At 36.3% G+C, this 58,493-nt stretch overlaps 4 protein-coding genes across 9 annotated transcripts; 3 read left to right on the forward strand and 1 right to left on the reverse strand.

Moving 5' to 3' along the window:
* Nucleotides 1-1,534: 1,534 nt before the first annotated feature.
* Nucleotides 1,535-3,330, forward strand: LOC131166150 (uncharacterized). Its single transcript, XM_058124463.1, has 2 exons — nt 1,535-2,152; nt 2,581-3,330. Exons 1-2 carry the CDS (start codon nt 2,069-2,071, stop codon nt 2,977-2,979), a joined length of 483 nt encoding a protein of 160 aa, XP_057980446.1. The 5' UTR covers nt 1,535-2,068; the 3' UTR covers nt 2,980-3,330.
* A 476-nt stretch (nt 3,331-3,806) lies between these two features.
* LOC131166014 (RING-H2 finger protein ATL3-like) lies at nt 3,807-11,494 on the reverse strand. Of its 2 annotated transcripts, none has more exons than XM_058124227.1 (2): nt 11,212-11,494; nt 3,807-5,442 (listed from the first exon to the last, which is right to left on the reverse strand). In XM_058124227.1, the coding sequence occupies exon 2, from the start codon at nt 5,208-5,210 to the stop codon at nt 4,212-4,214; it is 999 nt and encodes a 332-aa protein (XP_057980210.1). In that variant the 5' UTR covers nt 5,211-5,442; nt 11,212-11,494; the 3' UTR covers nt 3,807-4,211. The 2 variants fall into 2 exon arrangements, with proteins under 2 accessions (XP_057980210.1, XP_057980209.1); XM_058124226.1 differs by lacking the exon at nt 11,212-11,494 and adding an exon at nt 5,574-5,838.
* Nucleotides 11,495-22,879: 11,385 nt separating this feature from the next.
* Nucleotides 22,880-40,830, forward strand: LOC131165851 (uncharacterized). The gene is made up of 7 exons (XM_058123972.1): nt 22,880-23,097; nt 24,904-25,323; nt 25,426-25,478; nt 25,957-25,994; nt 37,994-38,312; nt 38,758-39,074; nt 39,503-40,830. The coding sequence occupies exons 2-7, from the start codon at nt 24,906-24,908 to the stop codon at nt 40,107-40,109; spliced, it is 1,752 nt and encodes a 583-aa protein (XP_057979955.1). The 5' UTR covers nt 22,880-23,097; nt 24,904-24,905; the 3' UTR covers nt 40,110-40,830.
* Nucleotides 40,831-42,196: 1,366 nt separating this feature from the next.
* On the forward strand, nt 42,197-55,462 carry LOC131165852 (O-fucosyltransferase 36-like). 5 transcript variants are annotated; one of them, XM_058123975.1, is made up of 4 exons: nt 42,226-43,791; nt 51,688-51,937; nt 54,707-54,892; nt 55,082-55,462. In XM_058123975.1, exons 1-3 carry the CDS (start codon nt 42,461-42,463, stop codon nt 54,881-54,883), a joined length of 1,758 nt encoding a protein of 585 aa, XP_057979958.1. In that variant the 5' UTR covers nt 42,226-42,460; the 3' UTR covers nt 54,884-54,892; nt 55,082-55,462. The 5 variants fall into 5 exon arrangements, 3 of the variants coding, with proteins under 3 accessions (XP_057979956.1, XP_057979958.1, XP_057979957.1); XM_058123974.1 differs by having other exon boundaries at nt 55,220-55,462; XM_058123973.1 differs by having other exon boundaries at nt 42,197-43,791; nt 54,707-55,462.
* Nucleotides 55,463-58,493: the final 3,031 nt, after the last annotated feature.

A 58,493-nucleotide genomic window follows, 5' to 3' on the forward strand; every position in this document is an offset into this window, starting at 1 on the left:
TAATTATTGTACGAGAGACCTCTCTCTCTATATATATTTTTGTGTCTGTTTTCAAAATTCAAAACATACTAAAAATAAATTCATCTATTTACATATTTGATATTGTGAATGTAAACCAATTTGACACTCGTTTAATATTTGAAATACAAATACACAAACACGTGAAGAGGTAAGTCGCCTGTTTAATTACCCAATTCACCAAATCTCAACTACACAAAGAGAAGTTCCTCAATTCCCATTCTTCTATTTCCCAAGCTTTGAGTTCAAAACAGCGCAAAAATTTCAAACTTTATTGATTAGAACGTTTCCAAAACATATTATTCATTAATTCAAAGTAAACAAATGATGATGCAAAATGGAACAACCGACCAACCACCGCCTTGACTGCCAATTCCCGCGCACCGAAAGCCAAAAGAAAAGGCACAAGAACTGCGCCGCAGATAATGCAGCCGTCATCCATCCACTCCCCTTTCTCTTAAAATTTTTACTTGAATCCATTCATTCATATGTATGAATGATTAAACATCATGGGTTTTTAATAATAAACAACATATAATTATAATTATAGTGTCCATTGTTTCTTCATTACTCCTTCCTGTCCTGAGATTCCTACATCAAGTTTCTTTGTCACACTCAAACCACAGCAATTGCAGCATTTTCCGGGAGAAAATTAACTGGTCCCAGTCCCAGAATGATGGCAAATCATGCTTCTTCGTATGTCCTTTCATTGTTTTTCTCACTTTTACCTCTGTTCTTTAGGTGGGTAATTGTGATTTGGGTGTGGCATGCCAATGCCATCCTCTTTCCTTTTAAATGTCCGTTTGTTTTAAACATTTGAAACCATTTATTTTTTGCTTTACGGCTGACCTTTCTCATATATATAAATATATATTTCTTGTGACCTAAGCCCAATATGAGCTTTTGATTAACCAAAATAAAATATCTTATAATTTGAAATTCTAATGTGAACGAGATCTTTTGAATTTCTCTTAAGTAAAAAATAGTTAGATTTTCTAGGAGAACTATTGTCGTAGATTGAGGGAGGACATGAGCATTCCAAAGATCTCTTCTAATAAATTCAGGATTGATCTTGGTGCAAAATTAAACTAAAATCTCCTATTATCAGAAGCCTTCCCAATCTGTCATTTCTATCATGTGAACTTGATTAAGGTCTATTAAACATGTCATCTAGGCATCAATTTTTTTTTTTTAAAGTTGCTTGATTATCATATAACACTAAAAAATAGACTTTATATAGAATAAAGTGAGGGTTATGGTAATGTGCAGTAAAATGAATGAAATTAGCAAAAAAAAATTTTAAATTGCATAATATTAATTGGGTGAGTTACGTGCAAAATTTTAAACAAGTAGTTAGAGGCATTTAATAAACAGAACTTCAAGTGAATTAAATGCAATTTTTTTTCCCATTGAAGGAAAATACAAAATCACAGAGGACTTAAAGGAATCTAATCTCACGAGGGTTAATACACAAAATTTTGCCCTAATTACATTCTTCTTCTTCCTCGTTTTTGTTATTCTCATTGTTGTTGACATTTTGTGCTTCCCATTTTTCACACCAGCGTCCTTTTATTTTATTTATATAAAAAAAAAAAACATAAAGCAGCCACTGTCATTGCATTTACCAAAAGTTTTGCAGAAGCAGTGGGAATCAATGAAATGATTAGAGGATCTAATTTTCGCTGGCATTGCTCCGTGTTTCCTTCTTCTTTCCTGAAACACTATTGTTAGAACCCAGGAAAAATGGATTTCATTTTTCGTCTTCTTACTCTCTCTGTTCCATTTGAAAGTGTGAACTTTTTTCTTCTCCCCCAATCCCATCCCACCCTTTTTCTTTTTTGGCTGTAATCAACATATTAATTGGATTCCTGTTGATGACTTTAAGCTCAAGAAGAAGTTTGGAGATGATTTGAGCAATCAAAATTTGATTACAAGAAATTAAATTTTCTAAATTTAATTTCCTCATTTCTTGTGCCTCTTTCTACTCATCCATTAATTTCTTCTTGAGGTGTTGATTTGCAGTTGTTTTTGTTGTTGGGTTCAGACCAAAATGATGAGATCCCCAGGACACCCAAACTATGAGAGGGGCAACTCTGCTGCCTATGTATTTGATCCCCAGGTCAACTTCTCACGGGTATAGTTCTCTCTCTCTCTCTCTCTCTCTCTCTCTCTCTCTCTCTCTCTCTCTCTCTCTCTCTCATTATTTATATCTGCTTAAGATTTTCACTTTGAGCTTGTGTTGAAGAAACTGTAGTAGACTTTTTAATTAAGCCAAAGAAAAAGAGGAGAAGAGAAGAGGAAGAAGAAGAATATAGCACAATTCAGAACTTCTTCAAAATTCCCATCTTATAGTTTAGTTGACAAGTTAAGTGTTTGATGTCAATTCATGTTGTCCATATCGCCATCAGAAATGCTAATGACCATAGTGGCTCATGTGCTTTTGTTGTTTATTTGATTGTTTCTTGTTAATGTAGATATGGAAGTCACTATCTTAATTATTACTCAATGTGCAACTTCACGGTCTTCACCCATTTGATTTTGTCAAGCTTTGCCCTTGACCAGGTCTTGGAAGAAGCCAGAAAACATGCGAGGGAAGGGAATGCCGAAGTCTCATCACCATATCAGGATAAGCCCACAGAGAAAAACATGAACAAAGTGAACAAAAATAGCAAGAAATCATGGAAAAATTCCCTGTTTTCATGGTGGAAAGTTGAGAAAAAGAGCAGGCCTGATATGGAGCCGGCAAGGGGTTTGTATGCTCCGAAACTAAGACGGGGTTATGCCTCCGGTCCAATATTTGGGAGTAGAGAGAACGTGGAGCGCAGGCCTTGGTGCCCATCATCTGGATTCCGGTTCAACCCAGGAAAGAGGGAGCAGCAGAATGCAATACCTTATATGCATCTTGACCAGCTTGATCCTCATGCTGCTCGGACCTATGGACCTCTTTACTTGGTAACATAGTCATTCTGGCATACACCAAAAAGCCCATCAATGGAAAATGGACAATGGACTTGTTTACCTGGATCGATTAATCAAGGTTATAGCTTTATAACTCCAATGTATTTTGCAGCCATGCATTTATTTTTTCAATTGAGTTCCAAAGCATTGGCGAAAGTGTGAAACTCGGATAGAAGTATGAGTTGAACCTTAAGATATGTTTGTTTTCTTAGCAGTTGAAATCAGGAAGTAGGAGGAAGAGCAATGGAGAAAACATAGAATCCATTGAGCAAACAAGTATTGTAAACTCATTGTCATAAGGGTTCTCATTGTCTAACAGTTTCCTTTACCTTGCAAATTTTAAAAATGCATCTTTCACATGAGGTTCATCAAGTCAATTTTCAGCCAAACTTTTGAATTGTGGACAATAAGCTACTATTGCTAAGATGTAAAACGTTCAAAACTTAGCTTTGACAAAGCTAAAAGCAAGAGTCAACTTGGAGGACTCATCGATTTTGACCCAAGTCTTCTTAACCATGCATGACTAGCAGCCTCCCAAGACCAAATGCACTAAGTGTTTGAAAAGAAAATTCAAAACCAGATAAGTGTTCAAATTTGATCAAACAATCTTAATTCCATTTTGAAAATAAAAACTTCTTGTCAACACAGGGGACTTATGCGTTTTTCCCCCCCAAGGTTCTCTATTATCAGTGGATTTGGGCGTACATTGAATCAATCCAGTATGACCTGAAAACAAAAGTTCACTGCAATAATAACTAAGAGGTGAATTTCATTTTAAAGTTCAGACGCATTCACTCAGACCAAAATAACCAAAGCTTGAAGACTACCAATGGAAACAAAAATTTGAAGTTGTATTAAACGTCTTCTGCAAAAGAGAAGAAGATGGATTGATTGATTGATGTTTGATGCATTTCCACCACCCAGAGAAGCGGACTATGCTTTTTCTCAGCTGACATTGACAATACTCATGTACAAATCAAACTGTATTGCAGAAAGCAGAGATGAAAATGTCCTTTACAGCAGATGGAATGAAGAGAATTCTATGCCCTGCACTCTTCATTGTTTGTGTCTCGAGTTGAGGTTCATCTCCGGGAATCAAGAACAACCACCAATTGATTCAATTCCCATGATAAACTAGAACTGGACATCTAAACTGTACGCCTAAATTCTCAAACACCCAAAGCTGAAGAATAAATTACGACAGTCTCTCTCGTTTGCATAAATCTTCACCATCTTCAGCAATCTGAGGTGGGTTTAGAACTCTGCCCTCTTCCTGAAACTTGCTCAACATCATCGCCGGAGCTGGTGCTGCAGGGGACGATCTTTTTATCCCCTCTGCTTAATAACCTCTTCAGCGACCGCAGCCGGGTCGTCATCGGTGATTTCGCTTCTTCCTCAGAACACCTAATTGCCGAAGGCGACGGTGCTGAGAAACTCTCACTGTTTATCTGCCTGGGTATGTCAATTACCAACATTCCGTCTTCCCTGTTCCCTGAGCCCGAAAAGGAGGAAGAAGAAGATGATGATGGTGATGTTGGGGATTGAGAAGAAGGCCCCTCTTCTTCTTCTTCTTCTTCGAAGGACGCACCCGGCAAAACCCCGGACCTGACTTGGGTCTGGTTACCCCAAAAGAGGACATTTGTGGGGAAGTTGGGGGATTCGGTCGAGTACACGCCAACAGCCACGCTTTGATCCGCAGACTGAACAGTCTCAGCCGATTCGGAGCCGGTCGGAACGGAGCAGGGTTCGGCGCCCGCGACGGGGTTCCGGCACAATGGGCAGGTGGAGTGGGACTGGAACCACATGTCGATGCAATCGACATGGAACCCATGATTGCATTTGGGAAGGAGGCGAGCTTTGTCCCCTTGGGAAAGTTCGCACAGGCACACGGCACACTCCAATCCGTCCTTGAAGTCCTCGGGGTGAAAGATTAGTACGGGAAGAGATCGGAGGACAGAGGGATCTAGCCCTTTGTGCAGGGCGGCGATGCCCTGATCTTGGCCGGGAGCGAAGACGAAGCGGCGGCGCCGCCGCCGAGAGTCACCGGAGGAAGACGGGTTGCTGTTGATGTCTTCTCGCGAGCGCCACCAGAACCATTTGGCGTAGAGATGGAGAAAAAGAACGAACACCACCACCAGAAAGAGCACGATAATGGCTGATACCATGATCTTGCCCGTTAAACCGATTGCCCCCGTGCTGTCCAAGTTTCCGCCCAAGTCCGACGAGCCCCCCATGATCGATGCCAGCCCCCCTTGCTCGAATGTGATTTTTCTGCAATTGATTTAAACCTCTCTCTCTCTCTCTCTCTCTCTCTCTCTCTGATTAGATAACAAAAATAGAATTCACCTGCTACAAAAGTTGGACCTCAAATGTATCGGGAGGGACTTCCAGGTAAGGTCCGCCTCGCGTCAGCCGTAAGAGTTCTCCAAGACCCAGGTGAAGATCGCTTAGTGTTGCTTCTGGGGACTGAAAAATTCAGAAGAAAGACAATAAATACTGGGAGAAGCAAAGAGAAAGCAAAGTTTGACTCAACACAGAAAGAGAATTCAAAGAAGAAATGCTCAATTTGGAAGGAGGAGTTTGTGATGGATCCATACCCAGTCAACAGAAGGCTGCTGCTCTCCTTCAATATCTACGGCGCCGGCTGCCCTGCTCCGTCAACATTTCCGGCTCCACCTGCTTTGCCGGAAATGTTGACATTTCCGGCCGCCCATTGTTGAATTTTTTGCTCCCGCTTGTGTGTATATATACATGTGTGTGTGGTGTTGTAAATCAGAGTGCAGAGTGTGCAGAGTGCAGTGCAGTAAGAGATAAGAGAGAGTTGAGTGAGTGCTGAGGGAATCCTCCTCCTCCTCTCTGTTTATTTTTCCCAGCAAATAATAATCCCTCGCTCCCGTGGACGTAGGCCGGAATTTGGCCGAACCACGTAACTCCTGTGTCAATTTTGTGTGTGTGCTTGTTTACTCATCTTATTCATCAATTGATTGATCGGTAAAACCCAACAAAGTGGTATCAGAGCGTCCAGGTACGCCGGAGTTCACCAAACAGAGGTGAACAGAGGAGAAATTCTATTTTCTCCCAGTTTTTGAAGTTGCTCAAAATCCCAAATTGAGCCTTCCATTGTGCAATTCAGCTCGAGACGATTCCAACGGTGTAAACCAAGCCTCAAACGGACACCAGGGTAAGCCCCACGCGCCCCCACGCGCCGGCGAAGACTTCGGGACGGCGACACGCGCCTGCACGCGTCTTCCTCGCCCGATTGGCGAGATCCGACCCGCGTGCCCGACCCGTAACCCGGCACAGTGAACCGCGACCCGGATCCACGACCGCGACCCGGATCCGTGCTCGAGATCCGACCCGCCTCCAACCCTCTCCCAGACGCCGCGTCAGCGTCCACGTCAGCGGCCGCGTCAACGCCCAGTCAGCAACCGGTCAAACGCCACGTCAGCACCCGTTGACCAATTTTGACCAAAGTTTGACCAGGCCTTTCAAGGCCATTTCAGGTCCGTTTTTCGAACAACTTAAGTCATTTCCAGGGTTTTTGACCGTTCCGGACGCAACCGTATATTCGGTTTCTTGAGATTCTGCCCCAATTTTTCTGTACAAGCAAGTTAGTGCTTAAAATCAATGGAGGAATCAGACTCGGGTACTATGATCAAGCTCACAGCCTCCAATTACACTCTGTGGAGGTCTCGGATGGAGGATCTCCTTAATTGTAAGGATCTGGCAGACCCTTTGGATTATAAAGGTATGAAACCAGATTCCATCAAAGATGACGATTGGAGAAGAATGAATAGAAAGACCATTGGTCAAATCAGACAATGGATTGACCACAAGGTATATCATCATGTCGCACAAGAGACTGATGCTTATAGCCTTTGGGAGAAGCTGGAAAACATGTACCAGGCCAAGACTGCCCGCAACAAAGCCATGTTAATGAGACGGCTTGTTAATCTGAAGTTAAAAGGCGGGACCTCTATAGCTGAACATACTAGTGAGTTCCAAAATTTAGTAAATCAGCTTTCATCAGTAAAGATGGATCTTGGCGATGAAGCAGAAGCATTGTTGCTTCTTAGCTCCTTACCAGATAGCTGGGAGACATTGGTCATCACTCTCAGCAATTCAGCTCCTGACGGCAAACTTACCATGGCGATGGTAAAAGATGCTTTATTCAACGAAGAAGCCAGGAGAAAAGAAACAGGTGCAGAACAGTCACAGGCCTTTGTTACTGAAACCAGAGGCCGACCTCAAGAAAGTACCAGTACCAGAAGTCGAGGTAGAGGTAGAGGCAGAAGCAAATCTAGAGGAAGATCCCAGGATCGCAGCAGATTCAATGATGGTAAAAGTTGGCAGAGAGGGAAAATCTCGTGCTACTATTGTGGCATTGAAGGCCATATGAAGAAAGATTGTCGAAAATTTCGACGGGATCATGGTCAAAGCCACCAGCAACAAAAGAAGGAGGAAGGTGAGAACTCGGTCACCTTAACTCAAGATATATCAGTTTTCTCTATTGATGAAGATGCATGCTGTCATATTGGGAACCACGACACTGAATGGGTGGTAGACACAGCAGCCTCCTACCATGCCACTCCTCACAAAGAATTCTTCACGATGTATAAATCTGGAGATTTTGGTACAGTAAAGATGGGGAACACTAGTTCTTCTCAGATCGTGGGAATCGGAGATGTGCAGATTGTAACCAATATTGGTTGCACCATAACATTAAAGGATGTGCGACATGTCCCAGACCTTCGGCTAAACCTTATTTCTGGGGCAGCCCTTGATAAACAGGGCTATGAAAGCTACTTCGGGAAAGGTACTTGGAAATTATCAAAAGGTAATTTGACAATAGCACGAGGACGCATTTGCTGCACATTGTACAAAACGCAGGTGAAGATTTGTACTGATGCCATCAATGCAGTGGAAGATGAAGCATCACCAAACCTATGGCACAAGAGACTCGGACACGTAGGAGAAAAAGGACTCCTTACACTGGCGAAGAAGACATTTATAAAAATCACAAAAGGTATTGCCTTAAACCCATGTGATCACTGCTTATTTGGGAAACAGCATAGAGTTTCATTTAGTTCCTCTATGAAGAGAAGGTCAAAGCCATTGAGTTTGGTACATTCTGATGTATGCGGACCCATTGAAGTAGAATCAATCGGCGGCAATAGGTATTTTGTTACCTTTATTGACGACGCTTCAAAGAAAGTGTGGGTATATTTTCTGAAAACAAAGGACCAGGTTTTTAAATATTTCAAGGAATTTCATGCTATGGTGGAGAGGCAAACAGGGAAGAAATTGAAGTGCCTCCGGACAGACAATGGAGGCGAATATACTTCCAACGAGTTCAAAGCATACTGTACTGAACGTGGTATTAGGCATGAAAAGACGGTCCCACGTACCCCACAACATAATGGTGTAGCTGAGAGAATGAATCGGACCATTATGGAAAGAGTTAGAAGCATGCTCAGTATGGCTAAATTACCTAAGCCATTCTGGGGGGAAGCTGTTCGTGCCGCATGTTACCTTATTAACAGATCACCGTCAGCACCACTTAACTTTGGAATTCCAGAGAAAGAATGGACCAGAAAAAAAGTTTCTTACACTCATCTAAGAGTGTTTGGGTGCAAAGCTTTTGCATATATATCTAATGAGCAGAGGCAAAAGCTCGACGCGAAGTCCATTCCATGTATCTTTATTGGCTATGGAGATGGTGAATTCGGCTACAGATTATGGGATCCAGAGAGGAAGCAGGTCATCAAATCGAGAGATGTGGTTTTCCATGAAAACCAGGTGTTTGAGGACTTTGAACCACAAACAAAGTCTAACCAGCCTAGTTACGGTGCTCCTGTCATTGTAACAGATCCTACACTATCATATTCTCCCACAAACCATGGAGAATTGCAGGATGATCCTTTGGAAACAGATGTAGAAGGTGTTGAGCAGGGGGAGCAACAACCCCCTTCACCAGAAATTGCAGAATCATCACAGCAGTCAGATGATGAGGTATATCCTCCTCCAGAAGAAGCTGAGCCCAGAAGATCTGAAAGAGGTCGTATTCTGATTCCGTCGAGAAGATATCCAGAATCAGAATATCTTTTACTCACTGATGAGGGGGAGCCAGAAAGTTTCCAAGAGGTCCAATCTCATACCGACAAAGCCAAATGGATAGAAGCTATGAAAGCAGAGGTGAATTCTTTACATAAGAATCAAACGTATGAGCTGGTAAGACTTCCCAAAGGGAAGAGAGCACTAAGGAACAAATGGGTGTTCAAGCTTAAGAAAGATGGCAGTGGAAAAATTGTGACGCATAAAGCCAGATTGGTCGTCAAAGGTTTCGAACAGAAGAAAGGTGTTGACTTTGACGAGATATTTTCGCCAGTAGTGAAAATGACAACAATTCGAGTCATACTCGGATTAGTAGCCAAGATGAATCTAGAGCTTGAACAAATGGATGTGAAGACAGCCTTCTTACATGGTGACTTGGAAGAAGACATCTACATGGAGCAACCAGAAGGATTTGAAGTTCCAGGGAAAGAACATCAAGTCTGCAGGTTGAAGAAAAGTCTCTACGGTCTTAAGCAAGCACCGAGACAGTGGTATAGAAAATTTGATTCTTTCATGGTGAGTCACGGATACAAGAGGACTGCAGCAGATCAGTGTGCATATGTTCAGATATTTCCTGATGGTAATCTTGTCATCCTACTACTCTATGTTGATGATATGTTGATCATTGGTCAGGATACAAGAAAGATCAACAAGCTAAAGATGGAGTTGTCTAAATCTTTTGAAATGAAGGACTTAGGCCCAGCTCAGCAGATCCTAGGCATCAGGATCAGTCGCGACAGGAAAGCCAGAAAGCTATGGTTATCACAGGAGAAGTATATTGAACGGGTAATTAAAAAGTTCAACATGGAAAGTGCCAAGCCAGTAAATACTCCACTGGCTAATCATTTCAAGCTAAGCAAGAAGTTGTCTCACTCATCAAGGGAAGAAATGTCAATAGTCCCATACTCATCAGCAGTTGGAAGCTTGATGTACGCAATGGTATGTACGAGACCAGACATTGCCCACGCTGTAGGTGTTGTGAGCAGGTTTCTTTCCAATCCAGGGAAAGACCATTGGGAAGCTGTGAAATGGGTTCTCAAGTACTTGAAAGGTACATCGGGATTGTGCTTATGTTTCGGGGAAGCTGAACCAATCTTGGAGGGTTACACTGATGCAGACATGGCTGGTGATCTTGATGGAAGAAAGTCCACATCAGGTTTTTTGTTCACCTTTGCAGGGGGAGCTGTATCATGGCAGTCAAAATTGCAAAAGTGTGTTGCCCTATCCACAACAGAAGCAGAATATATTGCCGCAGCGGAAGCTGGGAAGGAGATGTTGTGGTTAAAGAGGTTTCTTCAAGAGTTAGGTGTCAAACAGGAAGAATACAAGGTACATTGTGATAGTCAGAGTGCACTGGACTTGAGCAAGAATTCAATGTACCATTCCCGAACAAAACACATTGACATTCGCTATCACTGGATACGCGAAGTGATGGAACAACAACTGTTGAAGTTAGTCAAAATTCATACTAAAGAAAATCCGGCAGATATGTTAACAAAGGGAGTAACCTATGAGAAGCTCCAGCTATGTAGGGATATAGCTGGGATGGATGTCAATTGAAGATTAACATATTATTCTCCTCCTATGGGTATGGAGGGGGAGAATTGATGGATCCATACCCAGTCAACAGAAGGCTGCTGCTCTCCTTCAATATCTACGGCGCCGGCTGCCCTGCTCCGTCAACATTTCCGGCTCCACCTGCTTTGCCGGAAATGTTGACATTTCCGGCCGCCCATTGTTGAATTTTTTGCTCCCGCTTGTGTGTATATATACATGTGTGTGTGGTGTTGTAAATCAGAGTGCAGAGTGTGCAGAGTGCAGTGCAGTAAGAGATAAGAGAGAGTTGAGTGAGTGCTGAGGGAATCCTCCTCCTCCTCTCTGTTTATTTTTCCCAGCAAATAATAATCCCTCGCTCCCGTGGACGTAGGCCGGAATTTGGCCGAACCACGTAACTCCTGTGTCAATTTTGTGTGTGTGCTTGTTTACTCATCTTATTCATCAATTGATTGATCGGTAAAACCCAACAGTTTGGAAGTTGGAAGGAAGAAGAAGAAGAAGAAGACAAGATAGCTCGTGGGTTTTCCTGAGAAACACAAGGGAAGGAGTGTGCGAGCAAATCACCAAGTCTCTCAACCCCCAACCCAATTGGAAGAAGAGAAAGAAAAGTGAGGGGCACGCATTGGCACTGGGGGCGGAACGGAGCTGCGGAGGCAGGCGGGCACGACTCTTCCGCAGTCTGATTTCTGGCGACGTTTGCGCTTCAAAGTTGGAAAATCAAAAAACCCCCAAAGAGTCAAAAGACAAACAGGCGTCAGCGTGGCCCCATGAGATCTTCAATCCCGCGCTCCTCATTTCCAATTTTCCATTCGCATTGGACTGCTTCAAGGGGCAGCCCATCCATTTTGAATTTAATTGAAGTTCTATTGAATTCAATGGAACCCATTTCCACTCTTTTTATTTTATTTTATTTATTTATATAAAATTACATTAAATTTTATTTAAATTTACTTAAATTAAAATTCATGTTCTCAAATGTAAACACGACCCCAAGGAATAAGGGCACCATCAGCCATCTCATATTATGTACAAATATTTATATAACAAATCTATTTTAGGTATTAAATTCTTCGCAATAGAATTTAAATGCTCATTTTCTTAGAGAGAATCGAGAGATAAATCACGGTGCCAAACTTTATTTGACTATTGAGATCTATTCTTAAACCCTTTTTCAACTCTTGAGATCACATTGCTCGCAAAAAAAAAAAAAAATTAGATCAACTACTCCATCGAAATAACTGACCTATTCTTTTATCCTTCTTCAGTTAAATGTTAAGTTTAATATTAATTAAAAAAAAAAAAGTAACTCACAAGACTTGAATCCTAACATTTAATAGCAAACTCTTAAGTCAACTAACCAAGCAACCTCACAAACATTGTTTGTACGAGTGTTCAAACTTTGATAAAAATTGTGTTGATAAAAATTTCATGTGAAATTTCACTGTATCATCTTAGATTGTTACACAAGACACTATTTTAATTAGTTGTTTCATATGCAATATAGGATCAAAGTAGTTCTTATATTTTTTACATACGCATCATATAATTTAATTTTTCATTTCATTTCACTCTCAACTTATTTCATTCAAGCGTGTCAAATATTACTCACGAGATATCTAAATTTTTTATATACAAAGTTGATATGATAACCTTCACGGAATTTCTCGCAATTGTATAAATAATATGTCAATGTAGTAGAAGCGACCAAGATGATGTTATAAACAAATAAACACGATAACAAGATGGAGTAAGCATGATTATAATTAAGACAAGGCATTTATTATGGAGGACAAACTTAATATACATTATGAGAAGGGAAATAATTTATTCAAAGAATAAAAGGAAGACAAATTAAATGGTTGGCAAACAAGCAAAGAAATTGTTGTATAATTGATATAATTAATGAGAAATTTTAATGTTAAGTTATTTAATCTCATTATATGTTAGACCCTCAATTAAATTTATGCATTTTAAGTGATTGCCAACTTATTTAATCTCATTATAAGTTAGATTGTCAATTAAATTCATGGATTTTAAGTAATGGTCAACCTATAATTATTTATTTAAGTTAAAAAAAATTTTTAGACACTCAAATTCAGGATTTGATTGATTGTCTAAAATATAACATAATTAAACAGACGTAATAAGTTCTTATAATTTTTAGAAAGCATTATTTCAAATTGAAAAAATTAATATGATAAGAGTGGGTTGAAATTGGACCCATCTGTGGGCGATTTACATCTGATCTACGTGTGTTGAATTGATGACTACATGTGTTAGACCTTGTTAATTTGTGTTTGAGTCTGATTCCTTCAAAATAGTTAAGCCATGTCTTATGCGTGCGTGGATTAAAGGACTCACATTTATTTGTTGAACCATGTTATGGATCACAGTCCCTGACCATCCTGAGCCTACATGGCAGCAGATGAGAGGTGGGTGCATGGACCCCACAATCCCTCTTCTCGTCCCTTATGCTGGCTGCCACATGGACTTGATATCACAAGTTTATGACCTTGACAATTTTCCATTTTTAATCAAAGGTGCAAGTAATTTATCCATATAAAAAGAAAATTAAGGAATAATAGTGCATCCACATAATAAGAGGCTGAGAAGTGTTTTATACTGAGAAGTGATTTGATTGGTTTTATACAGATTTATGAAAATAAGATTATGATACTGTGTGTTGTGAAAACCGCAATATAACGTTGGCAAGATATGAGGAGGTCGTTATATTGTTGGTTATGAAAATTGCAATATAACGTTGGTAGGTTATGAGGAGGTCGTTATATTGTTCATTATATAAATACCAATATAACGTTGGTAGGATATGAAGAGTTTGTTATATTGTTATTATATAATACTATGTAAATTGCAATATATATGAATTAAGAACCCTGGTGGACCAATTATATATAGAGCACGGTACCGTAACTAGCAGAGAGTGCAACCACACTAGTCTGGTATGATAGTGTTGGTGGTAGACAGTCGATTTGGCCTACGGAGTGTTGTGGACCGCCCCTGGAGTCCAAACCAGGGTGCGATAGGCAAATCGTACTACAGACATATATTAACGTTGACTTAACCAGGTGGTAGTCCAGCCATGGTTAAGTCCATCCTTCGGGCTGCACAACCCGGCATGGGGGGAAGCATGTTGTTAGCCAGTTAGCTCTACAAGGGAGGTTCTTATATCTATATATGTTGATTTATTTACATAGAGAAATTTGTTAAGTTAGAGCGTGTTTTGAGAAAAGTATGTATTACCAAAAATATCTACATATATGTGTATGCATGAGTACAGTCTCCATATATGATTTCTTAGTTGAAGTTTATGATTTAATGGGTATGATTTTGATACACTAAAACTTATGTTGTCACACACTGATTTTAACATATTCCATCTTATTGAGAAGTGTTTCATCCCAACAAATATTTTATCGTTTCAAGACCTTGTGGGGATTGAGTTTAGTGCATCAGAGCAGGGTATATATATATATATATATATATATATATATATATATATATATATATATATATATATATATATAGTGTTATTGAAAGTAAGTACGGGTGAAAATTTTCATGTATACAGTTAGACATGTTTTTGTGTAGTGGGTTGTAATAAGGTTTTTGGAGTATTTATGAAAATATGATGGTATTAGAACTCTGGTATTGTATTCGGGAATTTTGTTTATGATTCCGCTGCTTGGTTATGAAAATGAGATTTGAACAAGTAAACTCGGTACCCCGATGTGGTACGGGTCGTACAACTATGGTATCAGGGATTGGAAAAAAAAATGGTAGAAATTTCTGTTCATTACAAAACATGTATAATTAACACCATATATTAAAAGAGATTATATTAGAAGGGTTTTCATGTCTTTTAAATGTTTGGTACTATTTTCTTGTGAAAATAATATTATTTTTTTATTTCTACTTTTTTAAATAATTACAAAAATATGCACATTATTTTTCAATTTTTCAAATTTATATAGAAAAGTTGAAGAACATCTTTTTATTATTTTTCTAGATGTTCAACTCTTACTTTGCATATGGGAGTATGAGATTCAAATCTTGGATTTTGATTTGTGTAAATTATACACAAAATTTCTTCTAAATTCACATAGATCCAAATTCAAATTGTAAAATCAATAATTTTAAATATTACCATACATATAAAAATTAGAAGATTGGGAAATAACTTGTTTTATTTGTAATTATTTTAAAATATAAAAATCAAAATAATTTTGCACATTAAAATAAACACTTTAATTTTAACCTTTTTTAACGCGACTCTTAAAAAAATTTAAAAATAAGCTAACTTTTTTATAAATTTTTAAACTAAAAATTGAGAAATGCTTTACTAAACACTTGGTCTTTCCACTTTTCATGAAATGAAAAGTAATTCTTAGTTATTATATCTATTTTGAATTTTTTTTGTTAGCTTTAGGTGCTCAAGTTATTGGACTTGCATTTCAAAATATAAATGTATTTGACCTTGCAATTTGCTTAAGTTATACAAAAAATGATAGTCCATCTTAAAATTATAATATGAAATCCATAATATGAAAATTTTCAAATTATAAACATTGAGATGTCCCCTAAAATTAAGTACAAGTTCTTGACAATGATTATTCAATATGCTTTTGGATTTAGTGATGCACTAGCAATCCTCCCTATTGGGTATTGACAGAAACTACATGGAACTAAGTTCATCTAACACAATCTTGAATCAAAATGTGCTGCTTCCTTGGCAAAAATAAGTTTCGGCTCCCAATTGTCATGGCGCAAGTGTCCAACAAACCCATTTTAGAAAATATATAACACCATGGATTTCAAAGTTATCTCACATCTCACAATACACATTATAGATTTATCCTTAAAAAACACTTCATACAAATGAGGTAAGTCCTAACTTTATAAGTCAATTTCCCACGACCTTCAATTGATGTGGCTATGTGGGTGCACGCATAAGATTTGGATTTTAACCGTTCATTGAAAAATTGCGCTCACCTATGCATTAATAGTTTATACCAAAAGTTATTTCGATTGAGATATGGATCTAAAAGCAACAATCACATACAGACAAAAAATAAATAACAAAAATAGAACACTAGATTTACATGGTTCGGCCGAATTGACCTACGTCCACAAAGCACACACTAATTCACTATAATCGGGAGAATAATACAAGGAGGAGGAGTCTACTCGCTTCAACTCAACTCTCTCTTTCTCTCTCACCACACTCGGTTCTGCACACACAACTCTACACTCACTGCACACACTTCCACCCACACATATACACATATATATACCTAGTTGGGGGGTAAAATTCAAAGGAGGTGACTGCAATTTCAGCATGGCCGGCAGAGGTTGGTGACTGCCGGTCTCCAACGTCAACGAACGCAGCTGGGTTGGTATGGCTGTCGATAACTCTACACCTGTAATCTCAACAATTTTTGGGTTCACATGAGGATTATTCAATCTTACTCATAAACTCTACAATTGTTCTCTTAAAAAACGTCCCATGCATGTGGGTGGATGATCCCAACCTTATAACTCAAAATTTCTCTTATTATGCAATCAATTTGAAATTTCCAAACTTCCAAATTTTTTTCTCTAACTATGGGTTCAGGGAGAGGGATTTATTCATATGAGGCGAGCTTACGCAACATCAAAGATTGTAGGTAACAATAAAATGCAAGCTCTTACAATAACAAAAAAGACAAAGACGACACATAATATTTGAGACAGTAGCTTGCCACTCCCACCAAGAGCCATGCATTATGAAACCATGTTGCGTGAAAGAAAAGAAAGGCATTAATGGATGCAGCAAAGTAATATAATCCAAATAAGGACAAGGCAGGGTCGATATGAGCCACGGCACCTATAGTGATCTGATTATGAAAAGGCAAAAGCAATGGCTAGGGATTTAGAAATTGGAATAGACCACCAAGCATTGAGCTTCTATGCACCCCAAAAACTAAGATACTTGTATGTATAAACCTTTATTAAGGGTCCCCAGGGCAAGAAAAGGCATGCAGTCACATATGTGTCCCAGCTGCTTTTGACATTGTCGCCCACAGAAAAAGGGGGGAAAAAAAATGGTGCAAAAAAGCTCAACTTAATTTTCACGCTTGTCTTTTGAATCATGTCCTGAGATTTGATTCACGGATTGTAATAATGGCACAACTCTAGATTATAATTCGAGGCCTGGCTCCTACTCCTAGCGGCTAGCTCCTCCTTTTCTTTCTTTAAATTATTTTTGTAATGGATGAATGAGATCCACCACCAAAGCGCAAAGCTTGTGTTTGTGTATACTCAGGGAAGGTGAGATGATGAAGGGATTTGGTTGTTTTCTTGAACAATTATGAATTACATGCTCTTTAGCAAAGGAAGGTGGGGGAGAGAAGATATACTCTGCTGTTAACATGATGAAGTAAATGTTGTGGTTATATGGGGAGTGAAATTGTTAGTAAAAGATTTCTTATTTGGCAGGACGTTTGGGCGCTCGAGTATTTTAGTAAATACTTGCAATATGGAAAAAATAAAAATTAAATTCTTCGGGAGGACGGAGGAATAGTGTGGTCTTTTCATCAGTCACTATCGTTCAATAAAATCACTTTGATTAGTGCATCTTACATGATAGGATTCATATGCATTCTACTGGATCTTATTATTTAGACTGATTTTATTGGACTAAAGGGTCGGATGAGAGGACTTAATTTTTTCTCGCTTGTGTAGAAGATGGTTCTTTGCCTCCCCCACCAAATAGAGAATCTTTAATCAAAATTATTTTGGCACAAAATACTCTTCGTACACTATATATGAATATTTCAGGCAAATGTTTTAATTTTATTCGCTTATGTTCATATTTTTAAAATAAAATTATTCATTTTTCATGTCTTCAGGCAATTATATTTAATTAAATAGAATGATGCATATATAATTTTAGGTAATTTTAATACTTTGAATGGAAATTGGATTGAATTGAAATTCAAATCAATCAATTTTATACCTTTTAAAAGTGTCACATCTTCCAATTCAGGGAAATTGAAGTATATTACTACATGTAATAGAACAGGAAAGTAGGTTTCTATGAATAGTGAAATTTCTCAATTGTCAATGAATTGGTTGAAAATTTTAAAAGCAAAAAACTTGTATTTTACTTGTTATACACTTGTAACAAAGGAAGTAATGACTTAAGAACCTTAAAAAAATTATTATGCTTCTATGAGCTATTACACACTTGCACGGTTACACTTTTAATTACCATCTTATCCCTTTTTGAATATCTTAGTCTTGGATAAAGAGTCTTTGGAGTTTCTCTAGGTCAAATTGAAATATTATAATTTATATCTATCTCTCGTTGACACTTATTCACGTGTAAACACATTAATAATGTGACAATCTTAAAATATATTCTAGTCCCACATAAATTAATTTCTATACTTGCAGCCTAAGCATTAATGTTTCATTCTCTTAGCCTTCATTCCCATTCTAATGAAATCATTTAGTTTTCAAATGTATCCTCTATAGATTGATCATTTTACTCCATATGATATGCACTAACATTAAAGATACCTACAAAATCTTATCAAATTATTCCTTATATGGAAACATAATAAACCCCTTGCTATAACATTGATACTCGTTTAGAGGAATGACATAAATGTAGCCATTAAACTATAATTATACGTATAAGACTTTTAATCTATCATATAAGCATACTAATAGAGTTGACATAGCAATATTAATTTAGTATGTCTCCATTACATAAGTAATTTATGAATTAATATATTTTTCAAAATTTAGAATAACATGTCATATTAAAGCTTCGTGTTTTGATTGAAAGTTTCAATTAGTTCACATTTTATGAGTGGAAATTTAATGGCATAGAATAGGAGATGGGTTGCCTCTTATGTATAGCCTAGGTCGATCTTACACTTCGAACCGACCAAAAAATTAAGAATAAAATATCATATCTACGGGCAATAAAGTAAAGGAATTACTTTTTTCATACATAATTTTAGAATAGAACATAATACACACATCTAGTTCTCGGAAAATATTTTATTTTTATAAATGCAAGTACTTGTGACAACATGTAATGATGTAATTCTTTTTTCATAACCATACATTTTTACTATAGACATGGTACAAATTTTATGTATTTTTTAAAAGCAAATTTTTATTTGAAAATTAATCGCCATATATACTGTAACTATAACGATAGAAATTAAATACAATGTTGACTTAATAATAGTCAACAAGCAATCACATATGCTTGTCTTTTTCACACGATTAAGAAATTTACAAAAAAAAATAGTCATTGTCACATGAGAAAATATAAAGTCGGAGTAGTGAATTATTACGTAAACAGATCTATGTGTAGTTTTGATAATTGTTTTCACTAAACTTTCTAGTAAAAATTTGATATTAATATTTTATGCATTAGTTTATAAAATTGCGCCCACTAAAATAATTGGCTTCGAGTCAATTCCATTTCTTTTAAAAATAATAATAAAGAACTAGTTTCACTTAAATTTTTCACTTCATTTATTTTCTCACTAACATGACGTCTTATTTTTAGAGGTAGGCAAATTGATGGATTCATATATAATTGAATGCAAGCAGTTGCCACGGTCCTCATCGAACTTAATTTTTATAGATATTGACATTTAGGAGTCAATTTACACAATGTATTATTTCCACTCAAAAAACAAATAATGACAACGACGATATAAAAGAAAAGGGTAATTTCATCTAAGAGCAATATTTAGAAGAAGGGATTTTTTTTTTTTTTTTTAATTTTATGAGTTTGGGTTTTTTTCGATATGATGTTACCCAAGAGAGTGGTGAGTTTTAGAGTAGATGGTTCGGGTTTTATATTTGAATTTGTGAAAATTTGGATACAAAACATATATAGTTTTAAATTGTATTGATTTTTTTAAAAAAATTCAAGACCTAAAATTTATAAAAACTACATTATTTTTCAAAAATTCAACCAACATTCCGAACATTACATTCCTGAAGATAAGACCAACAAAATACCCTAGTGTAGTAAATAAGTATTTTTAAAATTCAAATATATTTTTATTGAACATAATATTTTGAACTCTTAACACATTTATACTTTTATATCTACCATAAATATGTCACTGAATGTCACGTGATTGCAACTAAATAAAATTGATTAAATATATTAAAATTATTAAATTTAAATTTCTAGCTAGATTATTCAATTATACACACACACATGTATATATAATTAACATTTATCAAATACTAGGAACAAAATATCATATTTAGATTGTACCCAACATTGTTTACATAAAAAAAATTCATAATACATTATTGTAATTGAGTTTATAAATTAATTTACCAAAACTCAACCTTAATTGTTTATAAAAATGTTATGGAATGTATTTAATACGCTAACATTATATTTATTTAAATTATTTAAAATATTATTTATTTTTCCAGTCTATTTGAGGTTGCTCAATCCGCACAATGAAAAGTAACATATTTTCTATCTTAATATTCAAATTCGAAACCTTTGACATGAATACCTATACTCTAGTATTTCGGATGTTTACTTACAACACATTTCGTACGTAAGAATGATATATAATTGATAAAAAAGGACTTACATTTATCACTTCATTTCGTCATGCTTTCTGTTCAAATTTTTATTTCATTCCTTTCGTACTTCAATTGCATTTCAAACTGTACATGACATTATGGTTATGATTAAAACAATATTAACACATTATACTAGTGTTTTTTTTAAATAAAATAAAATATAATGTATAATTCTTCATTGGTTCTCAAGAAATGTAAACACAATCAATTATTATGAGTGATGGGTACTTTTTTTTTTTTGCATAAAGCTGTGTTCAATTATGACTATTTATTAGAAAACAAAAGGGCAAATGACTAGTGGTAATACAAATATATGGTAATTATAGGATTTGGCTTGGCTTCCTACTCAGCTTCAACAACAGCAAAGAGAAATCATTTGATGAGCACATTAATAATGGAACTCAAATCTCTCCTGAGGAGATATAATTCCAGGTTGGAATGGAAATTTAAATTTTTTGAGAATTTGGTTGTTAATGTTGCTAATGATTAAAATTGAGCCTCTTCACTAATTCTAGTCTCTTTTTTTTTTGAAAGTTACATCTTCATCTAGAAATAAATAAAGTTCAGAAATTTAAGAGAAAAATATTCAATTCATGTTATCATTTCAATTGAAATCGTTTAATCAATAATAGTAGGATAGTTACACCTGATGTTTCTTAAAATCGAAGAAGGTGGATGTATAATGATAATTATTGAATGAATGATGCCAATCGGGACGATGACACGGAATTCATTATTTTCTTATTATCTAGGCATCATTCATCCAATGACTATTATTGTTGTGTATATCTATGTTTTAATTTGAGAAATAGTGATTGTTATTACCTTACTGCTATTGGTTAGATAGTACCAATCACAATAATGATATGGTACTTGACTGGTACTCAATATTTTCTTAAAATTTATGTTCTTTTTTATTGATTTTGAGGATATGTACTTTGAATGCATTTCAATAGAGGCTTAGAATCTAATAGCCAACAAACCAAATTATCATAAGAAGAAGTTACATTAACATGGATATCTTCATTGAAACAGTTAAGCATTATCAAAGGACCTCATAGAAAATAAAAGAAAAATATCGAGTTTCTCGAAGTATAGCTTGAAAAATAGAGGGAGACGAAAGAAATTTATGAATGTAATATGCATACTCCTTAACATGTACATTATTGTAACTTATTTATGTTCACATTTCTCTCACACAACTAAGACTATTTTCATTAACCACCTTCTAGCATTTCTTAGTTTCTTAATACCTTTGTTATAGTGGTTGTTACTACTATTTTGCTCTTTGCCTATTTTTTATTATTGGGTGTATCTCTCCTTAAATGCTTCGTTGGTTTCAATTTGTTTTGTTTTAATAGTAGGATATGTATGAGTCTCTTAGGAAACATTTTAGAGGTTAAAGTTTCTAACATCTTCGTTTAAGATCTCATATACAAATCTTAAGAGGAGTAGGATGGAATATGAAATGAAAGATGCTTTATCTCCCGTTGGTTCTAGGAAAAGTTCATTATCCAATTGATCCCAAAAAAGGTGTATATAAAAATTTTGTGACAAACATGTAGTCTCTACTCTCTCTAATCTTAGAGAATGATAGAGGGAGTGCATGAAGTAAATAATCTAGTGGGGAGGGCAAAGGAGAAAGAAGATATTTTTATAAGGAATATTCTACTAGTAGAGTTTCAAACTTTCACATGTAAGTTTTATTTTAGACTTAAGTAGAGAGGGGATGCACTACTCTTGTTGTGTTGTAGGTCCAACACACCTTAAGAGGAGGGCCGCCCCGCCCCAGGCACGCGCGCGCGCGGGGGGGGGGGGGTGGCGGAGAGAGAAAGAAAGAAGAGGGAAATGTAAGAGTAGAGAGAGACTAATCCTATGGAAGAGAGAGAAAAGTTCACACAAGAAAATAAGATTCATTCGATGAATAAAAATATTTTTTTTTACATAAGTCTATTATTGCACCATTATCATTTGAAGTCATACCCTCGTATTTTATTGTTCCATTTGAAGAATAGGTCTAAAATTTTGTTCACCCGTCTTAAATTATTTCTTAGTATTCATTAATGAGATGAGTTTGTAGTTAAAGATAAATTTACATTATGTTTGATTAGCATAATATGCCTATCTTAGGAATATGTTAGTTAATTATATAAAAAATACATTATTAACACAAACCAAATAAGAATATAATTTTTAATAAATAAATAAATTAATTATTTTTAAATTTCATTGCGAAAAATATTTAGTCCTTTCTTGATACTTATTAGATGAAATAATAAAAATAAATAAAAAAATGCCTATTACCTCTACTTATATTTCAAGAAATACTTATTTTTTAGCGAAATATAACCTGCTGTAGAAGAACGATGCTGGATGCTATTATAGAAATTTATGCTAGTCTAGTTTATCTTTTATAAATTGTGTTTTGGGTCCAGTCGGTCTGATTTTTGCTAGTTTCGGTCGTGTAAACCGGTTTAATGCAAATTTAATCAATCCAGCCGGTTGTGTAATAGCTGGACCGGCCAAGCGACCGGTCCCTCGTCAATCGGTCCAGCGGATCAATCCCGTACGATTGAGTTGCGAAAGTTGGTTGCTCTGAGCATAGGGAGCGACTTCAGGATTTGTTAGCATCGTCATCCAGTGCCCGCAAACTGCCGTTCCCGTGTGGCGTGTGTGGCTCTCGCTGCCGTCCACCGCCGTGCTCCTGGATTTTGCGTCTGCGACTCCGACTCCGACTCCTGCGACTTCCAGTAATACATTCGACTTGATTTTGAGTTTTGACTGAATGAGCTCCCATTCCTTCATTCGGTAATTTTCTTTGTCCCTTTCTGGTTATGCCTCTTTCTTCTCTTATAATTATCGCCTCACTTTGTTCTGCATCTCATATTAAATTCCTCATTAATTTTACATCGTCCATTAGTTTTCTAAAGACTTAACATTGCTTGCCTAGTACAAATTCTTCACTCATTCGAACCTCTTATTTAATTATTCATCCGTTTTGCTCTCTGTGAGTGCGCGCGCGCGCGCTACCTGTTGAGCCTAGAAAAAAATTATACTTTTTTAAACGCAATTCATTTTAATTCAAAATACCAGAATTGTGGTTCGGTGTGGGGGAGGGGTTGTGTGTGTGCCGAGAGGAAGCTAGATTCAATGAAAAGTTTATGAGGTCCAGAGTTTTATGCTTTTCCCACATCGTATTTACAATTTAAATGATTATTATTATTATTATTTTGGAACTAAGGCCTAAAAATATTTTATTTTAAAATTTATGTATTAAAAGAATATATATATATATATATATATATATTATTGATGGTAATTGTTTCAAATATACTTTTAGTACTAGTTTTCCACTTTCATATGCTAATTTTTACTTTCTTGACATTTTTGGACATCCTTACCATATGAAATTGTTGATTTAATATCCAAAATTTTTTAAAAATAAAGACAGTGAAAAAAAATTATTGTATTTTTAACCAAAAAAGAACAAGGAAGATTGAACAAGCAACAGATTGGACATTTTTTGGAGGAACATGCACTTGTATATATACAATAAACAAAAAACAGATGAAAGAGGTTCATCAAAAGATAAATTTGATGAAACAAACATGTTGTCAAAATATCTCTTTGCCTAAATGTTAAACCCATTTTTTCTTAAATGCAAAATCTTGGAGGAAAAGAAATGTTATTCTGAAGTAAGTGTTGATTTTTCAGTTCTATAAGTCAATAATGAATCAGGCTTATTTCCATCTTCTTGTAGTTCATCACAATGTCATTATAGTGCTTTGTAATGGAGTTGATTGTAGTGTTAAAGCTTAGGTAGAGAAGTTATGGCAAATCCTGTTTTTGAAGAATTTAGGTTTTAATATTTATTTATAATCCAGTAGAAGATGATTTTTTCCTCTCCTGAAGAAACACATCAACAATTTGATCCTTGGAGTTCTCATGTTCAAAACTTGGGATGGATAAGGAGGGATTTGGAAAGGAGGATGAGCTACTCCCTGTCTATAGAGAATTCCAATCACTGAAGAAAACCTGGTGTGTGAACTGTTGCATAGGAACAATCTCTGAGGGCTCAAAGCCCAAAGGCCAGAATGCATTTGATTGATTAAGCATAAAAACTATGCTTGAAAAGAACCCTCCACTTCAAGGACAATTTTCACGGCTCTTTGTTTAAGAGTAATAATAATATTACAAGTATTGTCTTTTGCATTCTTATATCATTCCAGAAATTCAACCTTACTAGTCAATTGTAATGGTGTCAATAGGTGAGTGATCAGACAACTGACTTTTCTTTATGTCTTGAGTCATGAATCTAATTGTTATGTTTGTAGTCATAAATCCAATAGCTATACTCAAAATATTTTTGCATCTAATCCTTCCCTTAATTGTCACTCCAACAATTTGTCAGATTATATTCATGTTTTTTCTCATTTAACATTTTAGCCTCTTTTATTAATTGTATCTGGTGAAATATATCTAAGTTTACTGGCACGATACAATAGATTGTTTTTCTGCAAGTTCATCTATTCTTTCTATTGTATTTGTATTCTTTCATAGCGTCTTGCCACAGTTTTTTGGGAATGTCTTTCTTATCTTGTTATTTATTGGCAGACATGGCTATTGCACAGCCTTCTTTCCAAAATCATCTTGGAATACTGCAGGCTCAAGCCCTTGTTTGTGGCAAATTTCTGGGTAAATTCACCTATGCAAATGAAAAAAAATCAACTTCTGTGTGGAAATCACCCAGAAGAGTTAATTTTGATATGGGGCATCCTGAGATGCGATGGGGTGAGTTCTTGATAAAGGCAGTCACTACCCTTGATGCTAAGTGCTCAGTTCAGAGCAAAGATGGTCACTTGGGTTGCAGTTATCTAACACCAGGTATTGCATCAACCCCCCACGAGGGTCAACTTCACCCCTCAGGAGAAGACTCAACAGAATTGGATGAGAAAGAGCAGTTGAGACGATTGCGGATATCTAAAGCAAATAGAGGGAACAGAGCTTGGAACAAAGGCAGGAAGCACAGTGCAGGTAATTTTGTATCCCATTTGACCTGTATTTTCTATTTTTCTGCTTTTATTTGCATTATATTTGTGTTATGACATAGCCAAAAATATCTTGAGTTGTGTCCAGAAACTCTTCAGCGGATCAGGGAGAGAACCAAGCTTGCGATGCAGGATCCTAAGGTGATGTCATCTAAGCATGATTTTACATGTTCCTTGGAATGATGGTGAAAGTGGGAATCAAATCAATTGTATTTGTAGGGCGCTTTTCAATATTCAAATGAGGCTTTTGGTAGTGACACCTAATTTAATAATTTATTAAAGATTTAATGTGATATTCTGATGTGCACTCGTCATCTGGCACCTGGATGGAGGGGTGTGGCCAGGGGGGTTTGATGAACTGGTACTCTTTGAAACTGAAATAAAGGCAAATCTCTCAAAGATAGAGACAGAAAAAAAAAGAGGGAGTAAAACCTGGCACTAAGACACACAACCACATTTGACATCCATGTGTGACTATGAATGACAAAGCCTTGGATATATTTGGTTCAGCAAATTGTGTGATGAAGAAAAAATAAGGGGTTTCATAATTTCATTGTTTTTATAGTGTTGGTTGGATAACATAGAAAGTTTTTGTAATCAAAAGATTTCCGCTATGCAGGTCAAAATGAAGTTACGAAAGCTAGGACATTTTCAGAGGTCTGTTTAACAGCTTTCGATCTTTTCATACAGGATTTTGTTCTTAACCTTCACCATCTTGTTTTAGTAATGCTAGAAGAGTAACCTATAGTTGTGTCTACCCTAATGCAAGTCCTTACTCCTGCACAAGTTCATAATTTTTTTTATTTCTTTTGATCATAGTATTTGAAAAACGTTTATCCAAATAGGCTATGTTGTTTTGCACAAAGTCATTCCTATGTTGAAGTTATGGAGGTGCATAGTCTCTAGTTCTATTTAGATACGTGTGAAGAACAATTATGTTGTGTGTCCTTTAATTTTTCCAACAATTTCATGCAGGTTTTTGAATTGGTCTGAACTCGTACTTTGAAGATTTAGTTTCACATAGCAAAAATTTCAACTTTAACTACTTGTGAAAATTTTAACTCAATTAAATGGATGAAACTGTGGAAGGATAAATGGTATGGTAAACTGGTTGTAACAATCTTAAGTATATCATGACATTACTAACTGTTTGACTTTTGTGATAATTTTACACATCATGTTCAATCACCAACAAACACTATCCCACTGAATCCACAAATATATTGGGATGTGTACCTTGCACCACCAAATTAATGTTAGCAATTTATCTATGTGCTTGAGATTTTGCACGTTTGTTGAGAGTGGACTACCCTCTTCACTCTTCCTGGAGTTGTGACTTGATGGGGATTGGGGACTCACAATAGCATTAGGGTGAGGGCAGGAACTTCTCATTGTGTTCATATAGAGTCATAGTTAAACCCTACGCATCACGGGCCACATGTACACACAAGCCCCACACTAACCTAACCGGCTAATCTTGTTGGTGCATTAAAGTCCAATATGAAATGTGGTGATCAAACATCATTATGGCCTTTTGTTTTAATACTCTGAAAGGCCAAAAATTTAATTTAACCCAATTTTTATAAAGACGCTATGCTTGTCCATAAAATTCTAACATTCTCCCCCTTGGATGCATAGTGAAGTTTTTTATGAAATAATTTCTCAAATAGGAGCAAACACTCTTTAATCAAGTGATGTAGATAATTATATTTGATAGGGATATCGACATCATACAAGTCAAAGACTCAAAATACACACAAATTCATTACCATTATACTCAAGATGAGTGTGTAATATAAAATTGCATGCCTAAATGTGATTAAACATGCATGCCTTCCAAAATGGTCCAAGAATTTACCTAAAATGCTTAAGCTTCAAAAAATCTTATCGATACTAAAAATGAAAGGTCTTGAAGCATAACAAAATGATATTAGGTCGAAATGTCTACAAAATGATCTGAGCATCCACCCAAGAGGCTTAAGATTCACAAAAGCTTATAAAACCTAAGGTTAAAAGATCTCGAAACATAACAAAATGAGACTAGGTGAAATGTCTCAATTCAACAATTTATAATATTATCATATACAAGAATTACATAATTACATATATGTGCACAAAATACAGTAAATGGCAATAAATTTTATCTATCCATAATCTCGAGACTAGCATAAGCATCAAATAAAGTTGCAACTATAATGATAATATACTTCACTAACCTAAAACTTCAAATCAAATAAAGTTGCAACCATAATGATAATATACTCCACTAACCTTAAACTTCAAAAGGTTTAACTAAACCTATATGTGTTACATGTTCATGAAATACTTTAGGAGTTAGACCTTGGTTAGTAGATCTGCAACCACACGTTCTATGGCTTTGTGCTCCATGCGGGTCTAGAAGCCTCGAATCTTCTCCTAACAAACAAGAATTTTATGTTTATATGCTTTGATATGTTTTGAGAGAAACTAATGATAGCTGAATTGTCACAATATATCAGTGACGACCTTGCAATAGAATCGACAACTGGAAGCCCTATAATGGAGTTCAGCAACCATAAAGTTTGACACATAGCCTTATAACAAGTTATAAACTCAGCTTTCATAGTTGAGGTAGCCTGTGAGAGTTTGTTTAATACTTTTCCAAGAAATAACTCCTTTTGCCATCATGAAAACATAATTAAAAGTAGATTTTCGGTGATATGTGCTACGTGCATGATTGACATCAAAATATCTAACTACCTGAAGGTCCTGACAGCAGTAAGGGAGTATATAATCTGTATCACCCTGCAAATATTTCATCAGTTTCTTTGTAGCATTGTAGTGACTCACGCTAAGATCAGTACCTCCCAAGCATACCAATTGCATAAGCAATATTAGGATGTGTGCACACTTGAGCATGCTTAAGGCTACCAGCAGCTCATGGGTGACGGATCACTTTCATGTGTTTCCTATCATCATCGTCAACCTGAGGACATTGATTCTTCAAGAGATTTTTACCTTTGATATTAATTGCACAAGATGAACAATAATGTATATTAAACTTGTTTAGAACTTTACTAGTCAAGAATACCTAGGATCTATTTCGATGGATTTGTATGCTTAAAATGAAAAAGGCGTCACAAAAATCTTTAATGTCAAACTGATGCGACAGCAATTGTTTCATTTCATCTAGAAGATCACGATCATTGCTATCATGCAGTATATCATCAACATAGATTATGTGAATCACAAAATTTGCTTCCGCTCAACTTCAACCATACACAAGGATTGACGTCATTTTCCTTAAAACCAATGGAAGTGAAGATCTCATTAAGCTTCAAATACCATTGTCTTGAAGCTTGTTTTAGTCCATAAATGGACTATCTCAATTTGCACACAAGATGTTCTTTACTGGTTAGGCTGCTCCACATAAACATCCTCAAGCAAGTCACCATTAAAATAAAATAGTCTTCACATCCATCTGGTGCAGCTCTAGATCAAAATGAGTTACCAAGGCCATTAAAACTTGAAAGATACTGGAGAGGAAGTCTCTTTGTGATCAATGTATTTTCTTTGATTCTACCCGTTTGCTACCAATATGACCTTATATATTTCAATTAGTTTTGAAGACCCATTTACAACCAACTGCCTTTCATTAATAAGCAACTTGACATAGGACAGGTAACAGAAATTCAGAAATCAGAGAGAGAGAGAGAGAGGGCGAATTACAGAAAGAAATTAGAGTTAGGGACGGAGCAGAACAGACGAGAAGGGAAGGAGTAGGAGGAAGAATGAAGAAGAAGGACGAAAGAAAGAGAGGAAAGGCTGCACGAGAGAGAGGGAGATAAACTGAAATTGCAATCAAGTGATAATTGTCCAAATAACTCACAAGCCAAGTATTTATACCTACTGCTAACTAAAACACATATTTTCATAAAAACCCTAACAAAACAAGAAATTAAACTATACAAAGAAATGTTTAATATAAATGCAATTTCCTATTTCCTAAATCTATGCCTAAAGTAAATGTGTAGACTAGGCAGCCTAAAAGATGTTGGCATTCCTCCTTCACACTCTCCGGCTGAGAGGAACTCTGCTACAGAGAGTGTAACTGTAAATATGACTCTTAACAACTTAAGAGTGCTCTTATGGATAGCATCGACAATAAGCCATGTAGCATCTAAATTGGGACGACTTCTTTGCGAAACCAACTATCATCGAAAACCACCTTGAGGAGGCGTCATGAACTCATAATCCAGAATAGACTTCACTGTCTCTTGTGATAACAACACTTTCTTTTGGGCTAAATGGCATTTACAATTAGACATCTAAATGGCAATGGTAAATAGGACTTGCTTACCCATGTACATGGATTGCACATTAGTATTGTGTGTCGCAGGCTATGATTGGTAGCTGTGAAGCAGAGACAAAGGACATGGGACGTGGGCATAACATGACAGGACATACAATTAATGAATAACTAAGGTTATATTTTGTTCGCGGATTGTTTATTCTTAGGAATAAAATGGTTAGTGTTGATTTGATAACTTACAAAGAAAGAGCGTTATTGCTTTTTATGGTTAATTGGTCATTGAGCATTATTAGTATGTGTTAGTTATGTTAGTAAGTGTGAGTTATTAAAGGTATAATGGTCATTGATATTGTACTTGACATATATTATAAATAGAGGGAGAGACCTATCATTGATGTTAGGTCTTCCAATTTACCCACTTATTTAACATGGTATCAGAGCAAGATCTGCCTTAAATCCTAAGTGTATACCACATCAAACCCTAAACCTCAAACGAAAACTAAACCTTAAATGAAACCCTAAGTCACACTCTTGCAGTTGTAGAGAGATTTTTTGCACCGCCAAAGACTAGAAGCAATGTCTAGGAGCTGCTGGAAAATCCTGGACGCTGCTGTCATCTCAGCAAACTCAAAGAAATCCTTCATATTTTACAAAAATACAAACATAGATGCATATAGAACCTGCTGATCTACTGATCTGTAAAATTTAATAGCCAGTGAGTGCCCCACGTGCTGCCACGAGCCGGCTGGAAGCCAGCAGCTCTTACTCCACGCACCTGCGTGTGAGAGTATTTTGAGCAAATTTTCGCCCCTGATTTTTTTTCAGAGTGGTTTGATTTTCTTCATAGACCATAATATCAAGTTGTTGGTCATGTTTTTTGTTCAAAGATTCAACCTTTCTCGTTCAATCATGGTAATTTGTTAGTTGTTCTTTGGTATTATTAAAGTGATCGGTTGGTGCCTTGTAGCAGTGGCAGTGTGTGTGGCTAATTTTTGAGTGCTGTGGCGGTGCTATGTCTAGTTGTTGGTGACTTGTTCATGGTTGAATCAATAGTTGACTCATTTGTTGTTGTTTCAGAAGTTCATTTTGGAATTCCAAGAGCAATTTGTTTGCCTTATATCTATGTTTTTCTGTTGTATCGAGGTTGTGTGCATGTTGGGTTGACACCCTCAAATCTCAAAAGTGTGTTTCCCTCATCAAACACTAGTTAGGTGGACAATATACAATAACTGTTTCGGAGGAAGAGTATTCAAGATTCCTACAGTATCAGGCATCCCAACAAGCATCTCATCACATTGCATCTTATTCTCAAAAGGGTAATCCTACAGTCTATATGTCATTTGGTACCTCTCCCACTAGTCCTTGGATCATCAAGTCTGCTACTACTAACCATATGATAGGTGTAACCAACTTCTTTTCCTCCCTCTAGTATCCTAAAAATCTACCTCAATTTAGTCTTTTCTAATGGATCCACAACTACAATTAAAGGGATAGGAACAATAAATCCTACTTTCTCCATTTTCTTTCTTCTATTTCGTACATTCCTAAGTCCCCTTTCAATCTCATGTCAGTTAGTAAGCTTGTAAAGGCACTAAATTGTTCTATAACCTTCTTTCCTGATTCTGTGGTTATTCAGAATCGGAAGGTTAGAAGACATTCGACAGAGGAAGTGAGGCTCGTGGACTTTACTACTTTGAGTTCCACTTTAAATCCATTGTCCCCAAGGTCTTCTGTCCTTGAACAAATTGAAACAACTAGTTCTTACCTTAACTTCTATGTCTAGCATTGAGTGTGAGTCTTGTTAGTTGGGTAAACATCATCATGTTCCCTTTGCTTCCTGGGTTGACACACAAGCAGATAGTCTTTCATGCTCGTTCATTTTGATGTTTGGGGTCCTAGTCATGTCATGTCAAAATTGGGGTTTCAGTACTTTGTTACACTTGTCGATGACGACTCCAAGATAACTTGGTTGTATTTGATGAAAATTGTTATGAGTTGTTTAAATTTTTTGTGTCCTCTATTCTCAAATGAAGACTCAGTTTGATATGCCAGTCAAGATACTTTGTAATGCTAAGGAGTACTTTAGTACCCAACTCAATACCTATATGACTAATTTTGGTATGATCCATCAGTCATTTTGTGCCCACACTCCACAACAAAATGGAGTTGCAAAACAAAAAAAATAGACATTCTTGAAGTCACTCGTTTTTTGGAGTGATGTCATGCTCATTGTTTGCTCTTTCATTAATAAAATGCCATCCTCTGTCCTTGACTCCTTGGTGGTAAAATCACATATTTAGTTATCTTCCCTAAGGCTCCTTCGTTATCCCTTCCTCCTTGTATATTTGGTTTTGTGTGTTTGCCCATCAGTTAACTTTAGGAATGGATAAGTTGGATCCTTATGCTATCAAATGTATTTTTTTGGGGTATTCCTATACTTAAAAGGGATATCGATGTTATAGCCCTACTTTACATCGATTCTTTGTCTATGTTTACGTCAACTTTTTTGAGTTTGCACCATCTTCTTTGATTCTTTAAGTTCTGTTGACCTTAATGAGTCCGTTCCTCTGCCTTGCCTTCTAGATCCTAACCTAATATTTATGCCCAATCCCCCTAATCTTCATCTAGTTTGAGTCCTTCTTCTCACTTGGGTAATCCCAATTTGCAAGTATGCCTATTGCAACTCAAGGGAGGAGAGCCTCCTCTAGCGTCCACTTCTACACCTTTAGTCCCCTCATCAGATGATCCTATTTCCCAATAAGTTGATCCTCCCATTGTTGTTCAAAAAGGTAAACGTAGTTGTACCCAACATCTAATCTCTAATTTTGTTTGTTATGATTTTTTGTCACCTTTATATTTTTATTTTTCTTGTACTTTGTCTTTTGTTACTTTTTCAAAATCTATTTTTGAAGCCTTGTCCCATTCTAGGTGGAGGAATGCAATGATTGAAGAGATGCATGCACTATAGGATAGCGATACTTGGGAGTTGGAACTTTCCCTCCTGCTAAGTATTTGGTAGGTTATTGTTGGGTGTATACTGTGAAGGTCAATGTAGATGGTTCCATGGCTCAATTGAAGGCCTACCTTGTTGCTAAGGGATATGCTTAAGTGTATAGTTTGGATTATTCAAATACATTTTCTCCAATTGCTAAACTTGCTTCAGTACAGTTGTTCATTTCCTTAGTCACTACTTGTCATTGGCATCTACATCAGTTAGACGTGAAGAATGCTTTCTTACATGGTGATCTTGAGGTGGAGCTCTATATGGAGCAACCACCTACGTTTGTTGCTTAAGGGAGTCAGACTTGGTGCGTCGGCTCAAAAAATTGTTATATGGTTTAAAACAGTCTCCGAGAGCATGGTTTGGTTGATTCAATGCTGCCATGCTTGAGTTTGGCCTCTGATGGGGTGCAGTAAATCACTTAGTATTTTATCGTCATACTCTATCTGGTAGGGTTTTTCTTATTGTGTATGTGGATGATATTGTGATTACCAGAGATGATCAAGGTATCCAGGATCTAAAGCTTTTCCTACAAACTAAATTTCTAACTAAGGATTTGGGACCATTGAAGTACTTCTTAGGCATAGGAGTATTGAGATCTTGATGGGAACTGTCTTGTCACAAAGAAAGATCTTTTAGATAAGACTGGGTTGTTGTGATCTAAACTTGTTGATACACCCATGGATCCCAATAGTGCCAGATATGGGTGATTTGTTTCCCTAACGCAAGACGATACCAGAGACTTGTTGGAAAGTTGAATTATCTTACAATCACTCGACAAGATATATCTTTTGCAACAAGTGTTTTTGAGTCAGTTTCTTGATTCTCTGAGAACAAGTCACCAGGATGTAGTAATTCTCATTTTGAGATATCTCAAAGGTGCACCAGGGAGACGTTGCTTATGCCAGGATCGGGGTCACACTCACATTTAGGGATATACAAAAGCAGATTTGGTCGGGTTGCCTTCCGACTGAAGATCCACAATCAAGTATTCTATCTTTGTCGGTGGTAATTTGGTTTCTTGGAAGAGTAAGAAACAACTGTGGCTGCCTGGTCAAGTGTTGAGTCAGTGTATAGGGCTATGGCTCACACTACATGTGAACTTGTTTGGTTGAAGAACATGTTAGAAGAATTGGGTTTTCCACATTCTCAACCTATGGTGTTGATGTGTGATAATTGAGCTGCTATTCATATTGCCTCCAACCCGGTCTTCCATGAGCGGATGAAACTTATAGAAACTTATATAGAAGCACATTGAAGTTGATTGCCACTTTGTTTAGGAGAAACTTGTATAGAAGCTCATTAAAACCACCTAAGTGAAGTCTGATTTTCAGCTTGCTGATTTATTCACTAAAGCCTTGGGAGGTGCTCATTTGTGACAAGCTAGGAGCATATGATATATGTGCTCCAGCTTAAGGGGGAGTGTTAATGGTTATTTGGTCATTTTGTATTATTAGTAGAGTTATGTTAGTAAGTGTGAGTTAATAAGGGTATTATGGTCATTGATAATGTACATGACATGAATTATAAATAGAGGAGAGACCTATCATTGATATCAAGTCTTCCATTTTACCCAATTAATTGATAGTTACCATAAAGTTGTTAGCAATATAAAATTTTGTGTTATTCCATAATGGAATAGGATACAAATAGACATGCCCATGGTGAAATTTTGGTATAATCATTCCTTGTCTGTTCCATGTTACAGATTAGTAAAAAATTTTCCATATCATTTGCTTTATGATGGTGTCAATTTTTATATTGTAAGCTATTGACTTTTGATACTAAGACCATTTTATTCCTAGGAATAGACATTCCAAAAACCAAAGTAACCTAAATAAATAATATATTAATTTTTCCATATACGAAGATATTATGTATAAAATAAATTAAACTTTAGCATTTATATAACATTAAATATCTAGGAGATTAAATATACATGCATGTGCTTCTTTCTTTTCCTCTCTTACACAAACACACAAAAATTGAGTCTTAAGTGGATAAGTAAAGGGATAATCATATTTCAATATGTTTTTATTGCTTGGAGGAGTGTTAAAGAGGTGATCTAGAAGTCTCACTATTTGACATAGGCAAAACTCCTCTTTGTAAGTGTATATAACTACATGATGGGCTAGTATCTGGGACGCATAGTTTGTGGAACTCCTATATATTGGTAGGCAGTATGCAGTACATGTGCTTCCATGAGGAATATATGTGACATCTGCATATTCAAACTTTGAATCCGAGGATTTCATGGAAAACATTTTTATTTCTCCTCAAAAAGGAAAATTAGGAGTGAGAGAATTGAAGATAGCTTTGAACTTCATCACCATTAAGATACACCATCAATTATGATAATGGAAGAATTATTGTTAAATTTGCTAGTACATAATACTACAAATGTATAAGATGGCATCATGGTCTTAAATTTCCACGAAATTGTCGAAATTTTTGATTTTTGTCACCATTGAAATCGAAATGGTAGTCGATTTTCATCTTGCATAATTTCTGTCGAAATTTCAACGAATCATCCGAAATTTATCGAAATCTCGAAATTTTAGCGAAACTTGTCGAAATTTGAACTATGCAATGAAATTTCCCCGGAATGCAAATGATAGATTTAGGAGTGAAGAGAAATTTCTCTCTTAATTTATTTTATTTATTTTTATCGTAACAAAAGATTATTACGAGTGCTTTTGAAATTTATGAAAAAGTAAAGTTAAAACATTTTATTTAACCATTCATGTATAAATTATCATTATTTGTATAATAAATAATATTTAAATGATTTATGAATTTCATGTGTATTAATTGATTCACTAAATATGTTTAATGGACATTATCTTGCAAATATGTTTGATGCACATATTATATTACAACTTCTTCACCTCATAGACAGCATAGATGTATTTACTTGTAATATATTAGTTCCAAAACTTACATTGTTATGTATATTAATCATTTCTAAAGCTTTATAAAATAATTTCATGCACTACTTATTTCCATTATTTTTTCAAATTGAAATCGAAATTTCCGTCGAAATTTTCGTACTTTTGGAGCTTAGAAATTTGATTCGAATCGAAATTTCAGACCTTGGATGGCATGTACCCTGAATATGGGCACATGCATATACTACCATGCTTAGAGAATAGATAAATAGAAAATATGCTTATAAAATATTGGGGTAAAGACACTTAACCCCCCTCAAGTTTGGCAAAAAGACAGGGACCTCCCTTGAGGTTTCAAAAATCCCAAGGACCTCCCTTGAGATTTCTAAAATCTCAATGACCTCCCCTATGGTTTCAAAAATTCCACAAACCTCCCTTGAGATTTGTAAAAAATACATAGAGCTCCCGTTGTATTTGGTAAAAATACAAACTTTTTGAGGGGAAATAATGAAGGGTGGAGGTGGATTTTAAAAGGGCAAAGACTGGAATGTGTTTTCCAGTGATGGCTGAGTATGATAGGGTTTAGATTGGATCATGCTCTGATACCTTGTTGAGATTTTGATTAAATTAATGACCTAACTTAAAGATGGGTCTCTCCCTCTATTTATAATACAAGCCAAATACAATCTAATGACAATAATACCCTTACTAACTCTCACTAATTAACATACGAACACACTTAATAGTAATACTAAAAGACATAAATAACCTTTAACATAGTGCAGTGACTAATTTCCTGCAATGGCAATGCTGCAGTAAGGGTGTTGTCTCTGGTATTGCTGCCTCACGTTGTTTGAAAAGATGCTGATATGCAACACTGATCACAGAGACATGGAGTTTTGTGGAGAGAGTTGCAGTAGAAAGGAGTTGAACTGAAGGGGGTGGTGAGAGAGAGAGTTACACTTGGCTCTGATACCAAACTGATGCAGACCAGTTGGGAATTACAGGGAAGCAGGAATAAAGGAAGGGAAAAGGAGGAGGAGAAGATACCAGGGGGAGAGAGGCAACGTCCCAATTTCAAATTAACAGAAAAAACTGTCTTTACATGATTTCAATACTCTAATTTGGAGAGAAGATATGAAAAAAAAAAAAAAATACCAGAAACTTACTAATAAACATCCAAAAAGACACATTTATTTTGGACCCCCCCTGCCTAAAAAAAAAAAAAGCACAAGCATAGCTAATAATTAAACTAAAAATGTTTGTCTTTAGGACCCTATAATCCTTTTCACCCTATTCATTGAAGTGGCATAACCCATCCAATAACCTCCTACCAACCTGTAAGATTAATATTTTAGGTGAAGTGGTGATTTAACATTGCTATCAAAGCCATGGTTGCTAGTAGGTCCAGGGTTTTATTCTTGTCGCCTGCATTTATTGTCACTTTCTTAAAATTGTACTATTCCTGATTAGGGTGTTTTTCATTGCTTGTTTGCCCCTCCATATACAACTAGGCTGCTCATGTGGGTGTGTGTTAAGGCCTGATGTACATTGTTGTTCCACAAACTAATAGCTTAAGCTTTTGGCTTAAGCTCTCATCTAATAATAAAGTTAGGATATATTACTGAGGTTGGGACCTCTGGTGTTATCTTGTCTGGAGATGCAGACTTCTAAGCTAAGCCTCAGTCCCATCTCCCTCCACTCTACCCCATTACATGGAGGCATAAAAGGGCATTGCAGAGAGCTATAAATTGGATGCATTGTTAGTAGATGTCATTTCTTTGTCTTTGTTGTGTTGAATTTTGTTTTCTTCTTGTAGGACAACTTCTTGTTCCTTTGCTCTACAATCTCAATTTCTTCTTGTAGGACGACTTCTTGTTCCTTTGATCTACAATCTCAATTCTTTACACAGTTGTTTCTTATTATTATTATTATTATTTTGAGGAATACAAAGACATCATTGCAAGAGATTGATGACTGCAATTAAATTCAACTGCAATAACTGACAAGAATTGAGTAGATATTGGCTAGCACATCTCGTTAAGTATGGAGTTTCTATCACTCCGCCATTCTTTAGAGTAGGGAGTTATGTAGCTAATTGAACGTCCAGATGAAGTGAAAGGAGTTAATAACTTGCTCTTGGGAGATAATAGATGGATTTTTTGTAGTGGTGTTGAGAAGTGAGACAGGTGGGTGGGAGATAACTATTGTCATTTATGTTTTGCAAACATTGCAAGTTTTCCTGTATGGCGTGTTCATACATCATTAATCATGATTTTCATAGAAAAATCATATATTTTCCTTATTTTGAAAGTAATTAAACATCAATATAGCAATTGTATGTTTCCATAAAATTCCAGTGCCAATAACATGAACTAGTCAAGCCTAGTGTGCCATCTGCTCATATTATATATGATACGATTTACAAGAATATTTCTCTTTTGAGTTTTACCCCCTCTTACAATTGATCATGCAGCAAAGAAACAAGAACTAAAATTGGGATTGGTGTGAGATTGGGGTGGCAAAGGCGGCGTCATAAGAAGATACTGCAAGAAACGTGCTACTTCGAGTGGCAGAACTTAGTTGCAGAAGCTTCTAGAAAAGGCGCTATTGGTGAGGAAGAGCTGCAATGGGATTCCTATGAGACTCTGGATCAAATGCTTGAGAAGGAGTGGTTGGAGAGTGTTGAACAAAAGAAGAAAATGCTTAGGTCAAAAGGCAGCAATAGAGCACCCAAGCCCCTGGAGCAACGGAGAAAAATCTCAGAGGCCATTTCTGCCAAATGGGCTGACCCTGTAAGAGTTCATATTGATTCCTTGAAGTTTATTTATGTTTCATAAATTTTTCTTGTTTGGAGGGTAGTATGTTGAAGTTACGGGATCAGCATCATATTTGCAAGAATTAAGACCAACTATTTGGTGGTTCCTACCTTTAACGTTCTAAACCAAACATATATTTGGGCATTCTTCTTCTTCTTCTGAATGTGAGCAGGATTGGATTCTTGTTGCCACACCTAGATTCCCATGCAGTGTATCAGGAAGCATCCGACTTGGGAATAATTAAGAATATTTTTTTTGGTTCTTTGTTTTTGTTTTTGTTTTCACCAGGCTTTGAGTCTCATATAATTATCAATCTGCCTCTCTCTTTTTTTTTCCCATGTTCTATGACATTGGTGCCATACTTGAGCTTGATTTCTATTTGCTGAAAGCATTTTTTTTTCCCCTCTCTATTTCCAACTAGGAATACCGTGAACGGGTTTGCTCTGCTCTTACTAGATACTATGGTAAACCAGCTGGTGCTGGAAGAAAGCCAAGGAGAAGGCCAAGTGGTTCTACACAGTCTGCTTGGAGGATCCCTGCAAAGAAAAAGGCTAACGATTCAGTTCATTCTGCCAGGAGTGAGACCAATAGCCAAAATCATGAGCCTAAGTTAAGGAGGAAAAATACACTGCCATATAAAGATCCCTTGGTGAACTCCAAGTTGAAGATGATAAAGAATATCAGAGCCCATAGAGCATCTGCGGAAAGGGAGAAAAGTGCAGCTGTGGAACGAGCAAAGTAAGTTCTATATTGGGCACCTGTGGTTATTTTCGTTGAATGAGCTTACAAACTGAAAGTCAAGCCTGAAAAAATTAAAGAGGGGGGGTGGGGGGGGCGCTTGAAGGAAACCACTGCCCGGGTACTGCACAGCAGCACATGGCTGAACAAGTCTTAACAGTTTGAATGTTCTTATTGCTCTCTGGTGTTCTGAGCTTATCCAAATTTTATACTACAAGCTTCACTGGTGGCTGAAGGTAATCATCAATTCCAGTCAATGGATGTCATATTCCAGACTGGAAATTAGGGCCTCCTATCGTGGAGATGCAATCAAATTAAGTTACGGTTTCACTCCTTTGCTGATATAGTAGGTTTGTTTGGTACATTAGCTACTTCTAGGATTATTGTTGAAATCTGTGCTATATTACATATTACATGGCATTTCACAGGCTATTGATTGCCGAAGCTGAGAAGGCTGCAAAGGCTCTTGAGATAGCTGCAACCAGGAGCTCACTTGCTCGATCCTCTCTCATGGAAGCTAGGAAGCTTATAGATGAAGCTGCACAATCAATAAAAACCGTAGAGAGAAGGCAGATTTCCTCTCCTGAGGAAAGCACATACAATTCCCTAGCATCCCCCAGATTGATAAATTATGTAGAGGAAACGAACCCAAGACCTGAAGCTGTGGACCAAGCAGATCATAGAGAAGTAAATGATATTCAAGCCATAGACTCAAATAGCAGTGATGATGAAGAATTTCATTTTGGAAGCTACACCTTACAGAATTTACTGAATGGCAGCGAGGAAGTTCTCCAAACAAGCTGCCAGGACTATAGTTTACCTCAGTTAGGTTTTGGTGATCTTATGAAGCGGTCAGATTCACCGAGGCAGCTAGTTCAGCTTGAACTGAATGGAAATATTAACAGCCAAAAAACCCCGCAACCAATTCAAACCATATCTCAGTCCACAGAAAATGGAAGGGCTGCTTCAAGTTCAGTCACCACAACAAAGAAATGGGTTCGGGGGAGGCTGTTAGAAGTTTCTGAAAGTGACTAGCTACTGTTAAGCAAATGTCATTAACTTATGCAGGTCTCAGTCATGAAATTTCCATCCCAGCCACGGAATCTGACCTGCCTGCCCATGGATCATGCTTTGTTGTTATTGCTGTCTTCTATCATAGTGCAAGTCATAATTACAGGTCATCCTATGGTGCCAAAAACTCTTTCTTTCTTCAGTATTATACTGGAGAAAATACAGAAGAAATTAAAATTCATCACAGCCGTCAAAGCAATTTAGGCGTTTGATACCAGTCCCCAAGTCTGGATATTTTCCCTCTCTGGCTCTCTACTCTGTTGCCCTCTTGTTGCTCTCTACCATTCTCTTTTCATTGCAAGACCTCTCTACCTCTCTCTCTCTCTGTGGTCCCTCATCCCTTCCATGTTGCCTGATCTGCACTTAGCTAGCTACGGCTCCAAAACCTAGTTCCTGCTTGTTACAACTCATTATTTTGATTCTTTTCTTTTCTTTTCTTTTTCCCCCCCAAAAAAAAATGTACTTCAAATTTGAAAGATGTAGAGGCCTCTATTGAAGGGGTTAAGTCTTCTGCTAGTTGTACAAAGTGGAGTTTGTTTAGATTCTCATGCTATGCTAATTTGTAAGATGGGATAGTAGTGGATGACTAGATGTGAAAATGTGATAGGGCGATGGTGCTTTGGTGGGCATTTGAGTTTGCAAGTGCCGTGATCAATATTATTGCTACCATTTTGGGCATTGAAAACCTTATTCTCATTTTGCTTTCATTGCATATCTGTTTGAAAATGCCCAACATGTTCCATGGTACTGGTGGCCCAAGTGGAGACATCATAGAGTGCAATCTAAAACTCCATATCCATTTGCAATTAAATGAGGGCCTATATTAAGGGTCCATTTAGACCAAGAATTTTGTTCCAGGCAAGAAAAGAAAATTTATTTTTTATTATATTTTTTTTTATATTAAATTTTATTAAAAAATAAATATTTATTTTAATATGATTAAAAAAAATTAAATATTGATGATGTATAAAATTAAAATTATGATTATGGATTTAGTGTGTATATATATATACATATATATATATATATATATATATTTTATAATCAAATATGAAATTATAAATTTCGTGATCTTTTTTTCTTCTTAATATTTTTTGAGGTTTAAATGAGTTGTAGTATACTAAGACTTATACCAACTAAAACCATGCTTCAACAAGTTGGCTTCATATTTTATATGATCAATAGTACCTGTCTCATTTTTTTTTTTGCCCGATTACTTCTCAATCTATAGGTGTCTACTACAATATAATTATGAAAGCAGGTTACAATTAACTATTTTTTTTGCCCTATGTATGTAGTTATTTGATTGTTTTGTTAAAAAATAGCTAAAACTCAGGAAGATCTCTACTAAAAGGATTTGAAAACCGTGAACCATCTCAAATAGGAGTAGTCCAAAGGAAAATTACTGAGCTTAAGACTCGACTTGTTTATATTGTGTTATACCATGAAATAAATTCTAATAAGATTTTTTGAATTTATGTTCATCAATAATATGTTTTTTAACCTTTTGCTTCATCCTTTATCCCGAGGAAGTTTAAATGAACCACTTTGAATTTTACAAGTTTAAAATAATAATGAAAACTAGAATTGAAATCATAATTATTTAAATTTGATTAAGAGTTTAGCTACAAAAAATTGGAGATCTCAGTTGTAGTTTGCTCATAATAAATTCTTTGTAACCTAGTTGTATTGGGCTTCCTTGTTTTTTTTTATGTTATTTGAATAAAAAAAAAAAGTTAGAAAGAAAATTGTAACAATGACAAAAGATTATAAATTTTAAGCTCCACTTAAATAATAATTTTATTTGAAAAAATATATATATATTTTATTGTATTTTCTCTTTACATCAATTTTTTTAAAATAAAAATTTATTTTAATATATGTTAATGATTAATTTATTACTATATATTTTATTTATTTTCATACTGTTTGTTGATAGTCAAAATTATGGACCATACTAAGAGGGTCGATCTGTCAGCTCGCCCAGGGCCCCAAGCTTGTGGTCTGCCGGCCAGAAACCGGTCAAGGAGGGTCGGGTTTTGGGCCCTTGTCGGGTCGGGTTGTCATTTTCTTCCACCCACCGACTGGTTCACCCGATTCCTTCCTTTCTCCTTCCTTGCCGATGCATCTTCCATCTTCATGATTCTCAGATCATTAATTATGGTTATGGATGATTGACACCCCACCACCCACCACCCACCACCCACCACACCGCACCACACAAACTACTGTACTCGCGCTGCCACGCAAATTGAAAGCCGCTGGGAGAAGGTTAGAGGAGACCCATCACTGACTTCTTCACTTTCTCTCTCTCAATGGAGAGGGAGTCAATTTCTTCTTCGGATGAAGAAGAAGATCGGCAAAATTTGATTGATCAGAACGACACGAAGCTGCCCATCCATCGCTCCGCCTTCGACATTGACGATTTTGGCGCTGGGATTGCTCGCCGTTTCTCCTTCTGGTCTGGATTAAACTTTGGTTTCAACTACAGAAGGTACCTTCTACTCGCCATCTGCATCCCGCTTTTAATTGTCGTCCTTTATTTCTCTCTGGACATTGGGAGTTTGTTTCGTTCTGATGGTGTTTGGAGCGTCGATTCGGTCGGCAGTCGGATGCGAGAATCCGAGTTGCAAGCATTGTATTTGTTAAGGCAGCAGCAATTAGGGCTTTTTAGTCTCTGGAACCGTACTACTGTTGTTGATAATCTGGCATCATTTCATTCGAATTCTTCTAGCGTCATTCCTCCTGTCAATTCCACTTCTAACAACCCCAATTCGAGTTCTGCGTTAGGGAGGCAAGATCTCCCGCTGCTTGAAGATATCAAGGCTGCGTTGCTCAAGCAGATTTCATTAAATAAACAGATTGAACAGGCTTTGTTGTCTTCCCATCGATCTGGAAACTCCTCGCAGTTGGCCGATGAATATGTCAAATCTGGTTTGGCTGCGCCTTATGGTTACAATAGATGCCCAAAGGTGAATGACAAGTTCTCGGAAAGAAGAACTGTAGAATGGAAACCAAAATCAAATAAGTTCCTGTTTGCAATTTGCTTGTCCGGGCAGATGTCAAACCATTTGATTTGTTTAGAGAAGCACATGTTCTTTGCAGCCCTTCTCGACCGCATTTTAGTCATTCCCAGCTCCAAAGTTGATTATCAGTACAACCGGGTGCTGGATATTGATCACATTAACAAATGCTTGGGAAGACAGGTTGTCATGCCATTTGAAGAATTTTCTGAAACTAGGAAGAACCATGTGCACATAGATAGATTCCTGTGTTATTTCTCATCACCAGCACCTTGTTTTGTGGATGAAGAACATGTTAAGAAGTTGAAATCATTGGGGATTTCAATGGGTAAGCTTCACTCTGTCTGGAATGAGGACACTAAGAAGCCAAGTAAAAGGACGGTTGAAGATGTTCGTTCAAAATTTTCTTCTAATGATGATGTTATTGCAATTGGAGATGTGTTCTTTGCTGATGTTGAACGAGAGTGGGTGATGCAACCGGGTGGTCCTCTTGCTCACAAATGCAGGACCTTGATTGAACCAAGTCGCCTAATTATGCTAACTGCCCAGCGTTTTATTCAGACTTTCTTGGGAAATAATTTTATAGCCCTTCATTTCCGGAGACATGGATTTTTGAAGTTTTGGTAAGCATTTCTTCTGTCTACCTTTCTATTTTAATATCTCAAGAAATATGCATGAGTCCTTTTTCGTTTAACAGTGTGGAATATGGAATCAACAGAAATATCAATGCTTTTGTTATTGATTCCAGCATGGGTATAATTTATTTCTGCACCTTCTAGTGTAATTTTGTGCTACACGGGATAGATTGTGGTCTCAAGCTGTTGGAATCTGTAAACTTCACAGAGGAAAGTAATTTATATGTAATTTGTATATCCCTTATGGAAAGTTGTGACAACACCTATTTGTACCTTTTTGTGATGAAACATCTCTTTGTTGAGACTTAAGAGGCATCACAAATATATTTTTACATGACCGAGTGTCTGTTGAGACAGTAGCATATTGTACCATGTAAGGTTTTTTATGGAAGATCGATTACAAATTATTCTGGGCGACTATAGTTTGTTTGAAAATTTAGAAATGAAGGATTTTGTTTTAAACTAGTTAATTTAGATATTTTAGAATTTTAGTTGGTTTAGGGTTATTTTGTTTATTTTAGTACTTTGAGGTTATTTTGTAATTTTCTACTTTAGTTGGGGTTATTTTGTAATTATTTGCATTAGTTGTAGTATTGGGTATACAAATAGTGTGTTTGTGTATTATAGGAACAGTTAGTTATCAATTTGAATTTCAGAAATCCTCACTGCTCTCTCTCTCTCTCTCTCTCTCTCTCTCTCTCTCTCTCTCTCTCTCGTACAGTCTCCTCCCCGCTCCTTCTTCCTCCCTTATACTCTCTGTTCTCTGTCTCTAACTTTTTTTCTCTCTCAATTCTCTTATCGATTATGTTCTTATCTTTCTGTTCTGTCTGTCTTCTGTACTTCGTTTTATTCTCATTTCTCAGTGCTGTGCTGCGGCATCTTCTTTCCTTCCTGCTTCTTATTTCTTCTCTCCTCTCTCTGTTGCTCTCCTTAATTCTATCTCAATTCTCTCTCTCGTTCTAGTTCTGATTCTTGTGCTGCCCTACATCAATTTGGTATTAGAGCCCAACCACGAGTGCCGTGCCATATGCAAAGCACACAATTGCAGCCATCAAAGCCAAAACCAGAGCACTGCCATTCTTGTCACAGGCTAGAACAGTTAATTTGATTAAATTCCAATTGCTGTAAGTATTGTTGCACAATTGCAACTCATACAAAGCATTCCAAGTTCAGAAATCAAAGAAAGTTCAAATTTTGAAACGCTATTCATCAACTGCAAAATTTCCAGAAAATTACATTTTGCCCCTGATTTTGGAACCCTAATTTCCAGGCTTCAATTCAGGACACCTCCTTCACCATTGCATACAAACATCACTGAAACCCCGTTCCTGCAATTCTACCCTCACCTGACAAGTGTGGCCCTCATGCGCCACTCAAAGGAACTCCAGCCGACCCTTTTCTGAATCTTAGATCTGCTGCTGTTCTCTTGACTCACCAGCATCACCACTTGACTGACCAGCTCCTGGATCTGCCACCAGCTGGAATTTCATCATGGAGGAGCCTTGCTGGAGCTGCCTTCTCTTGCTTCCAGAACTGCCAGAAGTTGACTCTATCGATGATAATTTGGACTTCCACTGCGACTTTCAGTGTTTTGAAGGGCTGCCAGCATTCAGATTGGTGACAAACCCTGATATTTTGAGTATTTTTTGACAATTTGGTTTTCCTCCATGATAATTTGATGTTGGTTTGAATGAATCCAGCTTCAATTGTTTGATACATATATTTGAAGGATAAATTCAGCACTATCAGCCTCTAAAGTCAGGTTTGATTCTGAATTTTTGAAATTTGGCAAGACATCCAAGATTATTGTTGATAAATTGGAGAACTCACAACTAGGAAGCGAACATTTTTATATTTTGCAAGATAGGAATTTGAGAAATGCTACATGGGCTTACATGCTTTGTCTTGAGGATGGTGCTTGTTTCAATGGATATTTTTCCAAGAGAGAGTTCATAGATTGGCTGTTTTATCTTGATATTATTCTGAATATAAGCTTGTGGGCCATGTGGCTTAGTGGGCCATGTGGCTTAGTGGTGGGATAGAATACAACACTACTGAAGACAACAAGGTAAAACTCGAACCTTTGTTTGACTTAGAATGAAAAACTTGTTAATGTCAAAATTCTTCCCTGACTGATATGATGGGATCGTCTTTCATCTCAATAGAAGGAAGAGTTTTTATTTTGGACAACATGAACTTCCAATCTCAAAATAGCCCATTGAGCATGAAACTGAAGTTGTTATGGAATATGATCACAGAAAGAGGAAATTATAGGTGAACGAAAATTGTCAAAATAGCCTATAAAGAAAGAAACAGAAATTGTTGTTGTTATGGACTACACCAATCACGAAAAAATGAGGAAATTGCAAGTGACCCTGAATTCATGGTTGTTATGGATTATCAATTTGAAAATGAAAGATCCAATATGATAGGTCTCTCCCTCTATTTATAATATATGCCAAGTACATTACAATGGCCACCAACAAAAACACAATATCTGGTTGTAGACCTTTTGTCAAAAGATGATGTAGCCCAATTTGCATATGTACTTCCATGAACATAAGTGTGACCCCGATCTTTATATAAGAGACCACATGCACCTTTGAGGTATCTCAAGATCTGAATGACTGCATCCCAATGAATTGTTCTTGAGAATCAAGAAATTGGCTTGTAACACTTGTTGCACAAGATATATCAGGTCAAATGGCTATGAGAAAATTCAACTTTCCAACAAGTCTTTAGTATCTTCCAAGGTCAGCCAACAAATCACCCACATCTAGCACTAACTTTCTATTAGGATTCATAGGTGTATTAACAAGTATGGATCCCAAAAATTTAGTCTCATCCAAAAGGTCTAGAACATACTTCCTCTCCAACAAGACGGTTTCCATATGAGATCTTCTATATACAAAAAGTAGTTCAATGGCCCTAAATCCTTGGTATAAAATTTAGTTTGTAGAAAATGCTTCAGGCGCTGGATGCCTTAATTGTCATCATTAGTAATCACAATATCATCCACGGACACAATGAGCAAAATCCTACTAAAAGCAGTATGATGATTATAGTTTGCCCATCGCTGAAGATCAAACTTAAGAACCACAACACTGAATGGACCAAACCATGCTCTAGGGGATTGCTTTAAACCAAACTAGGATTTCTTGAGTCGATGCATTGATTGTGATGCCCACTGGGCAACAAACCCAGGTGACTACTCCAAATAGCCATTCTCAAAAAGATCGCCATGTAGGAAGGCATTCTTCATATCTAACTAATGTGGTGGCTAAGGAGATGAACAAACGAATTGGGGCAAGTTTGGCATCTAGGGAGAATGTGTCAAAATAGTCCAAACTGTACACCTAAGTGTATCCCTTAGCAGCAAGACTAGCCTTCAAATGAGCCAGACCCATCTGGATTGACATTCATGTCTCATGGGATACACCTAGTGATAACCAACTACAAACTTACTGAGAGGAATGGGCATTAGTTCCCAAGTATTATTATCCTATAACACATGCATCTTTTCAGCCATTGCAGTCCTCCACCCAAAATGAGATATGGCCTCAGAAATAGATTTTGGAAGAGCAGTGGAAGACATAATATTAACAAAACAGTAATTAGAGGGTGACAAAAAATTATAACAAACAAAATTAGAGATTAGGTGACAGATACATGTGTGTTTACCTTCCCAAACAGCAATAGGAGGATCAACATCTTAGGAAATAGGATCATTTAGTGAGGTAAATTGAGGCGTAGAAGTAGAAGCTAGAGGACGTTCTCAAGTCATCTTGTGCACACCAGCAAATTAGGGTGATCCAAACGAAGAAAAGGACTCAAATTGGAGGAAGATGCAAGACGATTGGGTAGAGATAGGTTAGGATCTAGAAGGCTTGGCAAAGGAAAGGACTCGGATCAACACAACTCAAGGACTCAATTGTATGGTGTAGACTCAAAGAAGGTGACATTAGCAGAGACAAAGAATCGATGTAAAGCAAGGGTATTACATCAACATCCCTTTTGAGTACAAGAATAGCCCATAAAAAAATACATTATATAGAACAAGGATCCAACTTATCCATTCTTGGACTTAAGTGATAAACAAATGGCACACAACCAAATATATGAGGAGGAAGTGAGGACAAAGGAGCCTCTAGGGAGATAAATAAATATGAGATTTTATCACCAACAACAAAGGTTGCATTTTATTGACGAGAGAGCAAATAGTGGTTACGACATCTCTCCGAAAAACTTTGAGGACGTTCATTTGATACGATACGATATGAAACAATTCAAGAATGTTTGCTTGTTTGCTTTACAACTCCATTTTGTTGTGGAGTGCAGGCACAAGATGTCTGACAGATGATACTAGAGTTAATCATATAGGTATTGAATTGGGTATTGAAATACAACCAAGTCATCTTAGAGTAGCGATCAATGAATGTAACATAGTATTGAAACCCCAACTTTGATGTAACATGGCTTGGACCCCAAGCATCGGAATGGACTAAAATTAAAGGGCTAACTACTCGTTTATATGCGCACATGATGATGCTTCCCCAGTAAATAAAACTCACACCCAAGATTAGACCAAAAGTCATAGTAGGAACTAGTTGTTTTAACTTGTCCAATGAAGGATTACCAAGGCAACAATTGATTTGAGGTGGTGTAAGTGACATTATAGGCAATAGGAGAAGAGAACAACTCAAAGTAGTAAAGTCCACTAGCCTCACATCCAGTGCCAATCATCTTCCTCGTCTTCAAATCCTAAATAACAATAGAGTCAGGAAAGAATGTTACAAAACAATTTAGTGACTTTTTATCTTGCTAACGGACATGAGACTGAAAGGGGGATATAGAAATTTACATAATAGAAGAGAATAGATGGAAGGAGTAGGATTTCTTGTTCCTATCCTCTTAATTGTAGCAGGGGGCCTATCTGTAAAATTTGTGGACTATGCCTAGAATCTAGGGACCATTTGTTTTTCGAATATTCAGTGCTTAAGCTGGCCTATCAAAATGCTAGTTCTATGCTGAAGCTTCATGGTGCTCTAACAAACTAGGATGACAACCTTGGAATACTTTCAGCTATGGGATGCTCAAAAAGTGAGGAAATACATAAGCTAATATAAGCTGCAACCATTCATGGAAAGCTAGAAATGTTTTTTAAAGGCAAGAAGCTTTACCCAGAGTCAATAGCAATTCAAGTTGTATGTGATGTCAGAACACGTTGCTTGGGCTATGATGAGTTGATCTGCTGATAGGTAACTTAGCATCTGACATTCTGGTCTGATGTGTTCTTAGCCTGATAGAATAGAGGGTCTTGGCAGTTTTGTTTCTTTCTAGTGTATCAGTTTCAGTTTCAATCAGTTTCTATAACTATTATTGGTCTGATCTAACATGTTGTAATGCTAAACTTCCAAATCTACCTTGGTTAATGTATGGTACTTAATTTATAAAAAATTTAAAAAATACTGTAGCAGTGGACCCATCAGCAAGAGTAACTCAAGGTAGATTTTATGATTACTAGAGGGCAGACAAAAAGTTGACTACACATGTCCTATGGTCAGTGGTTGCAGAATCAATAACCCATGGACTAGTGGCTGAGATACCAGATGACATGCCGGCTGTAGGATTACCCTTTTTAGCAAAAGATGCTATGTGATGAGATACTTGTTGGGATGCCTGACAGAACCTTGAACACTACTCTAAGACTGTTATCGTATGATGTTCACCAACGGCTGAACAAGTGGCTGATAAGCAAAAGATACTTTTTGGATTTAGGGATTCCATTCCAACACACACAAAACCTTGACATTGCAGCAAATCAGAAATACACAGCGAAAACTTACTTCTGGAATTCATGGGCTGCAACCGACACACACAACCTTTGACAACCGGAGCAAACCACAAACACATGATGAACAAGATAAACGACTAAATAAATCACAAACATAGAAAATACTACTGTTTCATGCACATAGGGAATTCAATAAACATTGAGAAATAGCCTTGGGTAGTACCAAACAATCATTTCTGGAGTGCTGCACATGACCAAGTAAAAAAGTGAGATCTTTGGATAAAATACCATCACCCAAAAAACATGTTTATAGAGGCTTCGAACAGTACAGGAGCAACTTTGGCCAGAGACATGCCTGGAAGAAGCTCGTACTGGGTTGGCCCTGCTGCCTTCAACCAGCCTAGGGTGCATGAGAGCAGCTCCGGAAATGGGATTTCAGTAGTGATCAGTGATGTTGATTTTGCAAAATCTAAAGGGGATTATGTTGTTGCTGTGTGACCTGGAGGTCCTGGGTTCAAGACGTGGAAACAGTCTCTTGCAAAAATGTAAGGTAAAACTTCATACTATAGACCCATTGTTTCTTCCCCTTCCCCGGACCCTAAATGCATGGGGGCTTTGTGCACCGGGCTGCCCTTTAAAGGGAATTACGTGTTCCTGAATTGGCTGTGTAGTCCAGGAAGTTTTAGGCGACTGCTGTGGCTTCCAGCAGCTGCTGGCTGGTTTTCAGGCCTATGGTGATGCTGGCAATTCTCATACGATAGTGGACATGCAGCAATTTGGGTTTTAGGCTTCGGTTTGATGGTGGCTGTGGCAATTAGGGTTTATGTCTCAAAATCATGCCCTGATACCATGTTGAAAAATTGAGTAAATTGGAAGACCTAATCACAATGATAGGTCTCTCTCTATTTATACTAAATGCCAAGTACATAACAATGACCATATGACCCTGACTAACTCATGCACCAACTCACACTTACTAACACAACAATAACTCAGAGCAGTAACACTAAAGTACTGTAGTAACTAGTAACACCGTCCTTGAAAGGCAGGCAAATGCAATGGAACAATGTGTTCAAGCTGTAGAAGATTCCCAGGAGACAACAAAATTCAGTGTTAAAATTAGGAATTTAATTCAACACAAGTGCTTTTGAGAGGGATGAAATAGTTGAATCTTGTGATAAGCTTGTGAGACATAGTCCCAAGCCTTCAATCATCTTCCAAAGTGTGATACTTCTTCTATCGGCTTCATCAGGGTTGGAATCCCCTTGAGGAGAATTGCAATAATTGGCATTGATATTTGCATGTGAGCTGAAAATGGAAAATGTGAAATTACAAGTTGAATGGTTTATTGATACTCATACCACACTCTTTTTGCACCACTGTAAAACTCAAAAAGAGTTTTTCTAACAAGGGTAGTTTGATGGAGGATCGATTGCAAACTATTCTAGGCCACCATATTTTTTTTTAGTTGAGTTATTTTGTAATTATTTGGGTTAGTTGTAGACTTGTAGTATTGGGTATATAAATAGTGTTTTTGTGTATTGTATGGAACAGTTATTTATGAATTTGAGTTCCAGAAATCCTGACTGTTTTCCATCTCTCTTTCTCTCTCTCTCAGGTACAGCTCTCCCTCTGCTCTTCTTCTTCCTCCCTTCTACTCTCTGTTCTCTGCCTCAAACTTTCATTATTTCTCAGTTCTCTTCTCTAATCTGTACTTACTAATTTTCTGTTATGTATACTTTCTGTTCTGTTTGCCTTTGCTACTCGGTTCTATTCTCAGTGCTGTGCTGCAGCATCTTCTTTCCTTCTCCCTTTGTATTTCTTCTCCTTCTCTCCTTTCTCTGGTTTTCTCCCTTAATTGCTCTCTATTTCTGGTTTTGTTTTGCCTACATCAATTTTTAGAAGAAAAATGCTCGTGGACTGGATAATTTAGATTGGCTAGTTGAAAAAATGCTCAGCCATGCTCCAACCTTTTGAGCAACTACATCTTTTATCGATTTTCAGTTAGTGTTGGTGTTTCATGCATGTACACTTGCTATGAAATCCTTTCAATATAATGCCTCCATAACAATTCTAGTTTCTTTTGTCAGCAATGCTAAAAGCCCAAGTTGCTTTTTCCCTATTCCTCAAGCTGCGGACTGCATTAGTCAGGTGGTTGAAAGGGCCAACACGCCAGTCATATATCTTTCCACAGATGCAGCAGAAAGTGAAACCAATTTATTGCAATCACTAATTATGTTGAAAGGAAAATATGTTCCACTTGTTAAACGGCCAGCTCGTAATTCAGCTGAAAAATGGGATGCTTTGCTCTACAGACATGGCCTTGAGCAAGATTCCCAGGTTAGCTTATGTTTCCTTTACCTTTTCCTTTTTGTCAGTATTTTCTTGGATTCCTCCTCACCTCCCTCTCCCCTCCCTGGTTTGTATTTTTCTTTTGGGACTTTTTCTATACAAGCGTTCACTGTGTTACATGCAAAATTTCAGGCCCATGTTTGCGTTTGAAAGTCAATTCTTCTCACCTATCTTAGTTTTGTGTGAGTGCATGTAATTTTACTGCTGGTTCAAATAAAAGACAAAAATGACATTATGGCATCTGTTTTGGAATTTGGATTTGCTACATCCTGGATATTAAATCATTGCAGTCTGTCAGAATATGGTCCACAAATGGTTTTGTATATAGCGAGGTGCTATCAATGATGAACGTGACCCTTCAATTGAAGCATCTTGATTGTCATGTGATGAAATTCTGACTGAAGCACCTGGATTTAATGTGTCATTGAATTCTTGTTGGGAAAAGAATTAGCTGAAACTTGTGCTAGCTTAGAAAAAAGGGTAGGTTGTTAAATTGAGATTCAAATTGTGACTTACAATCTTAAGTTTGTTGACCGAGTTTGCTTTGTAATGTGAGATTCAGTACAAATTCTGAAAATCAGTTGTAAATTCCTCATGCATATGTTAATATGCAAAATACATTTTTCTCATGTTGGGAGCATTAAATTCAAACCTTGGATTTGAATTTGTCAGTATTTTGTTGAAATAAAATACAAAATTGTACTTTCACCCAAATCATAGAAATCCGAATTTGAGGTTTAAAATTCATGCTCCCAAACGCAATCTTAGTGTTTGGGAGCTTGGGATTTAGACTTTAGATTTGGAATTGTCTAGATTTAAATGAAATGGAATATAAAGTTTTATTGAGTTTTATCCAAATCTAACGACAACAACAACAAGAAGCCTTTAGTCCCACTAGGTGAGGTTGGCTACGTGAAAATCCTTTTCCACCAATTCACCTGATCGAGAGTGTTTTCCTCTATTAGATTAAGGGCTATTAAATCCTTTATCATTGCCTCATTCCAAGTTATTTTAGGCCTACTCCTAGCCCTTTTCATGCTAGAAACAATAAGTAACTCTCCCCTCCTCATAGATAGGTGCTCTATTAGGCCTGCACATGCATATCTATTTATATATGAAAGTGTATTATTTATTAGAAAGTTCAAAAAATAAAGATAATTTGCCTTTGAAATATCACAAAGTCAAAAAATGTTCACATCCAAACACTTCAAGTGTATGAATAGATTTATCTCAAGGAAAATAGAATAATTGAAGACTATGGATTCTAAAAAAAAAAAAAGGGGGGGGGGGTGGTCCGGTGCACAAAGTTCTCGCGTATGCGGGGTCTAGGGAAGGGGCGGACCACAATGGGTCTATAGTACGCAGCCTTACCTTGCATTTTTGCAAGAGGCTGTTTCCACGCCTCAAACCCGTGACCTCCAGGTCTCAAGACATTTTTCTCTTTGGGTTTTCTAAATAGATGAGTTTGACTAATCAATTGGATATGTTAGGCCCATGTTTGACATGACTGCTTTCTGAGTTGTAAACATATAATTTGAGTTGAAAATATGAGTTGGTCAATTCTTGCATTCTTCAATTTACCTACTTGCTACATTTGAGCCAGTAGGCTAAGGAATCAAATCAAACCATAGATTTGAATTGACAATCATATGATTTTGACAATTATAAGAAACAAGTTAAAATGATTGTTGGTTTCCTTGAATGCAATGTGGCAATGTTAAAGTGATGCAGAACCAAAAAGAAACAGAGACTCAGTAAGAAAATGATAGAAAATTAATAGAAAACAAACAGAAGGTTAACAGAAAATAATGGGAAAATAGAGAGAGAGAGAGAGAGAGAGAGAGAGAGAGATGAAATCAAAGCAAGACTCGATGTAGGGCTTAATTAAATCTCTCACATGGTCACACATCAAGCCTTTACATAGGCTTTCTCCTATTACAAAATAAGGAAAAAAACGTTTATGAAATAATATTAAATCAAAAAGGAAATAATCTATATGAAAAATAAAATCAAATCCATTTAATTTTTTTTTATCGAATCAAATCCCTAAAAATTATGACAACACAATTATAAAATCTTTTGAGTCATAAAAGATTATGTATAAGGCAATGGTAAACAGGAAGTTCTCTAATTCAGCTTTTGGGAGTATGAATTTCAGACCTTGGATTTAGATTTTGGTGGATTTGGACAAATTTCAAAACAATTTTTATTACATTTTATCCAAATTCATACAAATCTAAATCCAAGGCCTCTCCAAACATAAGGTAAGCATAATTCCCTTAAAAAATTGTGTCTATAACTCTGCATGCTTGCATATTCCATGTTTGTGAATGGCCCAGATCAATCTATTTAGCTGTGGATTGTTTACCATGTTAATATTTTTGTTTTCCCCTCTGAAAAACAATAGTGCATGACTCTGAACCATCTAATTTACCCACCTGTAACGGAATCAGGAGGCTCTTGTATTGCTTCTCTATTAGTGTTTAATGTTTATAAACTTATTCACCACATTTTACTGTAATGGATTCCATCTGCGTATTTATTTTTCTCCCCAAGTCTGCCACATTTTGCTGAACAACAAAATCAAACGAATGGTCTGATAATAAGAAAGCCAATTATTTCGAGTATAAAAATTTTGAGCTAGATATGTACCTGAAAAATTGTTTTGCCAATTGCCACGTGTATTGAATTTTTGTATGTTATATTTATTGTTTGCTTATTATTAGTTGTTCTTATGTTTAACATTTTATCATGAAGGTGGAAGCCATGCTGGATAAAACAATCTGTGCGATGTCTAGTGTGTTTATTGGATCTTCTGGATCCACTTTCACAGAGGACATTCTGAGGCTTCGGAAGGACTGGGGATGGGCATCGCTCTGTGATGAATACATTTGCCAAGGTGAACTGCCAAACTTCATTGCAGGGAATGAATGATGTCCAGAGGTTAGTTGTGTCCCTTGTTGCACCACTCTCGACTGCCTTCTTTGATTCATCTTTGCTCCATGTAATTGCCCATTGCTGAAGATGGTTTCGCCCAAGTGTGTGAATGTTGTTGACATATGTTGTAGCATATGATAATAGAATTGGCATGTCGGGCTTATTTTTTGTATTATTATTATTTTATTTTTTCAGGACATGGTGTATTCACCTTGTGCTTGTGAGTTTAGCCTATCGTGTATATACCCTTCTCTCTCTCTCTCTCTCTCTCTCTCTCTCTCTCTCTCTCTCTCACGGTGTTGGGGTTGTACCAACTGGAATGTTAATAAACAGGTTTGGACCCCCTTTGGAGGCAGGATTCTATCATGGACAGATGATGCAGCAAAAGCAGATTTCAAGAAGAGTTAAATAGGTTTCTTGTCCTTGTTGTGAATTGTGATGCATATTTTTTCAGTAGTACTCTTCTTCAACAGAATGTTCTAAACTCGAGATATGTTCTAGAGAAGTATTTTGGAAAAAGTTCTAGATGTCTATTGCAATGGAAGTAATAAACTACTTTTCTTTTTGCTTTCTTGATTCTGAATCTAAAATTACATTGCATCTGGAGGGTAGATTGCATTTTCTCAGTCTGGATTCGGAAAACGAAACTATTAATTTCTTTATCTCCAAAATTATTCTCCTCAACTGAGCTGATTGAAGAACCTGCATTGCAGCAACAAATTACATCCGTCTTTGCTAATCTAGGGTTTCTCTATAGATTTACAAGCTTAGAGTGAGTAGCTTTTGATGATTAAGCTATACATGATCCCTCTTTCACTACAGCACCTGCCTCTTCTCCTGCACATCAATTTGTTGGTAGTGTTTCAAATTTTCGATGGTTTTCCTTTTTCCAAACTCTAATTCAGGTAGCAGTTTCTTGAAGTTGTTAATATCGCTTTCATTTACATTTTTCATGTAAATTGAATTAATTTTTATGACAGCCATTCTTAATGTTTGTTATAGAATTTGAATGGATGGAGGTTATTCCTTTACGTTAGCTGAATAAGATTTGCTCTATCTAGACGTGGCAAAACGAATAAAAGTTTATTTATTTGAATCAAATTTGACTCATTTAAATCGATTCATAATCGGTTCACGCATTAAATGAGTTGTATATAATTTTAAAATTTATTATCTGCCCTCAAATGAATTGATTGCCGATGTCAGATGTTATCCAATGGATATCTATCCATTAAAAATTAATGCCTAAATCCATAAATCGTTTCATATGCTAATGCTTATTAGGCATTAACCCATGTAGTATGAGCCCGAATGACTAAAGTCTTGACTCCACATTCCCAACTTTCGCACTACGCCACTAGCACTGTTGTATGCGCTTTGGATTTGTCCCACGCCCTACTAGAATTCAATCTCAAATTATCAATTCTTGCGATAAAAACAAGTCTTAAATTCATGATCTTAAAAAATAAAAATATATATAATTTTATGTTTGGTTATTAAATATTTAACAATTTACTAAATTATAATTTTAAAAATAATTCTAGTTATTATATTATGAAATAAATTATTTATCAAATAATAAAGAAAAATTATACTTGAGACGAATTGTAACGATCCAAAAAATATATATACATGATTAATGTAATAATTCTAAAAAAATTAAATTAAATTTATTTATTAATTATATATATATATATGTATATAATATAATAATATTATAAGATTGAGATTAACAGCTTGCACCGCCCCTCCCCTTCTCTTCCATCCTTATCTCTCTCCCTCTCTCTCTTCTTTTATTATTTAATTATTTAATTATTTAATTATTTATTTATTTATTTATATATTTCATTTCTTAATCCTTAAGAAACCCTAAAAATTACAAAAATATCATTTCCTCAATTCCCTAGAAATAGGAGATCTCATTTCATTTTCTGTTGACTTTTTGAGTTCTATCTCGTTTTGATTATGACAAATACAAAGTATCTAACCTATGCCCTGAGTTTGTGTGTAGGTTGAGTCTTGCATGAATTGGCAAAATCATATGGTGTATATGGAGACTCGAAGAAAAATGAAGACCGAATTATTTATTGTTTATAATTTATATTTCATTCATTCGGGTTTGTAATATTTAATATGCCAAGGTCTGTAACTATAAGCTTAAATGACCTTAGACAAGGTCGACCAACGCCAAGTTTTTAAAGTTAAGTTAAAAAGCCATGGCCATAGATAGACTCTAGGTCCTTGCACAATCACTTAAAAAAATCCCCTTTATTTTTCATAAGTCACATATATGATAATAGGGATAATATATAACTTAAATTTAAAATTGAAAGGGATTCGGGCGGCCGAACCAGACAAGTCAAATTGCCTCGGTCGACCGAACTGTTGATTGGTCAAAAAGTTAACCTGGCTTCGAGCGATTGAACTCAAATGACCTATCTACGGTCGATTGAACTCGTACCCTATCCTTTTCCAACAACTTGGGCACCCAAATATAGTGTTCAAATCACCCTTACCGAACTCACATGTGTGATCGCCCAAGGGTGATTTGAACACTATATTCGGGCATGTGAGTTCGGTAAACCGAACTTGAGACTGGGCGACCGAATCTCGGACAGATTAGAAAATCGCCTTGGTCTGCAAACTAAACCCTCATTTAGGCATCCAAACTTCAAAAATCACATTTTCTGTATGTGAATGTTCGGGCGACCAAACCTATGGCTCGGTCGATCGAAACTCTTGGGTTGGCTTAATTTTTACAGAGGTTAAATGGGGTTAAACAAGGTTAATTTTCTTAAACTCTTTTAAAACAAATTTAATAATTCCCTATGTATCCCCAACGATTATAAATTGGCTAAGTCTATAAATTGGCTAAGTCTATAAATACAAGTTCATTTGCTCAGATTAGAGGGGATTAACATTTTGATTAGTAGAAAAATCTTCTGAAATTTTTCAAAACCTATTTTCTTACAAAGCCTATACCCTCTCATGCAATCATTCATTTACTAAATCTATCTTTGTGAGAGCCCTTTGAATGATTATACATTACTAGAAACTCTCATTGTATTGTTATTGTTTGATTTTCATATTGAAAGTTGAGTAAAGATTTTCCCCCTGATTTTATTTAATAAATTTGTGTATAGGAAAAATCTTATAATTAATAAGTCTTTGCATCTTCATTGCAAGACTCATTGAGCTTGTATTTTTAACTGTGCAAAAATCTTTTCACAAACTCATTTTTCAAAATATCTCTTATGCTTGAATAATGAGAAAATACTATTTAGAGATATTTTGAGTACTCTTTGTGGAAATCTTTGAAACCTTAAACTGTGATTGAGATTTACATCTTATGTAGTTTCAAAGATTAGCTTGTTAATACACTTTTGTGTTTGATTGGATATAGTCATTACTATTGAGTTTTGATTGCACATATATTGCATTGAGCTTATAGTTTTTATCATATTGATGTGTGTTAATTATTACATGTGCGTATTGGTACATAATATACTTGTTTAGAAGCATTTGAATTGTATACAAATTTATAATTCATTGTTGTATTTCAAGCATGGCATGAAAGGGTTTGATCTAATCTGTAAGGATCAGGTTG

This window comes from Malania oleifera, chromosome 10 (genome assembly GCF_029873635.1).
Source record: "Malania oleifera isolate guangnan ecotype guangnan chromosome 10, ASM2987363v1, whole genome shotgun sequence".
Classification (NCBI taxonomy): domain Eukaryota; kingdom Viridiplantae; phylum Streptophyta; class Magnoliopsida; order Santalales; family Ximeniaceae; genus Malania; species Malania oleifera.

What these genes read in the sequence shown, in the direction of transcription:
- LOC131166150 (XM_058124463.1), top strand. Translation starts at nt 2,069, where the DNA reads ATGATGAGATCCCCAGGACACCCAAACTATGAGAGGGGCAACTCTGCT. An exon ending in CCCAGGTCAACTTCTCACGG is followed by an intron (nt 2,153 to 2,580) that starts GTATAGTTCTCT and finishes GCCCTTGACCAG; the next exon opens with GTCTTGGAAGAAGCCAGAAA.
- LOC131166014 (XM_058124227.1), bottom strand. Translation starts at nt 5,210, where the DNA reads ATGGGGGGCTCGTCGGACTTGGGCGGAAACTTGGACAGCACGGGGGCA.
- LOC131165851 (XM_058123972.1), top strand. Translation starts at nt 24,906, where the DNA reads ATGGCTATTGCACAGCCTTCTTTCCAAAATCATCTTGGAATACTGCAG. An exon ending in AGGCAGGAAGCACAGTGCAG is followed by an intron (nt 25,324 to 25,425) that starts GTAATTTTGTAT and finishes AGTTGTGTCCAG; the next exon opens with AAACTCTTCAGCGGATCAGG. An exon ending in TTGCGATGCAGGATCCTAAG is followed by an intron (nt 25,479 to 25,956) that starts GTGATGTCATCT and finishes TCCGCTATGCAG; the next exon opens with GTCAAAATGAAGTTACGAAA.
- LOC131165852 (XM_058123973.1), top strand. Translation starts at nt 42,461, where the DNA reads ATGGAGAGGGAGTCAATTTCTTCTTCGGATGAAGAAGAAGATCGGCAA. An exon ending in CATGGATTTTTGAAGTTTTG is followed by an intron (nt 43,792 to 51,687) that starts GTAAGCATTTCT and finishes TTCTTTTGTCAG; the next exon opens with CAATGCTAAAAGCCCAAGTT. An exon ending in GCCTTGAGCAAGATTCCCAG is followed by an intron (nt 51,938 to 54,706) that starts GTTAGCTTATGT and finishes TTTATCATGAAG; the next exon opens with GTGGAAGCCATGCTGGATAA.